Source organism: Cebus imitator, unplaced genomic scaffold, assembly GCF_001604975.1.
Source record: "Cebus imitator isolate Cc_AM_T3 unplaced genomic scaffold, Cebus_imitator-1.0 Scaffold8, whole genome shotgun sequence".
NCBI lineage: Eukaryota > Metazoa > Chordata > Mammalia > Primates > Cebidae > Cebus > Cebus imitator.
Window position 1 is genome coordinate 6,272,620 of NW_016107323.1, and position 71,663 is coordinate 6,344,282.

Here is a 71,663-nt window from a genome sequence, read left to right on the forward strand (position 1 = left end):
GGCTCAAGCAGTCCACCTGCCTCGGCCTCCCAAATTGATGGGATTACAGGTGTGAGCCACACCCGGCAATCCCCCCTATTTTAAGGCAGCTGATTAGTAACCATAATTCCATCTGCATCTTTTATTCCCACTTGCCTGGTAACATAATGTATTCATAGGTTCCAGGGATTAGGACCCAGGAGGAAAATTAAGATCGATTGTGTCCTGGTATTATACACTGCAGGGAATAAGCCCCCTATACATGCTAGTGAATGCTGTTACTACTTTTGTTGTTAGAATGTGGGTGATTTCTTATAGAAGGGGAAGAAAACTTTAGAAACATGGTCTCTGAGCCTCAGTTTCCTCATCTGGGAAATGGGAACATCCCACTGGTTGTGCGGGCTGTGGTGGGTTCCAGGAGATGTTGCCTGACCAGTGCTGAACTCCATGCAGCCCGCGACAGTTCCTTACATGACAGCAGTTTGTGTTTTTCTCCCATGAGCTGCTCAGCCCCAGAAGAAGCCTCATTCCCCCCATGTCTCCTGCATGCTTTCTTCTGGCGACATTGTGGCCCCTGCACAGGTGGCACTCTGGCTGTGACCTTGGCGTTTTTGCCTGGGCTCTATATGCCTGGCTCCCACTTGGCCATGGTAAGGAACAGAAGTCAGACTCAATCGTGGGCTTCCAGCCCTTTCCTTGTGACGCAGTGGCTCGGGCTCCATTCTCCCAGCTGAGCACCCCAGGAGATGGAGGGTGCCTCCTAGCTCCTGCACAGTCCCTGGGGGATGCTCACTGGCTGTGAACAACACGGCCTAGGTCCCTCACTCCCCACTTCAGCCAATCTCAGGGAATGGCTGCAGGCTCTGATGTTTTTTTGGCTGCGCTGGGTTCACAGGATCTTTCAGAAGCCAAGCCAAGGAGACAGTGGTACAAGTGCTGGGCAGAGAAAGCCAGGGCCGCTGCAGGCACCTTCTCCCTACCCCGTGCCTGGCCTCCACCAAGCACTTCCTGATACCACCCACAGCCCATCCTCCCAGACATGCTTCCTTGCTCACAAAACGTTGCATGTGCATGAATCTGGTCTCCCCTGAGGCTGCAGGCCACTTCCTGGGTGTACTTAAAGAGTTATACTCCTAATTAATATGTACTTTGCCTGTTATCTTGGGCAGCAAGTCACCCACTTTATTCCCTGAGCCTCAAGTTTCTTCATCTGTGAAATGGGTGTAATATCAAATCAGACATGCTTCCTAGGGCTGTTGTGAGGACGGAATGAGCTAATGGACAGCAGTGACTAGCACAGGCTCTGGCATATAGCAGGTGCTGGAAGGGGTGTGTCTCCTTCCATCTTCTCTTTTCTGACATGAGGTATACACCTGAGCTGTGCCGCTGAGCTCCGGGACACACACTCAGCCCACCCTACCTCTCCAAGCCTCTGCTTTCTGAGTGGTCAATGGCATTCATGATCCCTGCCTGAAATGATGCCTGTCCAGTGCCAGGTTCTGAGGGACAGTATGAAGGCTGTGCTCCTTGTAACCATCATGACAAACTGCCCCCAGTGTGTGGTGCGATGGGAACTTGGCGTCAGAGCACCTGGGGCTGGTGTTGAGTGGTGTCACCTTTCTAGGCCTCAATTTCCCCATCTGTAAATGGGACCTCACCTGTAAGGGACAAGTGAGTGGTGTCATTATCCTTGATCTCCCTTTCACCTCCTCATGAGCCACACAGCCGCCATTCAGCCTTTATTGACAGAAGACAGTTACTCAATTCTACACTTACAGTCTTGCTGTTGCCCGAACGCGGAGTCTTCATGAACAACCATTTCAACATCTCATCGGGGGTCACGTCACACAAGGCAGATGGGCAGTGCCGGTCGGACAGGTAGCACTGGGAGTGTGTCTAAGGGTGGTGGATGCTCGGTGGAAAGTTCCAGAACTGGGAAGGACTTAAAGCTCACCCTTCAAGGCGGTGCTTAATGCCAAAAACCTCCCAGGCAGCTGGCTGAGCTGCTGATTAAACAGCATCCTGGCTCTAGGGTTCAGGAACTCCAGACACGGAGTCTACATCCATCTCATGGAAAGAGGGGGATGGTGTGTGAGGTTGCAGCTTCCCCAGTGTTCGGTCTCAACTTTGCTGGGAGAGCATTTTTCACCTTCTCTTTGTCCAGCTCACTCACCTGTCTCCCCTCTAACCCAGCTATCTGCAGAACTTGCTACTTGGAAACTCAGTAATTAGCAAGGAGAGAAAAACATAAGAGCAGCTGCAGGGCAAAGGGAGGTGAGGAAGTGCCAATAAATATGCACAGCAGTGCTGTCTGCCTCCATTCGCCACGTGGTTCGAGCTTTCCATGGTTCAGTTTGCTTTCATTCCATCAGGAGTGCCTTAAATCCCAGTACAAAAGCACCTGCCCTCCTGTTCCTCTCTCCGCCATCACATTTTGCCCTTTGAAAGCCCCCCAAACGATGGCACCACCTGTCTCAGGTACATGCAGGAAGAGATGTGAATCATGAACAGTTAGAAAAATATCTGGTCTCTAATGTGGAAAAAATGGGTATTTCACAGTATCAACAGTGCTTGCTGGTTCTGAAAAGGAGCCCCAGGCTGCCAAGGGATGGCCAGCCAGTTAGAGATGTCATTCGCTGGCCTGTAGGAGTTAGGATGGCTGGGAGGAAGGGACAGACAGAGGACTCTCATTCCAGGGGCCTCGGGTTGGGTTTGCAGATGTGGGGTGGATAGGCCACAATAAATATAAATAAATTTACACACGGTCACGGTGCCCGGCATGGCCCAGGAATCTGCTCTAATAAAATTCTAACAGACTATTGGAAAGGTGGGGCTGGAGGCCACCTGGGCAGGCTCCCGTTTCAGAGCTCAGGTTCTCCAGCACCACTCCCCACCCTGGACCTGTCCCCTGGAGGTTGCGGCTGAGGTTTCATCCGCTCAGCTGTTTCCCAAAAGGATGAGTTCAAGGGCTTTCACCCCGAAAGGTGTCCTGAAATGGGGTACAGGTCATGGAGGTCACCCAGCCAGGAACCAGGATGGACAAGTCTCACAATACGGTCAGGCCTTGCAGCTCAGGCCTCGGAGAAATGGCAAGGGGAGGGCGGATGCTGGGTTGCTTGTTTGTCTTCCTCTGTCCTTCTGACTTGGAAGAGCCCCAGAAGCTCCAGTGGGAGGCAGGAGGAGGAGGAGGGCCATGGAGGGGAACCGCTTCCCTGTCCAGCTGGCAACCTAGCCCCAGGAGAGGCTCCAGGGAACACCCTGTCAGTTCTCTGCCCCAGCTGGGTGCTGGGGTTCTGGGGCAGGCGAGGCCGTGAGCTCAAAGCAGGGCTATGGGCTTGTTCCCCTGTGTACCCAGGTACTGGGAGGAGGAGCTGGTGCCTGACGCAGCCGCACTGTCCGGAGTGGAGTAGGCTGCATAGAGACCTGTCACCTGCAAGTCTGGGAAGGACTGGTCGCTGCCACCTGAGGCAGGAGTCAGGCCTGAGGCCCCCAGATCACAGCCAAGCGGGGAGTCTCCGAAGGTGCTCAGTGTGTCCAGGCTGAATCCCTCGTCCTTCATCTCCTCCCACAGGTTCCCTTTCAAAGACAAAAGCATTAGGGTGAGCTGGCTTCACATAAAACGACTGAGTTGGAATCCCTCATCTTAGGGAAGACACAGAGACCATGTGTGGTGTCACGTGTTATAGAAAAGGGGGATGGGGCTGGGCACGGTGGCTCACACCTGTAATCCCAGCAGAGGCCAGCGTGGGTGGGTCACTTGAGGCCAGGAGTTTGATTCGATGCCAGCCTGGCCAACATGGTGAAACCCCGTCTCTACTAAAAATACAAAAATTAGCCTGGCCTGGTAAGTGCACACCTGTAATCCCAGCTACTTGAGAGGCTGAGGCACAAGAATCACTTGAACCCTGGAGGTGGAGGTTGCAGTGAGCCAAGATTGCGTCACTGCCCTCCAGCCTGGTGACAGAGCGAGACTCCATCTCAAAAAAGAACAAAAACAAACGCATGGAAAAGCCAGAGTCGCAGCCCTGGACCTTCATCTTCCCACTGAGTATCCCTGGGAAAGTCACTTCCATCTCAGAACCTCAGAATAAGATGGAGATGATCAGTGAACCCAGCTCCTCAGGCTGTGGCAAGGGTTAAACGACAGGACTTGTCAAAAGCATTTAGTTCTTACGGTATCATTACTGTCAAAGCCAGGGGGACAAGACGTTTCCCTTTCTTCAGCACATTGAACTATACAACAGTCCAGGGAGAGGGAGGCAGGAAGGTGCAAATCTACCCATTTCACAGCTGCAACTGCCTTGCTACCTTGTTCATTTCCCTCACTAGAGACAGAACTCCTGAGGGCAGAGGCTGTCTCCACCCTTGGCTGGAACATGGGAGCTGCACCTGTGCTAGTGAATGGATGAAGTATGAGCCTTGGCTGAAACCTGAAATTCCCTTGTTCATTCATCACATCCCAATTATTGGGGAGGATCATGCAGCCCGCAGTGGGTCAGTGTGCCTGGCATGCGGTTGGCACGTGAGATGAAGCAGTTATCGATTAAAACTTTGGGATCAGACAGACTGAGGTTTAACTCCAGGCTCTGCCACTTAATAGCTTGGTGACCTTGGGTGAGTGACTTCACTTCTCTCTGCCTCAGTTTCCTCATCAGCAGAACAGGGATGTGGAATGGTGGTGACCTCAGGTGATGTCTATGAAATGCTTTGGCCTGGTGTCTGGTACACAGCAAGCGCTCATTCCCTGCTGGCTGTCATTGGCTAGCACACGTCGAACAACCCTAGTCCAGCCAAACATCTGAAATCTGAACTGCCCCAACGAGCATGACCTTTGAGTGTCTTGTTGGGGGCTCAACAATTTTCGGATTTTGGAGCACTTCAGATTTCCGGATCAGGGACGCTCAACTTGCAAAGGTGGTTGCTATGGGAACGAGACCGTGGGGCAAATGCAGGCAGTACAGTCCTCGCTCACTCCCTTTGGCCCCCAGGCCTCTCCCCTCCCCAATTCCTTTCCATCACCGTTCCTCTGGCCTCACCCTGCAGAGCGAAGTCCATGATGCTGGGGTCGAGGGCGTCCACCTCGGTGTTCATGTCAGTGCTGATGTTGATGAAGTCCACAGGAGCCCTTCCCATGGCAGGGTTGGGGAGTGGGCTGGGGCTCAGGTCCGGCAGGGCGTGCAGTGGCGGGGTCTGGGCCGGTGCTGGAGAGTCTGGAGCAAGATGTGCCTGGGGCTGGACCTGGTGGTGCAGGGGAACTGACTGCAGGGACAGGGTCATCAGTGGCTGGGGTGGGAGCTGCGAGACAGCCAGGCAGCCATGCGCCACGGCCACCGTGGTGGCGTGGGTCAGCACGGGAGCCTCTGGTTCCCCCGGTTTGCCTGGGCGTCGGCAGCTTTCAGGCCGGTCAGAGATCAGCTTGTCCAGCTCCTCTGCAGGCAAGTGGGAAAGGTCACTCAGAACCCACGCAGCAGACAGCAGGCACCAGCCCAGGCCCGGGTTCAAATCCCAGTGTTACCACCTGTGTGACCTTAGCAAGCCTCTTGGACTCTCTGAACCTCTGTCTCCTCACCTGTGAAATGACGTAGGCGTCATCTTGTCTCACAGATTACACTGCCACCCGTTGTAAATGAAGGTGTCTGTTAAATACTTCTCCACAGCCTGGCCCACACTGGGTGGTAATATTTCATTATTTTAAACATCTCTGCCATAGAGCAAAGCATCACACACTCTGCACAGGGTTGTTGTGGAGATGTAAGAAAACCACAAATTGTGCAGAATCTTTGAGGAATAAGAGATGACATCAAAGGCTGGGCTTGGAGGCTTAGGCCTGTCATCCCAGTGCTTTGGGAGGCTGAAGCAGGAGGATAGCTTGAGGCCAGGAGTTCAAGATTTACCTGGACAACATAGTGAGACCACAACATAGTGAGATCCCATCTCTATAAAAAAAATATATTAGCTGGGCGTGGTGGTGTGTGCCTGTAGTACCAGCTACTTGGGAGGCTGAGGTGGGGGGATCACTTGAGCCCAGCAGGTTGAGGCTGCAGTGAGCCATGATTGCACTACTGTACTCCAGCCTGGGTGACAGAGTAAGACCCTGTCTAAAAAAAAAGGCCAGGCACAGTGGCTTACGTCTCTAATCCCAGCACTTTGGGGGGCTGAGGCGGGTGGATCGTGAGGTCAGGAGTTCAAGACCAGCCTGACCAACATGGTGAAACCCTGTCTCTACTAAAAATACAAAAATTAGCTGGGCATGGTGGCATGTACCTATAATCCCAGCTACTCAGGAGGCTGAGGCAGGAGAATCACTTGAATCTGGGAGGCAGGGGTTGCAGTGCGCTGAGACCACGCCATTGCGCTCCAGCCTGGTGATAGAGTGAGACTCCATCTCAAAAAAAAAAAAGGCATCAGATAATAACAGTAGCCCCCGTCACCAGGACAGTGCCTTACAGGACAGCATTGTAACCCTAGGACTTCACTTAAATCTCATAACAGCCCTCCAAGAAGGAGGTAAGGCAGCAATGACAAATCCCATGAAACTGGAACAAAATGTATGTTAACATCCAAGGGGTCCTAGCCACTCCCTGCTACTGGAGAAACACGAAGAAATATTGCTGTGTGTTAAAAATCCTTAAGACTCTTGGATGTAAACAAGCAAAGACAAATTATTCTCAAATTATTTTCGGTTGTTGGGCTGTGTCTGGTTGAGTGCAACATGGCTGACAGTAGACTGGTAGGGTCCCCAGAGCTATTTGGGTTGTACCCACCTTAGAAATGAGAATACTTAGAATCTAGAAGGCAAAATAACCTGCCCAAGACTTCACCCTGAATATGTGTCAGTACTGGCCCTGGGTCTCAAGCCAGACCCCAGAGCCCTTGGTGGGGTGGGTGCCATGTGATACCCCTCAACTGAGGGCCCACTGGCTCCTGCTACAGCCCTTCTTCCAGCCTCCAGTTGCTCATCCCCAGCTGCTCACAGCCCCGCTCCCACCCAGCAGTCATCCCCAGCACACTCCGGCCATACTTCTGAGGCTGGGGCAGAATTAGCCTCCCACGTCACAGTCCCCATGCATGTCCCTTGGACGGCACCCTCCTCAAATCCGTTAATTTCTTTTTAAAAGCAGATGCAATCTTTTTTCTAATTAGAAACAGGATAGAAGTTTTGGAAGATACAAAAAGATGTGAAAAATATAAAAGTTACCAATGGTCCCTCCATTCACAGTAAAGATTTTGGTGTATTTCTTCCCAAACATACCAGCACATTCATTCTCTCTCTCTAATAGATAACATACATTTTGTGTGTGTGTGTGGGGGGGATGAATATGGATATATATGCATTTTAAAATATGATCTTGCTGTGGATGTTGATTTATAACCTGCCCCTTTTAACTTACTAAGAACTTTTTTTTTTTTTGAGACAGAGTCTCACTCTGTGGCCCAGGCTGGAGTGTAACGGCATGATCTTGGCTCACTGCAACCTCTGCCTCCCAGATTCAAGCGATTCCCGTCTCAGCCCCCTGAGTAGCTAGGATTATAGGTGCCCGCCACCATGCCCAGCTAATTTTTGTATTTTAGTAGAGATAGGGTTTCACCATCTTGGCCAGGCTGGTCTTGAACTCCTGACCTCAAGTGATCCACCCACCTCGGCCTCCCAAAGTGTTGGGATTACAGATGGGAGCCATTGAGCCCGGCCTAACATTTCTTTATAATCCAAAAATATTTTAAAATACTTCTCATCTCTAATACTTGCATGATATGCCATTCTATTTATTCAACCAACTTCCTTCTGTGAGATGTTTGGACTGCCTTCTATGTTTCACTCTTAGAAGTTTGTGATGGAGAACTGCTCACAAACGTTTGCTCAAATCTTTGCTCTTCCCAGTACACATTGTCATAAGTAGAATAACTGGACCAATCCCTGGGTACCATTTGCAGGTGTTTGATATATTACCTTTCCCTCAAAAAGTTTCACAGCTTCAATCCTATCCGTTGTCTACGAAGCTGTCTATTTTTCCACATCCTAGCCCACACTGAGTGTTATGTTACTATTTTAAACATCTAAGTCAGTGTGGTAGAAAAGCAATGTTTATCCCATGGTTGTGTAGTTTGGTATTTCTGGGCAAGAAACTATGGATGACGAGGTGAGATCCAATAGCTTTTCCTGTTTCTGACCGGGCCCCTCAATTAATCCTCCACTGGAGAGGGTCGGGGAGGGGGAGGGAAGTTGGCCAGGTGCCTGTCTCCCCGTCATGGTAGCTGAGATGTGTTGCTGACTGGACAGGGCACAGGCAGAGCTGGGGCTGGGCTTGGAGGAGGGGCGCATGGTGTGTGTGCGCGTGCAGGTATGTGTGTGCATGTGTGTGCGTCCACATGCTGGGGGCTGTCTGGGCCTCACCAGAGTTGGCCATGCACTGGTGGATAGTGGTCAGATCTTTCCTCTTCCGCTTGTGTGTGGGGGTGTGTGTGTGCATGCCGCAGGCTGTTTGGGCCTCACTGGGGTTGGCCGTGCTCCAGTGGATGGGGGCCAGGTCCTTCCTCTTCCACTTGTGTGTGTGCACATGCTGTGGGCTGTCTGGGCCTCACCAGGGTTGGCTATGCCCAGGTGGATGGTGGCCAGGCCCTTCCTCTTGCGTGGGTGTGTGTGTGTGTGTGTGTGTGTGTATGTGTGCTGCGGGCTGTCAGGCCTCACCGGGGTTGGCCATGCTCTGGTGGATGGCCCTTCCTCTTCTGTGTGTGTGTGTGTGCTGTGGACTTTCGGGCCTCACTGGTGTTGGCCATCCTCCAGTGGATGGTGGCTAGGTCCTCCTCTTTTGTGTGTATGTGCATACATATGTGTATGTATGTATGTACGTATGTGTGCTGTGGGCCTCACTGGGGTTGGCCATGCTCCAGTGGATGGCAGCCAGGTCCTTCCTCTTCCGTGTGTGTGTGTATGTGCATGTGTGTGTATGCATGTGTGTGTGTGCTGTGGGTCTCACCAGGGTTGGCCATGCTGCAGTGGATGGTGGCCAGGTCATTCCTCTTCCGTGTGTGTGTGTGTGTGTGTGTGTGTGTGTGCGTGTGTGTGTGTGTGCATGCTACAGGCCTCACTGGAGTTGGCCATGCTGCAGTGGATGGTGGCGAGGTCCTTCCTCTTCCGTGTATGTGTGTGCATTTGCGTGTGTGTGTGTGTGCGCGCGTGTGCACGCTCATGCTGTGGGCCTCACCGGGGTTGGCCATGCTCCAGTGGATAGCAGCCAGGTCCTTCCTCTTCCGTGTGTGTGTGTGTGTGTGTGTGCATGCAAGCGTGTATGCGTGCATGTGTGTGTATGTGCTTGTGCATGTGTTTGTGTGTGCGCACGCACTGCAGGCCTCACCGGGATTGGCTATGCTATGGTGGATGGTGGCCAGGTCCTTCCTCTTCCGTGTGTGTGTGTGTGTGCGCGCGTGTGTGCGCCCGTTTATGTGCGTGTGCGTGTGTGTGTGTATATGTGCTGCGGACCTCACCGGGGTTGGCCATGCTGCGGTGGATGGTGGCCAGGTCCTTCCTCTTCTGTGTGTGTGTGTGTGTGTGTGTGTGCGCGCGCGCGTGCGCATGTGTGTGTCCGTGCTGTGGGCCTCACCGGGGTTGGCCATGCTGCGGTGGATGGCGGCCAGGTCCTTCCTCGTCTGTGTGTGTATATGTGCGCATGCATGTGTGTGTGTGAATGTGTGTGTCCGTGCTGCGGGCCTCACTGGAGTTGGCCATGCTGAAGTGGATGGTGGCCAGGTCCTTTCTCTTCCGTGTGTGTGTATGTGTGCATGCATGTGTACGTGTGCATGTGTGTGTCCGTGCTGCGAGCGTCACCGGGGTTGGCCATGCTGCGGTGGATGGCGGCCAGGTCCTTCATCTTCCGTGCGTGTGTATGTGTGCATGCATGTGTGCGTGTGCATGTGTGTGTCTGTGCTGCGGGCCTCACCGGGGTTGGCCATGCTGCGGTGGATGGCGGCCAGGTCCTTCCTCTTCCACTTGTGCATCTCCTCTTCCATCTTGTCGATGCGGGCCAGGTTCAGAGCCCATAGGCAGCCCTTGCGGGAGGAGCCACTCATCTTGTTCTCCACCTTCTCGAAGCACTTGTTCAGAGACAGGTTGTGCCGCACCGAGTTCTTCCAGCCGTCAGGAGCCGTCTAGGAAGAGACATGGGCACTCAGCAGACCCTTTCAGAGGCCTCCCTGTAAGCTCTTGCCCCTACCCCGGGGATCTCCTCCTCTGGCCTCTACAGGCAGGACACCATAGTGGCAGGGGTGACTTGACAGTGCCTGATACTCAGCCTCAAGTTGGAGAGACAAGAGAGAGTGCTGGGGACTGAGGCCAACTGGTGTGGCCACGCCCGATGAAAGAGGAACTACAATTCAGCCCCAGCCAACTGCTCCTGCAGGAGACTGCAGCCCGGCCTGCTGGGTCTTCTCTCTACTCTCTCTCCCACTCAGGAAGCAGGGAAGAATGATGCCAATAAATGGATAACTGGTCAAGTGCATTCCATGAAATTTACTTTTTTTTTTTGAGACAGGGTCTTGTTCCATCACCCAGGCTGGAGTACAGTGGTATGATCATGGCTTGCTGCAAACTCAACCTCCAGGGATCAAACCATCCTCCCACCTCAGCCCCCCAAGTAGCTGGGACTGCAGGCGTGCACCACCAGGAAATTATTTTTAAATGCCAGGTAACCAGATATCGCAATGCATCTCACACCACATGTGTGCGTGCACACACACACACACGGTGCTGCCATATTTCTGCTAAGGACATTTTCCAGGCCAGAAACCCTACAGCTTGGTGTACCCTCTAACTTCCTGCTCCACTTTTTGCTGTGATGATAATAAGGATAACATTACTAAGTGGCCAACCCTATGCAGGAAGCTGCCAGGCCCTTTATATGCAGGCTCCTCACTGACCTTGCCAGTTTGGGATGATTCTCCACCTGACAGTTGAGGGTACTGAGGCTCAGAGGTGAAGGCTCTTGCCAGTTCTGTTGTTTTGCATCATTATTTTGCACTGAGTCTGTGCTGAGTAACTAGTCTGGTGCCTCTACCCTTTTCCCTTTGGGATGCCTAGCGAACTCCTATTCATCTGTCAGAGCCCAGTTCAAATGCCCCTGTTTCTTTCTGACTTTCTTCTATGTGAGTATACAGGCACATGTCCTAACCACCAGATATACAGACATAACTGGGAACCCATGAGGGTGGTCCACTTTGGCCCAGGGCCAGCCCTGGATTCTGGCAACACCAGGAAGACACCAGGGCAGCTCCAGCGCCCCTAACCTGGCTTGGGACCTCTCACCTTGAAGTAGGGGAAGTGCTCCTTCATGAAGCTGTAGATCTCGCTCACAGGCAGGCTGCCTGTCTTGCTGTTCTTCAGAGCCATGGCGATCAGACAGCTGGGGGCAGGAGGTAGGGCAGGGCAGGCCAGGCGTGAAAGGGTCTCAGGCTGACAGCCCAATGCCTCCTCTGCCAGGAAGCCTGCCCTACTTGACCTTACACACTCACACACAGTGAGCTCTTGATACCTTTTCATGGCCTGATGTCTTTCCCACCCTTTGCCGTTTCTCCTTGACCCTGGGCTCAACCACTGGTACTGACTTGAGAAATCTTACCCTTTCTCCTCTTTATCCCATCCCCATAGTTTTAATGGCTATGAGCCTTTAGACTTTACCTAGGTTGTTTCCCCTTCCCCAAATTCCCGGGACGTATACAGTACTGTTATTTTGATGACTTCTTACATTTGGGGAAATCGAGGCTCAGAGAGGTCATGCCACTTCCCCAAGGCCACACAGTTGTGAATGAGGAGGTGAAGTGGGGCACTGGACTCAGGTCTGCAGTGGGCTCTTGACCCAGCAGATTGACTGATCCTATGATGGTCTTTCCTGAGAACTACTCCCACCTGGGGGTTCCCCACTCCCCAAACCTCCCCCTTGGACATCGGGGCTGCCACACCTAGCTGTCTAAGATGCTCTGAGGGCAGCCTCATCCCTCTTCTCCCGAAGCCACCCTCGGCCCTGACCCAGCCCACCCTGGACCTCACCTGTACGAGTAGATGGGCTTGGGGTAGTGTTTGGGGTGCAGTTCCTGAGACGAATGCACAGCCATGTGGGGCTGGGGGTACGGGGGCCGCACCCCAAATGGGGGGCCATAGAGGCCCACAGGAGGGCACTTCCCACAGGCAGGGGCAGGGAGAAAGTGGCAGAGAGAGAGAAGGTGAGAAAGCACACACGTCACAGTAACCCTGTCCCCACCGCAGTTTCAAAACGCCTCGTGTGGGGATTCACAACCACGCAGGAAACAATCTTGTCTCCACGCAGGGCAGAGTTTTGGGGAATGGGATGAATGACCCTATGTCGTGAGCACAGTGGGGAATGTTATCCCCATGTTCTGAGTGAGTCAGCTGAGGCTCAGAGAGGTCCCTGGCTAGCCCATGGCAGGGTTTCTGCTGCTGAGTCCAGGGCTCCCTGAGCCTCTGGTACCTGCTGGGTGCCCGGGGGAAGCGGGAACTGTGGTTGCGTGGCAGGCAAGTACAGAGGTGGCGGGTCCTGCAGGCCAGATGAGGGCTGGGTCCCCATGGGGAACTGGCTCATCTGCTGGGCAGGAAGAGGAGGCAGAGGGTCAGGGTGGACATCCAGTCTGGCGGGCACTGCCCGCTCTCCACAGTCCATGCGCTGGCACTTACACTGTCTCCATGGCCGGTTATGGGGCCCAGACCTGGCATGCCTCGAGGGCCCATGCCTGCTGGGCCATGGAGAAGGGGACTTGAAGTGGCTCCCACATGCAGGTCGGCTGCCCCAGCCAAGGCACCTGCAGAAGAGAAGCACAGAGATGCCGCTGGGCCAGAGGAATGGTGGCTGCCACCAGGAATGGCCCAGTGCCCAGGTGTCTCCGGAGAACAGAGCCAGCCCCTTTCCTCAGACCAGGCAGGTACTAGGTCCTTGGCAAATCACTTCCCCAGTGTGTAGTGGTGAAAAGTGGGTTCTTACTAGCTGTGTAAACTTAGGTCAGCCTCAGTTTCCCCATTTGTCCCTGGACTACTGATATCCCCTAACTATAAATTTGCTGTGATGGTTAAATGAGATAATGTCTATCAAGTGCTTAGCACATTGCTAGGCACGTGATAAAATCTCAATAAACATGAGGCAATAATAAATGATAATCATGATGATGTAATACCTCAGTTCTTATCTTTCACGAAGCTAAAATGCCAATTCGTTGTTCTATTCCCCAAAAACAAGCCATGGCTCCCAAGTGCCTCTAGGTTTAGGTCCAGAATGCCTTTGTGCCTCCTCTCCCCGTTGCCAAGCCCTGCTCCTCCCCCCTGGATGAGAATAGCAGACATACTTCCCCCACCTCTTGTTGGGCTTATGACAGACATTGCTAATCCATCATAGAGTCTTACTACACCAGCCTGATTTTAGGCAGCCACCTCCAATAATCAAGCGAAGTTGATATGTAGGATGGTCTTGCCCTAGGGCCACCTCTTCCAGGAAGCCCTCTGGGTCCTTCAGCTCTCCTGAGTTCTGGCTGCCACTGTCCCTAGATCTGTTTGTCTTGTCCTTCTCTCTCTGACCAGACAATCAGCTCCCTACAAACTGGGACCACTCATTGCTCCAAATTCCTGGCACAGCAATAGGCCCACAGAAAGTGCCCAGCAGGCACAGTGGAGAAAGAAGAGGTGTCTTTATTTCACCATTTATTAAATGTCTCCTGCTTTCAAGGCACTTTCTGCAGCGAATCCTTACCATGTCCCATGCCAGCAGTTCTGTTACACTTTTGCTGCAGATGTGGAAACCACTCAGAGGAGAAAGGACTTGACCGGGTTTACACAGCTGTCCCCTGAGGGTTCTAGATCAGGGGTTGGCAAACTGACTGGCAGCCAAACTCTGGCCCACGGCCTGTTTTTGTAAATAAAGTTTTATTGGCACAGAGTTGCACCGATTCGTTTACATATTGTCTCTGGCTGGTTTTGTGTTACAATGGTGAAGATGAATCGTTTTGACAGAGATCAGATGACCTACACAATCTAAAATATTTACTACCTGGTCCTTGACAGAAAGCTTGCTGACCCCTGCTATACATGCTTTGCCCAATGAAATAAATAATCCTAGACAAGTAGTTTTCAACCACTGGTACTTTTTTTCTTTTTTTGAGATGGAGTTTCTCTCTTTGGCTCAGGCTGGAGTGCAGTGGTGCCATCTTGGCTCACTACAACCTCCACCTTCTGGTTTCAAGCAATTCTCCTGCCTCAGCCTCCCAAGTAGCTGGGATTACAGGTGCCTGCCACTACGCCTGACTGGTTTTTGTATTTTTAGTAAAGATGGGGTTTCACCATATTGGCCAGGCTGGTCTCGAACGCCTGACCTGTGATCCACCCGCCTTGGCCTCCCAAAGTGCTGGGATTACAGGCGTAAGCCACTGTGCCCAGCTAACCACTGGTACTTTTAATATACTGCGGTCATTGTTTTGTTACTGTTTTGCTTTTCTTCAGTACTTTGTGTCTCTAAGCATTTTATCCATTTTTTATGGCTGCAACTAGCTGCCATTTATTGAGCATCTACTGTGTGCCACACCCTACACTCAGCACTTTCCACATATTACCTCTTGGAATCCTCTCAATTAGGGGACAGGAAACATGTTTTGTAAAGGGCCAGATGGTGAATATTTTAGGCTTTGCCATCCAGATGGTCTCTGTGTTTTTACAATCCTTGGAAAGTATAAAATCCATTCCTAACACAAAGGCTGTACAAAAACAGGTCATAGGCTGCATTTGGCCCAGGGGCTGTAGTTTGCCAACTGCCCTAGAGGTTTAGGATGCACCAGTGTGGCAGCAGAACTGTATTCACAGAAACCTTAGCTCACCCAGGGCCTGGCACGCAGTAAAGCAAATGATGAACCATACCCCTCTATGGAAGGGAGGATTAGTCCCATTTTACAGATGCAGAAAGAGAGGCCCAGAGAGACTGGGTGACCGGGTCACGGCCACATATTGGGTGGGTGGCAGGGTTGGGAGTCACCTCTTTTCCTATATCACCCTCCCCTCTGCCCACCTTGTCCCTGAGCCTACCTGGGTGTGGATGTGGCACGCAGGAGCCGCCCAGGTCCACGCGGCCACTTGCCATCTGCTGCAGCCGAGGCACGTCCACTGCCGTGAGCCACGACAGCGACTGCAGGTCCCCGGGGAGGTCATCATCGCTGGTGGTGGCCAGAAGCCTGCAGAGAGGAGCAGAGAGCTCGGGCGGGAGGGGGAGCTTAGGCCAGCTCCTGGGGGGGTGTCCTGACCTCTGGAAGCACCCCCTGAATGTACCTCATCACCCCAAGCCACGCCAGCCCTCCAACGTGCCCGTCTCCAGGACTGGGCGTGGGAACCTGGTACCAGGATCTCTCTTGGTGGCCAGATCTCGCATCCTCATCAGTCCTTCCTTCACCCATTTAATGCATCCTACTTAGCACCAACCACAAAAATAATACACACGAATGTTTGCTGAGGACTTACTATGTGCTAGGCACCGGTCAAGCCTTTTAACACTCCCAGTCACCCTACGGGGCAGGTGTTGTTATTATTATTATTCCTACTTTACAGATGGGGAAACTGAGGCATAGTTGGAGCTTACCTACTATGGGACACTACAACACAGAGCAGCCAGGGCCTGTGTCAGGGTCCCAGCTTCCCTGGCGAGATCAGCTGCCTGACTCCACGTCCAGGGCAGTTTCCTGCCGTGCCGTAGCTGTGAGGATGGTGGAACTTGGGGACAGTCTGTGTGGATGATCCCGCCGTGTGCTGAGGCAGCTGAGTGCCTGCTACCTGCCAGGGCCTAGATTCAGCATCAACAAGCGCTGTCCTGCACAATCCCCACAGCAGCTGCGAGATGGTGGGTGGGTCCATATTCCCCTTGCACAGATGAGAAAACTGAGGCTTGGAGCACTGAGTCACTTGCACAAGGCGATACAGAACAGGAGGTGGTGGGGTTGAGACCCAGTCAGTGCCTCCTGATGTCTGAGCCCTTCACTTTGACCCCTGGGGGCTCCAGGAGGCTCCAGTGAGGACCCATGCCCACCAGCTACCATAGATTCACGGGCAAAACATTGCTTGTCTTTTCGTGTAAAATAGCTGCCCATTGAGGGTGCCAGCCAGGTGGGTGATGTGGTGTAGCCATGGCACTCCCCAGTGCCCCAAAGTCACGCTTGCCACGTGACTCCAAGATCACTGGGTCTGACACCGTCAGGGCCCCTCCGTGACATGGGTGCAGAGCAGCCCAGGAGTCCGCACCACACCCACCACTTCTGCCACCCCTGCAGCCAGGAGCTTTCTGTGTCGTCACCAAGAGCCCCACATCTAAATTCTAAGCTCCATGTTTCAAAAACAGCCTCACGGATTGAGGGGCAGAGAGAGGTGGGACACCGACACACACCGCCCTGGTTTTCTGCACCAGGCCGGGACCCTTCCCTCCCTCCGTCTGCTTGGCCAGCTTGGCCTCACGTTCGCCCTCTCCCTCCTCCTCCCTCTCTGTCTCTCTCCCCGATGCTCCTCCCCATCTCTCCCCTCTTGTGTTTTAGGGCCACAATTAGCGTTGCCATGGCCGCACTGCTCAGCTGTCGCAGGGCCCGGGCCCTGGGCCCACGAAGCTGGCATCAGGTGACCGCCTGGCTGTCCCTGCAATTGGTTGCCTTGTAGGGAAACAGGGCCTGGAGACTATTTGAAAACGCGGCCGGCCGTGTCAGTGGCAGCAGTTGGCCCGGCTGCTGTCCCCCAGCATCCTATTGTGTGACAAACGACTGTTGCCCCCATGGCACGTGGCCCCCATTGTCCCGGGGTCTCAGCGCAATTGTTTCTGCGGCCCCCCGGCTGCCACCCCTCCAGCCTGCTCGTAACTCATCTAGCCGAGTGACAGCCACGGCCCGGGCCTGGGCGATACCATCTGTCCCTCAGGGCCTGGGAGACCACGGGGTGAGGTGCAGGTGCAGAGCCTGGTGTGCCACCTGCTGTTGGAGGTGCTGGCCAGCCCCCACCCTCCCTTCCTCGCCCAGTGGCCAGCCAACCTCCTAGCGCCTGGTGGTGCAAGCCATGCTCCTGTTGAGTAACCTGCTGTGGCTCCCCACTGCCCTGGCTGCTCTCGTTGGCTCTGAGGTAACAAGGAGAAGTGGAGATGGTCCTTGCTGGCAGGTTTAGCAAGGTGGCTGCCCTCCAAACTCCCTGAATAGTACAGGGGGAGAGGCTGTAAATAAACCAGGTTCCTAGGTGCCACTGTAGGGCAGACTCTCTGGCAGCACGTAGATAGGCAGTACCGTGGTGGTTACATGCGTGGGCTCTGGATTCTAATCCTGGTTTCCACTTGCCTGTGTGCCCATGGACTGCTGGCTTAACCTCTCTGAGCCTCAGCTTCTTATCTGTATATTGGGGAGGACAATAGCTCTTATCTCATAGGCTGTCATAAGAAATATGTAATTACATGTAAAGCCCTTGGAACAGGGGCTCACAGTAAATGTAATATGAATATTTAGCTGCTATTAATATTCATACCAACATGAATGTTCATAGTAATATTCACCAGGTCGCCAGGGGGCTGGGGTCACATGGACATGCCCCAGCCACTGCTACCACTAAGCACTTCCATGTAATGAGCACGCCCTCTGTGCCAGACCCTGGGGTATACAGCAGCCCCGTCTGACACATGAAGAAACTCAGGATGACTGTGGTCACTTCCATGCTGGGAGCCTGTCTCCCCATGGAGCGAGGAGGACATGAAGTCATGCATGAAGCCTTAGCACATGGCAGAGCCTCTAGCTGGGCTGAGTCAATGGCGCTATCCTGATTCTTCTCTTTCCTGCTACTTGTGAGCCCCTCTGGCTCCCCTTCCTGCAGCCCCGCTTCTGCAGCCCCCAGCAGGCCCAGGCAGGTCTCACCTCCATGCCTTTGCATTTGCGTTCCCCTTGCAGAAATGCCCTTTCTGCTTCCTCCCCTGCACCCACGCCCACCCCTCACTGCAAAGTCTGACTTCTGGCCTCTTCACCCCAGACATCCCGCATACATCAGCAGACCCCATCTCTTATTTTACCTCTGGGAAGCAGAGATTAGTTTGCTCCCAATCTCAATCTGGAAAAGGACCAGGGCTGGGGTCCTGGCTCCCTGTGCAGGCTCCTGCTACCCGGAGAGCAGCACCTCCTCTGGGAAGCCTTTGCCCCCCAGACCCCAAGCACAGGGACCCGCTCTGCACCCTGACTGCCCTCTACACTTCACCAGGACCAGTGAGCCCTGCACTGTGTAGGTCTCCGCCCCATCACCCTGCCGTCTGGCTCACTGTGTGTTGACCCCAAGCCCCGTATTGCCCCATGTCCCTGCACACAGTGGGTGCCCCCCCTCCTTTTTTGTGAGACAGAGTCTTGCTTTATTACCCAGGCTGGAGTGCAATGGCACCATCTCGGCTCACTGCAACCTCTGCCTCCCTGGTTCAAGCAATTCTCCTGCCTCAGCCTTCTGAGTAGCTGGGGTTACAGGCACGCCTCACCACGCCCGGCTAATTTTTATATTTTTAGTAGAGATGGGGTTTCACCATGTTGGTCAGGCTAGTGTCGAACTGACAGATCTCATGATCCGCTTGCCTCAGCCTCCCAAAGTGAGTGCCCTTTAAATGTCTGCTTGGCTGGTTGAAACAGGCTGACCGCCAGCTACCAGCGCCAAGGGTTGGTGTGAGTGACAGTCACATCCAGCCCTTCTGAACTCACAGAGCTATCCTCTGCCTCCTCAGGACCTCGACACAGCCCCAGGACAAGGACAGAGAGTAGACAGTCTCACTTCACGGATGGGGAAGCTGGGGCCAGTCCAGTAAAGCAAAATCCCTTTGCTTGTAAGCGGGGCAGTTAGGACTCGAACCTGGGTCTGTCTGCCTCCCTCCCATTGTTCATGTGGCACTGCAGGTGGCGATCAGACATCTTCTGGGGGCGATGCCTCACCCTGGGTCCTGGGCTCTCAGTTGGGACTGTGTAAGCCGGCATCTCCCAGAGAACCAGTTAAAATGCAGAGCTGGGGCCCCAGCTCAGACCCTGAAGCCCTACCCTTGGGACTTCCAGCTATGCTCTGGGGAGGGACAGCCCACAGGGGGCACACGCAAAGCTCAGGCTTTGACTGGACAGATCTGGGTTCAAGTCATTGTGGCCCCTGAGTTGCGCTGCATGACCTTGGACAAGTCACTGCAGGTCCCTGGGGCTCCGCTCCCTGGCTAGCGTAGGATCAGGTGAGCCACTGCGTTATCGACTTCCGGCACAGCTGCAGCCCCATCTCCCTTCTTGGGGGTTTGCTGTACAAGCTTGGGGTCGATGGCCAGGCCCCTGCTTCCCCACTACCCCAGGCGTCCCAGAGGTGGTCTGTCCTCTCTTGTGCCCACTGCCCATGCCAGAAGGTCTGCCTCAGTGTGGGTGGCCCCAGCCAGAACCCTGGACGCCTGCAGTGGATGTGGGCACCAGGAGCACTGTGGTGGGAGTCCACTGGCTCCGAAGGCTGGCTAGCTTCCCGCTGTCTCTTAGGGTCTCTCTGGCATTCAGGCATGTCTTCCTGTGCATGGCAAGGGCCAGGGCTGACGCACCAGGGTCTACATAAGAATGTCTCACCCACCAGCCCCCGCCACCCCTTTCTGTCCTCTGCAGAAAGGTCAGCACACCCACTCTAGACCCAACTCTGGCCAGGTGCGGTGGTTCACACCTATAATCCCAGCACTTTGGGAGGCCAGGGCAGGCAGATCACCTAAAGTCAGGAGTTTGAGACCAGCCTGGCCAACATGGTGAAATCCCATCCCTACTAAAAATACAAAAGTTAGCTGGGCATGGTGGCCCACCCCTGTAATCCCAGCTATTCAGGAGGCTGAGGCAGGGAATTGCTTGAACCCGGGAGGCAGAGAGTGCAGTGAGCCGAAATCGTGCCATTACACTCCAGCCTGGGTGACATAGAGAGACTCCATCTCAAAAAGAAGCTCCTTCCGCCTGCTTCCTCCGCTCTCCCTCCATCTCTGACTCCCCTTCTCCTCTTCTGTGTCTCTCTGTCATCGTAACCCAGGCGCCCCAGGAGGAAGTCCCAGCCCTGCCCTTCTGGTTTGGTGGCATCTGATGTGCTTCCTAACCTTCCTGAGCCTCAGTGTCCTCATCTGTGGAATGGAGGCAACAACGATGGAGGCAGAGCACCCGTAAAAGCTCTGATAAATGCCCAGCCTCTCCTCTTCCCCTTCTCTGAAATGGCGTCCAGGGCCCCCCATCTCCCATGGACCTGCCTCCATCCTACTCACCCACAGTCCCCTGCATGGGACCAGCCGCACTGCGGGTCACCCAGAGCCACTGAGCCAGGCTTTCTGGGGATGAGGCCCTGGTACCTGAAATTAACACATCCAGCCTCAGGTGGCTCCTGCACACCCAGTGCTAGAGAGCTGTGACCCCATCCCACCCTCTAACCTGTTCAGGTAACCTCCGTGCTCTAACCCAGGTGTGGGGTGTGACAAGTCTCCATGGCACTAAAGGTCTCAGTTGGGGCCAAATGTCCTTTCCCTCTCCTCCAAGTGCCTTCCTCTGTGCCTCCACACCTTCTGTTCCCTCACAATAGATGCCTTTCCTTCTCCCTCTCTGTACCTTTCAGCATCTCCCCATCGGATCCCCCATTTCTCTGAGCCCCAGGGAGTACTCTAGTTGGCCACAAATTTCTTCTGAGCCCAACTGGTGGTCCCAGGGAGGGCAGGGGATGCACCCTCAGGTCTTGAGGGTCCCTAAGGCTCTGGCAGGGAGGAGACCAGGACAGGACAGAGGTTGAGTCCCCTGCTGGGTGCGGGCAGCCCCTGGAGACCCTGATGCTGAAGCAGGGAACCTCACGCCCCCCCAGGGGAGGAGCCAAACCCCCAGTGCCCAGCGCAGGGCCAGGCACACAAAAGCTCCTCCACAAGTACACACGGATGGACACAGATGAGCAAACAGGCTCAGCATTCTGGTTGCCCTGCCCCAACTCCCCTGGGGTCAGCTGTCCCTGCATGGATGTGGCATGGGATGGACAAGCCCCTGGTGTGCGCCTAGCCCTGAGCCAAAGCCGCTTTCACACCAGATCTCACGTCATCCTTGCAAGAGCTTGATCAGGCAGGGACTGTTATCATCACCTTCCCATTTGCCAGATGATAACACTGAGGCCAGAGAGGAACAGGCCTGTCTTGGGTCACCCAGCCAGGGAGCGGTGGAACCAGGACACCCACCTCCAGAGACTGGGTTGGCCACAACACCCCTGTCCTTTCTCCCTAGCTGAAGAAATGTGCTCTATTAACAGAGGTCGACCTCCAGGCCGAGGGCTGGCACGGGTCCGCGGCCTGTCGGGAACCGGGCTGCACAGAAGGCGGTGAGTGGCGGGTGCCTGAGCTCTGCCTCCTGTCAGATCAGCAGCAGCATTAGATTGATTCTCATAGGAGTGTGAACCCTATTGAGAACTGCGCATGCAGGAGATTTAGGTTGCTTGCTCCTTATGAGAATCCTTTTTTTTTATTTTTTAAGACGGTCTCGCTCTTGTTGCCCAGGCTAAAGTGCAGTGGCGTGATCTTGGCTCACTGCAACCTCTCCCTCCGGGTTCAAGAGATTCTCCTGTCTCAGACTCCCAAGTAACTGGAATTATAGGTGTGCGGCACCACGCCCGGCTAATTTTTTGTATTTTTAGTAGAGATGGGGTTTCACCATGTTGACCAGGCTGGCCTCAAGAGATCCACCCGCCCTGGCCTCCCAAAATGCTGGGACTACAGGTATGAGCCACTGCGCCTCGCCTCCTTATGAGAATCTAATGCCTGATGACATGAGGTGAAACACTTTCATCCCAAAACCATCCGCCTTCCTTCACCCAGTCAATGGAAAACCTGCCTTTCACGAAACCAATCCCTGGTGCCAAAAAGGTTGGGAAACCAATCCCTGGTGCTCTATGATATCTAGAAAATCCTCACAGTGTTTCCCCAATAGGCAGCCACAAGCAGCTAATTAAATATAAATTCATTAAAATAAAACCAAACTTTCAGATTTGGTTCCTTGGCCCACCAGCCACGTTTGAAGCGCTGCCTGGCGCCACATGGCCAGTGCAGAGAGGAAACGTTTCCATCAGTGGAGGAAGCTCCCACTGGTAGTGGTCTGAAACAATCTTTTCTTTTCTTTTTTTTTTTTTTTTTGAGACAGAGTTTTGCTCTTGTTACCCAGGCTGGAGTGCAATGGCACGATCTCGGCTCACCGCAACCTCCGCCTCCCGGGTTCAGGCAATTCTCCTGCCTCAGCCTCCTGAGTAGCTGGGATTACAGGCACGCGCCACCATGCCCAGCTAATTTTTTGTAGTTTTAGTAGAGGTGGGGTTTCACCATGTTGACCAGGATGGTCTCGACCTCTCGACCTCGTGATCCACCCGCCTCGGCCTCCCACAGTGCTGGGATTACAGGCTTGAGCCACCGCGCCCGGCTGAAACAATCTTTTCTACCTTGATGTTAAAAAATCTGTGGTGTTCTTACAGTGCCCTAAAACAACCGGAAAAATTGATAAAGATCTGGAAATTTAAGGAGCTGATTTCATGGAATTTTGAGTTTCATTATAAAAGGAGTCTCCCATCTGCCATCCCCACCACCAGCAAGGTTACAGGGAAGAGCTCTGGAAACACAGGAGCTGTGTACTAGGGCAACTCACAAAAGTTGTAAGCTCCTCGTCCCAGACCTATCCAAGCAGTAGCCGAGGGGATGAACTGCCAGACCCCTGCTGGATGAAAGATGAGCCCATCTAAGGTTCCTTTTGATGCAAAGACCCTGGCATTTGTTGGGGAGAAACCTGCAGGTGGCCCCCTGGGCACATTTCCAAAGTTCCGTCATCTTGGGCACACATCTTTCCCTCTCCAGACCTCAATTTCCCCATCTACAAAGCAACAACAACAGAGCAGAGGATCCCTCAGGGCCACAGGTGTGAGCTTCTCCTGGCTGTGTGACCTGGGGCTGGTGACTTATCTGCCCTGGGCCTCAGTTTCACTGTATAGACAGTGGGAATAATAATAGCAGCTACCCTAAGGTAGCTGTCTAAGAGAAAATGACAACAGTTCATCAATAATTTATTTAAGCATCAGATCAGATGAGGCATCTGGTCTGCTGAAAAGGCAGGCAGAACGATTAGTTCAGGGTCCCCAGGGCGACTCCTGACAATGTGTCTTTCTCAAACTATGTGGGTGATCTGTCACCCACAGGGAGCCCTCATTAGTGGGCAGAGATTTTTAGGCAAAAAGAACATAAAAGCCCTATCTGGTGCTGCAGAATCTCCCTGAATCCAATAGTTTACCAGCAACTTCCCCTGCCCCCAAGGGCACTTCTTGCTTTTCATAGCTCAGGTTCTTGCAGGAGCATATTTTTCCTTATCAAAACACATATGCACACAGACATGCACATGCACACACATGTACACGTGTGCACACACTACACACATGCGCACACAACACATGCAGCCAATGCACACATGCGTACACCCACAGACTCTAGAGGCTCCATCACCCCCTTTAACAGATAGAAAAGGTGAGGTCAAACCAGGCGGCCTCGCCAAATCCCCAAGCTTCAGCAGCCCCAGGTACTTCTCCAGCACCTCCCTCCTTGGGCCTCGATTTCCCCATCTGGAATGCCACCAGAGCCCCGTTAGGCAGCCCCCCTCTGCCTGGAGGTAGGGGGATGCTGAAGGGTAGGGTCCCCTTTTGAAGGGATGGAACATGGAGCATTCAAGGCCCGAGACAGATCTGAGCTAGGATTGAGGTGGCACCCTGGGAATATCAATGTCAGAATCACACTCTATCATTGGTGTAATCCATTTCCCAAGTACCTACTATGTGCTTATTACTTCACAGGTGCTACCTGCATGCCCTTCTGAGTTTTGCTCAGAAGGCTCTGAGCTCTGCAGTGCCACATCCCAAAGCCCGTCCCAGCTGGGCAGCCCAGCCCCAGGTCCCCCTTTGCTCTCTCAGTGGCACTGCAGTGTAGTGGTCACCAGGACAGGCTTTGGGGTCAGCCAGGACTAGGTCTGGCCACTTAGCAGCTGTGAGAATTGTCTGCAGCTGTCTGCCTCTCTGAGCCTCAGTTTGCACATCTGTAAAATGGGAGTGCTAGTGCTCATCCATCTCATGAGGTATGGTGAGGATTGGACGAAGTCACACAGGTGGGGTGCTCAGCCCAGTGGCAGTGGTCCCACCATAGTAAACATCTCCTGAAGAGTATGGAGATGTGGGCCCCTGACAGCAGGGTGTCCAACACTCGGTAAGTGTCTGCTTTATTCCGCAGCATTTCTTGAGCTCTTACTTGCCAGGCACTGTTCTAGCAAGCAGAAGAAACTCTCTGCATCTGAGGAGATAACTTTCTGATTGACTCCAGAATGCACAGGAGAGACCCCTGCATGGCATGCCACCTTCCTGCCAAACCCCCAGGTCCAAAACTCTCCAGTCTCCTGACAGCCTGTAGGAGCCACTACCTGTCATCTTCATTTCACAGATAGGATGGCTGAGGCCCAGAGAGACGAGTGACATGTCTCAGCCACAAAGCATGTCTGCAAAGGAGCCGGGATTTGAACCAGGGTCACACGCAGTCTGGAGCCTCTTCACTCAGCTGCTCTACCAGTTTGGCTGAAATGCAGGAAGGGCAAACCCTCATCATATCATTTATTTTTAAAATCTGGGTGTGCCCAGGCATGGTGGCTCATGCTTGTAATCCTCGAATTTAGGGAGGCTAAGGCAGGAGGATCACTTGAGGCCAGGAGTTCAAGACCAGCCTGGACAACATACTGAGACCTTGCCTTTACAAAAATGTTTTAAAATTAGCCAGGCATGGCAGCGCATGCCTGTGGTCCCAGCTACTTAGGAGGCTGAGGCGGGAGGATTGTTTGAGCCCACAAGTTTGAGGCTGCAGTGAGCTATGATTGTGCTGCTGCACTCCAGCCTGGGTGACAGAGCAAGACCCTGTCTCTAAAAAATTTTTTTAAAGAAAATTTAAAAAATCCAGCTGCCAGGTATTGCCATGGTGTCATAGCCACTTGTCAGGGGACTCTGTGGTGGCTCTGGGTGAGGCAAGACACCACTGGAGTCCATGGCTTCCATCCTACGCTGACTGGGAGACTGATCCAACCCACTTTAATGGACAGTGTCCTTAATTAATCAATGTGATGCTGGAGGGAGGAAAGGAGCTGGTAGGGAACAGGAGGACAGGGACCAGGGAGACCTGCATTCCAGTCCGGTTCAACTCTCAACGGAGAAGTCTTGGGCGATAACTCAATGCCCTTTGAAGCCCAGCGTCCTCATGTGCCAGAGGTGAGAACAGAGCCTGCCTCTTAGTTCAGGGTAGGCAAACCACAGGTACCCTGTTTGGCTCCAAATAGGCACTGGAGAACTGTTTGTGGAATGGATTTAACACCCAGAAGCCAGAGTGATCTTTTACAAGGGACATCAGAACCTGTCATTGTCCTTAAAACCCACCAAGGGAGGGAGAGTCAAGCTCCTCCCCTTGACCTGGCACTTGGCTATCTCCTGCCTACCCCACCCATCTCCTTCCATTCTCTCTGCTCCAGCAACCTGTCCCTCTCTCTGTTCCTCAAACATTCCAATTCTCACTCATCTTAAGATCACTGCACAGGCTGTTCCCTCTGCCTAGAATGCTGTTCCATGCACTCATTTATAGCTGGCTCTTTTCTCAACCTCTCCTGCGAGAGGCCCTCCCAGACCCTCCCTATCTCCTCCTGTGTGTGTCCACAGAATACTTACCATTTTGCAATGAGATATTTATTTATACGTGTTTCCAGTCTTTCTGCCATAGGATGGCAAGGACCAGGAGGCCCTCTGTTTTGTTTAGCACCTGGCATAGGACCTGATACCCTGTGGGCATCTATTAACATACTCTAAAGTATAGAAGCTAGAGTCAGAAAGGGAGGAAAGATCCCTCAGCCCAGTGCCAATATACCTTGCATTCCTCAATCCCCACCCATTTCCTGCCGAGCTTAAACACCACCTCCCCCAGGAAGCCCTCCCAGACAGTCCAGGATCTCCCAGGCTTCCTTCCCCTGAAATGGTTAGCACTGTCAGTATGTACACATTGCACAGACCACTCATGATCACCCACTAATGAACTCAGGCATCTGTTCTTACCCACCCCTCCCAGGAGGACAAAGATGAATGTGTCTTACACCTCATTACAAGATCCATAGCGGCCAGCTCTGAGCCTTTCATTCTTTCATTTGACAAATATTTGTCCCCCCAAGTGTGAACTGAACCCCCATGGCCACTGTCCGGTGATTGTTACTATAAAGGTGAAATGCAATGAACTTGCCAAAGAGCCTGGCAGGTGCCCACACAGGGCCACACATATTTATGGATGGATTATGGTTTCTGTGAGAATCCTCGCCTACATAGCTGAAATCCAGACCACAATTAACTCTTTATTTCCTACCTTGGGATTCCTTACGTTGATACAGCAATTGTACAAAGAATATCCATCTTGAGTTTAGTTCAAATCCCATCTCAACCCCTTTGTAGCTGTGTGATTTGGGGCAAGTCACTTCACCTCTCTGTGCCTCAGTTTCCTCATAAGTAAAATGGAATGATAATAATTCTCACCACAGGGGGCAGATGGGAGGATAAGATCAGGTAACCTATAAGACAAAGCCAGACACACAGTAGGAGCTCAGACCAATTTCTTTCTTTCCACTTCATTCTCTCCTCTGCATTGTCATTTAGGAGCGGTCTGACAAATATTGTCTCAGGGTGGGGACCAGGTACCATTTCAGGGGTTCAGAGACATGACCCGCCTGACCTGGGCAGCAACTCCACCCTGATTACTACAAGGTTTCACCTGCTTTCTTGAGATGCGGTTGGTAAGAAATTGTTACATCACTGAAAGCTGTTCTTGTTCCCAATCCAACCATTACACAAAGGGGGATTAAGCATTTCATGGAGGCGTTTATTTAGCTAACACATCTTTTGTAACCACGTACAGGAAAAAGAAAATCAAATACAACTTAGCAAGCTCAGAAATTCCCAACTTGGCCAAGAGTGAGTGTAGTGTGAAATTATTTGATTAGGAATTTGGATAAAATAGTCTTTCATTTTTAGAACAAGTGTTGGCTTGGGACTTAGAGTGTGTATGTGTGTGTGGGCGCATGCACACATGTGTTTTTTAGGGATGAAACTGGAAGACCTGGATAGAGAGTTGGACTGCGGACTGAAGAGAGGCTACTTATCTTCCTTGCCCATAAGGTCACCCGAGGAGCTGTTTTCTCCACCCTGAGGGTGAAGGGATGGGAAGACATCGGGATGGTTACTGCCCTTGAGAAATGGAGCCCCTTCCAAGGAGATCACGACTGATGGGTGAAGCCACATGGTGTAAACTATCCCCACACACAGTGTGGGTTCAAGAGAAATGTATCATCCCTTGAACATGAAGCCTGTGTTTCCATGGATATGTTATTTTCATGTGATATTTGTCCATTCATCCATCTATCTAGTAAATATGTATTAATTTTTATCTACCATGTGCCCAGCATTGCAGTTCACAGATAAGAGAACCACCATCTAGAGAGGGGAAGGGCTTTCCCCCAAGATGGCCTCACTTCTTAGAGCAGGGGCTGAAATTTTGGGAAGTGAACATCCAGCACGAGGATCCTGAAGGAGGACCACTAAGCCTGGTGGCCCTGGGAGAAGGTGAGCATCCAAGAAGCCAGAAGCCTGCCTTCCATCATCTCTCTGGGCCTTAGTTTCCCAAACTGTAAAAGGAGCTTGGTGGACCTGACCTCTAGAATAAATTCCAAAAGGTGGGGGCAGGCGACTAATAATGTACAGTTCTGCCCCTTCATAAATGTGTGCCTTTGAGCAAGTCATGTCTTTTGGCCTCAGTATCCTTATCTGTAAATTGGGATAATGTCAGTACCCGTCTCATGGTTGTTACTGTAAAGAAATGGCACATCAGTAATCCTAGCACTTTGGGAGGCCGAGGCAGGCGGATCACTTAAGGTCAGGAGTTCAAGACCAGCCTGGACAACATGGTGAAACCCCGTCTCTACTAAAAATACAAAAATTAGCTAGGCGTGGTGGTGGGCATCTGTAATCCCAGCTATTCGGGAGGCTGAGGCAGAAGAATCGCTTGAACTCAGGAGGCAGAGGGTGCAGTGAGCCGAGATTGCACAACTGCACTCCAGCCCAGACTATAGAGCCAGAGTCTGTCTCAAAAAAAAAAAAAAAAAAGAAATGAGACTCTGCCCTTGCTAAGATGTTTTGCAGGTGCCTGGCACATAGTAGGTACTTAATAACTCTGTTTTAGCACCTTTCAGGGTGGACTTTCCTCCCACCTCTTAAGCTAGAGAGAAACGCAGCTAACCCACATTGAGCATGGAGCCTTTTTACCGTTGCCCAAGAGGTCAGGACCACCCCCAGTGCCCTGCCCCTGCGTCGGCAGCAGGGCTGAGAGGCTGCTGCCAATTTGCTGTCTAGGCCCCGCCACTGACTCCTGACAGCTCCCCAGGGACAGGGCAGCCGCCTCTAGCTGCTACCCCCGCCCTCCTGCACACACCATTGAAAATTAACGGCCAAATACGGCCCCAGGGGGACGGAGAGCGAGGCGGCTGCCCGAGAGGCTGGAGCAGCAGGCTGCCTGATCCTTGGAGCCCTTCTCTGGAGATGTGGGAGGGCAAATGAGAAGCCCATAAACTTCTCCTGGGCTATTATTTGGGGAGAAAAATGGGAGTGGTTGGAAGCAGGGAGTCACTATGTAATCATAAAACTCCCCTTCCACAAGAAAACACTTTCTCCCAGGCCGCTCTGAACACCCTGACCCACTGGAGTTGCAGAATCCTCCCAGCAAACCTGCACGTCGGGGTCTCTGGTGGCCCCATTTCATGATGAAGAACCTGAGGCTCAGAGAGAGGCATGGCTCAGCCAGGGTCACAAGGCAGTGAAGTGATGGAGCAGCTGATTCTGTGCCATGGCCAGTGGGACTTGGGGCCAGTGGTCACAAATGATGGTTACGAATACTCTCAAGGTACAACAAATTTGGGGCCAAGTCTCCACTGTATCCGTCACAAACTGTGGCATCTTGTTAAGCTGTTTAAACAGGCTCAGCCTTGGTTTCCTTGTTCACCAAATGGGCACAAGAGTGCTACCCTCATACGGTGGTTTGGGGGATTTGATGGGGATTTACGCCAAGACCCTGGCACAGGGCAGGCAGGCAGTAAAGGGTTAAGAAACCACTAGCAACTATTATTATTGTTGTTATTACGATGTTATTTTGTTTTCTGGATACTCTCGCTGTTGGATATAAGAAAACACAGCTGGGCACAGTGGTTCACACCTATAATCCCAGCACTTTGGGAAGAGGCTGAGGCGGGTGGATCACTTGAGGTCAGACCAGCCTGGAGTTTGAGACCAGCCTGACCAACATTGTCAAACCCTGTCTCTACTAAAAATACAAAATTAGCCAGGTGTGGTTGCTCTCACCTATAATCCCAGCTACTCAGGAGGCTGAGGCAGGAGAATCGCTTGAGCCTGGGAGGTAGAGGTTGCAGTGAACTGAGTTCATACCACTGCATTCCAGCCTGGGCGACAGAGCGAGACTCTGTCTCACCAAAAAACAAAAACAAAAACAAAAAACAAAAACAAACCCAGCCCTGAGTCCACATGAATAGGAAAGGCTTGTGCCAGACCAGGAGCCTGGCACCTCTGGATCCTGTGCTGATGGGAACAGGCCTGCCTCTCCTCCCCATTCCTCCACCCCTGACCCCTGCTAGCTGGGCAATGGACTGGCTAGGGATTGCTAGGCCCCTAAGAAGTTCTCTGCTTGCCCTGCCCTGTTTTTGGAGAGGGGCAGCTGTTCAGTGCCCCAGACAGTTTGTCAGCTGAGTGGCCCAGATGCACGGGGCCAAGACTCCGGGGCTGAGTCTGGTAGGAACCCCTCCTGGGCAGCACCTGGGCATCTGGATTCAGGGTTTCTCCCTCCCTCTAAGTTCCTCCCCACTTCCCACCGTGAAAGCCCTCCATAGACGCGTCTCTGGCAGGAAGCCGTACCCTCTAATGTAACTAAGTGGTAACAGCAGCAGCAGCAACTGCTAATTATGTGTCTCTTGCTCTACAAGTTTATTTACTTAATCTTCCCAGCAACTGCATGAGGGAAGAACCCTGATCATGCCCATTTTAAAGATGAGAAACAGAAGCCAGTCACAAGTCCTGCCTAAAGCTGGGCTTTGAACCTGCACGTGTCTGAGTCCTAGCAATTGTTCTCACTCTCTGACTCCCCTATCTCCTGCATTCTTCAGGGGTGCTTTTAGGCAACAGTAAGATTCAACGTCTTTGAGCTCTTAAAGTCAGCCTGGAGGAAGGATGAGCTTGCCCAGGCTTGCAGCTAGGAGGGCAGAGGTAGATTCACCCTGGATACATTCAGTGCCTGGTGGGTGTCAGGTACCTTCGTAGATAATATAACACATATCTCATTTAACCCTCCAGAGGTAGCTTTTAGTAACCCCATTGTACAAAACTATGGAAGTTCACAGGTGAATTTGCCCATAATTGGTGAACAGGAGAGCCAGAAATGATGACTAAATTTTCATAACAACTCCAAGCAGTAGGTGCTATTTCTATTCCCATTCTACAGATGAAGAAGCTGAGGCTCAGAGAGCTCCACACAGCCAGAGAAGTTGGGATTAGAATGGACTTGAGAGCCCAAGCTGCGAACCCTTATACCGCCACTAACTCACCTGGCAATATTTAAACCCTGTGAGTGTGGAAGCCTAGAGGCCCTTGGCTGTGTGGTCTTCGGAGAAGCCATTTCATTTTTCCAAGCCTCAGTTTCCTCACCTGTACAACGGGGCTCATCAGAGCAGCCTCCCGAGATGAGGTGAGTGATGGGGGACGGCGCACAGTAGGTGCTTGCAAACCGCCACGCACCTGGCCCCAGCTCTGCACACAGCAGGCTCTCTGCAAATATCTGTTTGAATCTGTGTCCTCATTTGGATCTCAGAAGGCAGCCTCCAGGCCCACAGCCCTCAGGAAGCAGCCTCCCTCTAATTGGGGGCTGTGGTCTGCCCCAGCAGGCACTGCTGGTGAGTTGCAGTGACCCCGGGGGGCCAGACAACCCCTGGGTAAACAGGACTGATCGGAGGTGACAGCCGGCTCTTCCCAGGCCAGCCCTGGTCCTGTCCCCATTCCATAATCTGGACTGTGCCCCCTCAACCTACAGACATGTTGCTTGCTTTGTCAGGGGAGCGCTGGAAACCACGTCAGGCCTCCCTGGCCTTAAGGGGAGAGAAGCTATGAGGGGACTCTAGGTCCTTCCTTTTCCTCCTTTTCCCTCCTCGGTACTGTGGACAAGCCCTTTCTCCTTTCTTAGTCTCAGTTTCCCCAACTATTAAAAAAAAGAGGCAATGCACAGACTGGTTTTTTCAGCTATGAGGTTTAAAAAAAAAAAAAAAAAAAAAAAAAAGAGAGAAGGGCTCTGAAGGCTTCCATGCATCCTCTCACTGGTACCTTGCTTCACCCTGTTTTGAGAAATAATTTATTTTGGCCTCAGTTTCCATCTAATTTACTCTTCAAACACAGGAGGCCTAGAAGAAACCGTAAGATCATCTAATTCAACAGGATCATTTAAACGATGAGGAAGTAAGGCCCAGGGCAAAGGATTTACTGAATGTCACACGGCCTGGCTGAGAACACAGCGGATCTGACTACTTTCTTAACAACCATGGAGGATATAAGCCAAGTCCTCCCAGAAGGTTTTTTTTTTTGGAGGGGGTGGGGGGTGGGGAAGCATTTCCTAGAGCCCCCATTAAGGCTACCGGAGGGGAAGCAGTAGCTCCTGTTTTCATCTTAACATTCACCAGGATGCCCAAACAGTATCAAGCGCCAAATGCAGAAAGGGACCTCTTTTGGAGGGGACAGGAGACAGCAGACATTTTGTGGTCCCACTGGGCCAGGCTGTGGCACAGACACCCTTAGCAAGACCAACTTTGAAATCAAGACCTTCCAGCTCTCCTGCAAAAATCACAGAATTGAACATAACAATAGTTCTTGGGGTGTTTCAGAAATCATAGACAGCATATACACACTTTCAGCAATCAAAAAATATATCGTTTGTTATTGTTGGATCCCTCACCTGTATTCCTGTGGAGAGGGGTGGTGATTTTGCCCTGAGTTTCGAATAATTCCTGACATTATAGATGAGATGTCACTTTCTATCATCTCCTTAGGAAAAGACAAGCAGAAAACAAAGCTCCCATCAGCGACGATATGGACAGGGCGGAAACCCACAGTTTTCCCACAATTCAGAAAGATGGAGCACAATCAGCTCACAGAACACTTTTTTGTTTTCTTTAAAGGAAAAAAGTTCTAGAGGATTCCTGGGCATCTCAGGTCATTTTCCCAGGGCAATTCTACAGGCTCTTAGAAGCAAATAAAGAGAATGAAATGAAATTCAAGGTTCTTTCGAATTAATGGGGGTAGGGCAGGGGAAGACTCTAGAATCCAAATGTCAAACCGTGAAAAATGTAAACTCACAAAATAGGAATCAAAAACCGATTTCCTTCCAAGCCTTATATTTTCAACCTCAGTTTGGTTATGATCACTTTGAAAATAAGGGGCAGCTGGATGTGACATGCATGTTTCTCTGGGGGAACAAATTCCCGCTTGCAAAGGGAATAATCCCCGAAAGCTCCCGCCCTGGAAATGCCTTCACAAATGCCACAAGCCCTTACTGGAAAACCAATCCAACTGCCCCCACCCCCGCAACACACAAACACTCCCTTAAAAAATAACAATCTTTGAGTTCCCTAAGTTTCTCAAACTCCAAGCCGGAACCAACATAAAAGCCCACCAAAGGCTCTCAGTTCCGCCCCTAAAGCCATCGAGGGACTCCCAGGAAGGAGGAAAAGGAAGCAGAGGGAGGCGGCCCCGCAGCCCCTGCGCCCGGGTTTCTATCCTCGAAATGCAATACCCGGCGCTGCCCGGGAGGAGGGAGCAAAGCCGACCCTGCAAGGCGGTACCTGAAGCCGATCCTCGCGGGGCCGCCGCTGCCGGCGCTCCTGGGGCGGGCAGGGGTTCCGGAGGGGGGCTCCCTCGCGCTCGCCCCTCGCGTTCCGCAATTTGGCCGCCGTCGCAGCTCGAACCGTTTTTAAATTTCCCTCTCTGGAGCTGTCCAGCTCAGAGCATGCGCAGTAGCAGTGCGGGGGGCTTTTCCCCAAGGGTCAGTTACAGGGCAGGGTCAAGGGGATTGCAGCGGGTGTTTCCCAGCAGCCGCGAGCCTTCCACGCCCCGGGGTTCTGGGTGTGTGTGTGAGGGGGATGGGCCAGAGGGGTGCAGGGGTAGGGACACCCCTCTTCAAACTTTGCCAACAGTAACAACTGCACGCCCGCGAGCATGCGTTGAGCAGTGGGAGGGTAATCTCGGCCAAGGGAACTAAATTTGCAAAAGGAGACTGCGTGCATTAAAACTTGTAATCTGTCCCTGGCCTGGGGCAAATGAGGCGGGCAGGCGGGCAGGCGGGCGGAGAGATCTGTGGCAACCCCTTTTCTCCCCCAAAGCGCGGGACCGGCCTGTAGGCAGAGACCGGGCCTCAGGTGGACGCGGATTCGGGCTACCTGTCCCTTTAAGAAAGTTGCGCCCGCGCGGGCTGGCGCGCGGCGGGAGGTGGCTGCGGCGCGGGGCACGGGGCGCCTCCACCTGCCGGCGCCGCGAGGGGGGGCCCAGGCCGAGCTTGGCTGCGAGGCGAGGAGGGCGCCGGGACTGCGCGCCGCGCCCCCCTGTCCCGCGCGGAGGGTGAGCCCGCCCGGAGCGAGCGCGGCGGGGCTCGACTGCCCCGGGAGCCGCGACGACTGAGGTGAAGTGCCTGTCGCGGTGGCGGAGGCTGCGGTGCTCGGGGTCCGGCGCCGCGAGCCCAGCGCAGCCGTTTGGGGCAGTGGCCCGCGGGTGCGCCCGCGCTCCCGCCCTTCCCCGCCGCCCGGCCCGCGCCGCCGCTGCCCCGCCCCGCCTGGCGCCTGCCGCGGGAAAGGTGGCGCGGACCTCAGGCGGCGGCGGCGGGGCCCAACGCGGGCAGAGGTCTCCTCAGTCTCCTTAGGGGGCTTGGATGAGTTTGGTCCCCTGGAAAGTTTGCATTTCCGGCGCTCTAACTCTCGAGCCTCGGTTGCAGTAATTGCTTCGGTAGCGTCGATAATAGGCGCGGCCCACCTTACTCTTTCGTTACTTATTGACGCCGCCTTCTGGGTTCTTCTTCGCATCAGTCCTTGATGACACAGCACGGTCCCCCTTTTGCATAGGGGGAACCTGGAGCCCGGAGCGGCAATGAGGGGGTCGGGGACGCACAGGCAGAAGCGCGGGCTCCGGCACCTCCGCAGCTCCCGTGCCGCACGTGGACGTCTGCGCCGCCCCCGCCGAGTGAGGTTCAGGCACCCGAAGCGCCTCGAGTTGTTTTGAGGCTGTCCTCACGTATCTACCTCGCAGTGGGGAGGGGACCAGCGTCCCCACACCTGTGTCAGTAAAGCTTTTTTTTTGACCCCGGTGTTTTAAGTTCAGGAAGAACCCAGGGCTCCCCTGGACTGGGTGTGCCTCGATTTCAAGTTCTGTTCAGGTGGGCTGTGACCTTGGCACTGGTCCATGTCCTCACGAATGGTTTTCTGGTAGCACCTGGACGTCCGTCCTCCTTTCTTCTCTACCAGGAGTAAATAGATCACCTTTCATTCTCTAGGGAGAAAAAAGATGTAGTTTACAGATGTTGGTTGAAGTCACAGTCATGAAACTTTCTCAGTTTTCATCTCCCCCTGACCTACATGTATTTAATATTCGTGTTTTGACCGGTTAGGAAAGTGGTTTACATAGTTTATGTTGCTTTGAATGTCCCGGCATGACATATAATTAATTCACCAGTCAAGTTGTAAGCATTCAAAAGCATTTGGGTTTTTTTCTGTTAATCCTTCTTGGAGTTGTAAGGAAACATGGGTGACTTGACAACCTCCTTTTGAGGTCACAGTCCTTTTCAATAAGGGATAATTTTATATCTTCAGAATGGTTTGGGAAGAAATTGTCTCTTCCGAAAGCTGGTGGATTCAGTGAAGTTTCTAAAATAAAAGGTATCCAGTCTGTGCTGTAGACTCATGAGATATGGAAAAGAAAAGTAAGAATTCTTAACTAAAAGACTGCCCCTCCTCCAAAAAAGGAGGAGGGCAGGAGAGTGAGGGTGTTTGGGGGGGTCATTTAATTAAAAAATTGCGATTTTTGAGTTCGTTGCTTCAGGACTGGTTGGTGAATTGGTGAAAACATTGCTACTAAAACACCTACTGCTACAAAACCCAGGGAACTTACCAGAAACCCTTCTTTCACTTTGTTAGATCACTATAGTTTTCCTTGTTATAAATACGTGGCATTTTTCATTTGTAACCCACCTGGATGACATCAGAACCATTAATTGCAAGTCTTAGGAACCTTTATTTTTTAACAAGTGTCTCAGGTGATTTTATGGTAGAGCAAATGACATTCATACTAGGTGATGCTTTTACTAAGCTAAAGGTGGCCAATATCCACTTTTTTTTTTTTCTCGTTTAAATTAAGAATGTGAAATTCGCCTGCTTCCATAGCTTCATTCCACATTATCCTTTGCTCCGGTGTAGGTAGAGGATCCCAGGCCTTGTATTGGTCCTCATTTTGCAAATGGACTTCAGATTCCCTATTAGCATGATTTCTTCTAGGCCCAACATAAGCCCAATTTACCAGACCTCTGGTTATTCAGGAAATCTTGCAGAAGAGAGAAAAAGCAACAGGTATGTGGCTTTTGTGCTCCTCTCCAGTTCTGTGCAGTGGAAAATGCTCTAATCTGGGTCTTGGTTGCTTAGGTTTGATGGTTAAGCAGTGAAGTCATCTGCCTGATCTGCTATCTGTATGGTCCGTTCAGAGCTAAGGTGTCCATGGCTATGTAAGAAATATTTGCTTATGATGCTGATAAGCTTATAAACCAACTCAGTTATAACAGAACACCAGCTCCTCACATGCAATGTGTAGGAACAGTGTTTATACTGAAGGATTAAGAATATTAACTCACCTGGCAAGCTGAAAGCAGGTTTTATGTGATCAAAAAGTTCAGTTTTATTAACAGGTCATGACCATTTCTTCTCTTTTCCTAAGTCCTTTTGCATTGCTTATTTGCCTAGTTTTCCAGTGGTGAAGAGGAAAAGGGAGAGAGGTCTGGAATATGTGATTTGTAGCAGTTATCAGATTTCTTTCTTTGACCCTGACCACTGGCTTGGTTTAGTGAGCTACAGGGCATATCTATGAAGCAGAAATACCAAGGTCATATTTTTTCCATGAAATATTAAACTAGAACACTCCAGGGCCACAGCACCCTGGGCTGTGTCTGGCACATAGTAGGTACTCTGGAGATTTATAGGAACTTTTTTTCCTTGCTTTGTCAATTCCTAAAAACTAGGTGATATTTTCTTATAAGAAAGTTCTCAATGGAGGCTGGGTACAGTGACTCAGGCTTGTAATTCCTGCACTTTGGGAGGCCAAGGCGGGTGGATACTTGAGCTTAGGAGTTTGAGACCAGCCTGGGCAACATGGTGAGACTTGGTCTCAAAAAAAAAAAAAAAAAAAAATAGACAAAAAATGACCCAGGCATGGTGGTGCATGCTTGTAGTCCCGGCTACTTGGGAGGCTGAGGTGGGAGGATTGCTTGAGCTCCTGGAGGTCAAGGCTGCAGTGAGCTGAGATTGCACTACTGCATTTCGGCCGGGGCAACAAAGTGAGAACCTGTCTCAAAAACAAACAAAAAAACTCATAAGTTCTCACAAGAATTTATCCAGTGTCCCCTCTCCAAAGTGCATGCCAGTAATTTCTCATTCTGATTTCCTAAGATGTACAGTTCCGTAGCACTGTGGAGCCACGATTGGCTGTCTAACAACAGCGTAGGAAGATGGGAGCACAGATGATTTTTTCCCCTTTGGGAGACCATGCGGATACACTGGTCACTCACCTCCACTGCTGTTAGCATGACTGATGTGTGTATTATCGTTCTCTTTGGGAAAGCAATTGTAAAAGAACTGCTGCTTATCATTGTTGTCATATGTCTTATTTAATTAGGGGATGCTAAACCCTTGGATGTTTCCAGGAAGGGAATACTACAATGTCTTTGCATCCTTGTGATATCCTACCACCTCAGACCAGATCTGGCTCCATCATTGTTCCGTTCCACTTCCCAGAAAGGTGGACAGCAGCGAACAGAAACAAGCCTGTTAAGGACTATGATCCACAAATGTGCACTGGGCAAGTTGCACAAGCATTTCTTTAAAAAAAAAATTGTTTTTCTTCCTTTTATAATCTCATTTAATTTTGTAGGGTTTTTTTTAGTCAATATGTCCAGATATTCCTTTATGAAAAGTGTTTTCTTTGGATTGTTTCTGTTTTCCAGATTTTTTTTTTTTTTTTGGAGACAGAGTTTCACTCTTGTTGCCCAGGCTGAAGTGAAGTGGTGAGATCTTGGGTCACGGCAACCTCTGCCTCTCAGGTTCAAGCAATTCTCCTGCCTCAGCCTCCGGAGTAGCTGGGATTACAGGTGCTTACCATTATGCCTGGCTAATTTTTGTATTTTTAGTAGAGATGGGGTTTCACCATATTGCCCAGGCTGGTCTAGAACTCCTGACTTCAAGTGATCTGCCCACCTTGGCCTCCCAAAATGCTGGGTTTACAGGCATAAGCCACCGTTCCTGGCCTTTTTTTTTTTTTTTTAAGCTTTCTAAAAAAAATCTGGGCTGTCTCTTGGCTGGTATTACTGAATAGCTACATTGTTATGCTGCTAATTTATACCAGGCTCTGAAAAATTGAGATATCTTCTGAATCATCAAGGATATAACAAATTGGCTTCATCTTAACCTTAAGCATGTTTTATTGTTGGCAAGTGAATAATCCATGTCAGGTTAACCCGGTGATTCTCCAAATGAATTAGAATATTTGCTCAAAACCACCCATTCCCTGCTGCTAGCAGACTCTTTCAAGGGGGTGGCAGCCCTCTAGGAAAAGGGCTTCCTGATGGCCCCACTGTGAGGCAGACCAGGTTCCAGTCTCAAAGCTGTCCCTTTCTCAGTCCCCCTGGCAGAGTGGTTCTGGACAGGTTATTTCCTGCACTCTCACTTCCCCATCTCTCAACAAGAAATACCACCACTCATCTTTTGGGGCTGGGAGAGGCTTAAAGACAGCACCTGATGCCAGAAGGTGCTCAACAAGCAAGGGCTGGGGCTGTGTTTCCAGGTGATTCTGTGTTTCTAAAGGCCTTCTCCTTGTTCTATAGCTAGATTAGCCCAGAAAAAGTAAAGAATAACCAAGTTGGCTGAGCTCACACCTGTAATCCTAGCACTTTGGGTGACTGAGGTAGACCGATCACTTGAGCCCAGGAATTCGAGACCAGCCTGGGCTACATGGCAAAACCCCATCTCGACAAAAAATACGATTAGCCAGGTGTGATGGTGTTCATCTATAGTTCTAGCTACTTAGGATCGCTTGAGCCCAGGAGGTGGAGGCTGCAGTGAGCCATGATCATGCCACTGCACTCCAGCCTGGGCTACAGACCAAGACCCTGTCTCAAAAATAAAAAATGTTCAGAGCCCTTGTCTTCTGCCCTGAATCCATCACCTCACCCCATCTAAGACCTTGCCTTCATTTTCCATCAGGAAATTTCATTCACCAATCGCCAATCGAGGAAAAGCTGCCTTGCCTCTGAATTCTGTAGCTGATTGAATCTGGCCACTTTGTGTATCTCTTTTAGTGTTATTTTCTCATATTGTGCAGGATTATTGCTCTAGCCCCTGGACCTGTGTTATAGGTGCATTTATGTATAATTCCGTATCTAATCTGGGTCTACATTATCAGACAGACTGGGACTGTTACTCGATTTGTATGTTTTCCTATTTTTTTTAAAATCGGGTATCATGAGCCAGGGATCTACAGGCCACATTCAGCCACAGACAGGCTTTGCTTGGCTCACAGATTTTCTTTTTAAATTTTTGAATTAGATGTCAGCATTTTAAAATTCTACATGTCAGGGTTTTTTTCTTTAAAAATGGAAAAGTTGGCCAAGCTAGGCCCACGATCCCTCTATATAGCTATTAGCTGGGACGGAGTGCACCTGCCTCCTGCTACAGGGCTGGTCCCATGATTTTCAGTATGCCCCAGACCCCACCAGTCCTCAGCACCCAATCCCAAGGCTTGGGCCTTTGCCATTTATCTTGGAACATATCTTTCTTTGGTCTTATAATACAGTGGAGACACAAGTAAAATGTTTTCTGTGCCCATGTTGCCATCAAAATCTAAGGAAAATTGTCGGTAGCTAATAAGAATAAGCTATCCTTTCAAACAACTTACTCTGCCCAACAATGTGCTAAGTTCTGTACATCTTGTTCTGACTTACCCTATGATGCTGTGAGGTAGGGGTTTGGTGCTCTTGCTGTGTTTAGACTTGATTTCAAATACGTATACTCGTCTGTGTAATATATTTTGAAATTCATGGGTAACTTTTGATTAGAGTAATATCCTTTGTGGAATAAACTAAGACAAAAATAAGAGTGTTACATGAAAATGCGTAATTTCTCTGCACGCTTCCAGCCACGTCTTTTTTATGTCCCAGACAGATTTAGGTGCATGGGAGCTTTTCCTTTGTTCACAAAAGGGCCTTTTAAAATTGTTTGTGGCCCAACAGAGAATCCAAACTTGTACTTTTCACTGCAAACACCCAGCAACCCTGAGTGGTTTTAAAGAACTGTTTAGAGAACTTTCTTTCAGTCTTCTTACTATTGTGTGTTGGGATCATGTTCCCCAGTCACAAAAAGCGGCATGCTCACTTACCAGCAGCCCATTCCCAAGGTTCTAGGTGGGGCTTTTCCCATCTCTTCCCATTTGTGTCTAAAGTGAGGTGAACGTGAAACCGTGGCATAGAAACTTGTTCCAGCGTAGCACTCCCCAGATGGTTTCCTCATCACAATCCTGGCTGTTTGTTTTAGAAATGGTAATGTTGTATCATTGTAACAAATTATACTTAAAAATCATTTAGTGTGAAATTGCAGATTAATCCCATAGGGACAGGGTATTAACAATCCCCCAGCCTTTTGGAGCATACAGATGGCGAATCTGGGATTTACAATGGGAACAATCGCTGATTACATGCATGGGTGTAACGGACAAAAAGACCTCCACAACTTGGGCCTGGAGAATACAGTGGAGGTCCTAGCGCCTGACTTGTTTGGGACCCTCAGGTTCCTAAGAATGTGTGTTTCATCACCTTTCCTATGTGAAATTCTGCAGTCTGTTCTGTGAGCTTTGAAACCTACCAAGTGCATGTGTAGAAATGTTCTTTCAGTGTGCTTAGCATTAGTGCTTAGATTCCATTTGAATTTAAGGAGCAACTGCACAGTGGAGGAGGCAGCGAGGGTTTGGTAGATGTGCTCTGCCGATAGTTCATTATCAAAACGAATACCTGCAGATTCACTAATCAGGAAGGAAGTTGTCATGCATTGCATGAGCTGGGATGTGTTGATTGCCTCAAAAATTAATCTGTCCTTGAGATGAAAAGGACTATGAAATACAGTTCTCATGATTTTGAAACTGTCATTTGCCTGAGTCACTGACTGCAAACTCCATGACATGCTTGATGTTGAGAATGAAAATGGCACACTTACACACACGATCTTGAATGCAGATCACTTTACAGTAGTGGCCAGCCAGTGTGTGCCGGAGACTGAAATAACCAAATAATTAGTCTGTTTCCATTTAAGTAATTTTTTAAAGAGACAGTATCTCACCCAATTGTTCACTGAAAATTTAAATCAGAGAATAACTATTTCAATAGTAATTTAGCTTCAAATAAGTTCTCTTCCTAATCTCTGATTTGATTTCAGATGCAAAGATGAGAAATAATTTTGTAATCAGGAGAATACATTCTCAGAGAAAAACAGAAAAGCCTGAATGCTTGAAAGAGCACGCTTCCTTGGCTTTTTTCAGGGCTTCTCCAGAAACAAACATTTATTCCAATGAACTGTTGTTTATCCTAAATATTCTTTTTCCACCCACCTTTTTGATACAGGTCTTACAGCAAAATAAAAGTACAGGCAGTGTTGAACCTGAATGTCTGTGTCTGGCTGAAGACAGAGCTTTGTTTCCTTTTAGGGATGTAGCCTCCACCTTGGTTTCACTGCTTATCCCTGAACCCAGCCAGGGATTTGGGCCAGCGTTGGGCCAGCCGAGTATTAATGACGATGTCCTCTCCATTGGACCAATTAATTACCCCCCCAGAAGGGTTTAACAGCTCCGTCTTGAGGGGATGCTTGTAAGCTTCTCAGGGATAATTCTAGGGGTACGGTGCAACTGGTCTTTATTTCAACTATGTCTCTCAGGCACTGGGTTTGGATAACATCTTGTTCAGAATAAACAGGGTAGCCTTTATTGTCACAGTTATCAATGATATTTATAACATTGACTGTGCAGCAGGATTTATTCCCTGGAAAATGTCTGTTTCTATCAGATTTAAAACATACATTAAAGTGTCGAATGTAAAACATATACTTGTTGGTACATAGCTTAAAAAAGCAACGAGAGGTCAAAGTTGAACAAATTTAGGTTATAACCCAAAGCGTAAAACAAGTATCTGTGACTATATACTGATTGAAGAAGTAGTTATGTGGAGGAGAAGAAACAAACATTTCTTAATAAAAGAATCCCAAATACCAAATTGAGTTGCTCCTTCTCCTAGGAGGTGGAGGCTAATTTTTCCTTCACTCCTTCCCCTCACTGTTGGGCTGGTCTTGATGACTGGCCTCCAAAGAACACAGTATGGAGGGGAATAAAAAGTAGCTTTGCAGTGGAGCAGGTTGGCACACATGACCTTGACCAGGTGCTGAAGGTTAAGGTCAGCAGCACCATCAGTAGCTCTCGTGCTTCCCCCATGTATGATGAAGGCACAGAGGTGCTTCACCTCCATGCTTTTCTCCCCAAAGTCTATAACCCCAGTCAACTCATGGAAAAATATCAGACAACCCCAAATTGAGGCACATTATACAATAGACTTGACCAACACACTTCAAAATTGTCAAGGTCATGAAAAAACAAGGAAAGCAGGAGACACTGTCCCAGACCAGAGGCGACTGGGCGGGCATGACAATGAAATGCAATGTGGCGCCCTGGGCTGGATCCTGCAGCAGGAAGAGAACATTTCTGGGGAAGGTGGTCAAATCCAAATCAAATCTGGAGTTCAGATAGGACTGTGCCAAAGTGGGGTCTTACTTGTAATAAATGTACCATGGTAATGTGAGATGATGGGTGAGAGGCATATGGGGGCTATTTTCTCTGCAACTCTTCTGTCATTCTAAAATCATTCAAAAACAAAAAGTGTATTTAAATAATCAAGAAAATGATACATCCGTGTTCTAAGTGTCTAGCCAAAACAACAGAAAGCAGGATCTCAAAGAAATATTTGCATGTCCATGTTGATAGTGGCACTTATTCACAATAACCAAAAGGTGGAAGCAACCCAACAACCCAGGTACCCATCATCAGGTGAATGGATAAACACAACGTGGCATCTCCATGCAATGGAGTATTATTCCATCTTAACAAGGAAATTCGGCACATGCAACAGCATGGATGAACTTTGAAGACATTACACTAAGGAAAATGAGCTTGTCACAAAAAAGACAGCCTGATTCTACTTATATGAGATACGCAGAGTAGTCAGATTCAGAAATTAGAATGGTAGTTGTCAGGGTGCTGGAGGAGGGGGAAAAAGGGGAGCACTTGTTTTGTTAAATTCTCTACCTATGGTAGAGATAGGTTGAAGATTGCTAGAGATAGACAGATGACGAAGGCACAGACTTCCACTCTGCCTGTTAGTAAAGAGTTTCGTTTCACATTTTCAAGATGAAAAACTTCTGGCAATCTGGTGCACAAGGTGCATGTTACACTAATTAACTGTACACTTAAAATGGGTAAGTTGGTAAAAATTTTTTAGGTGGTGGGTTTTTTTTTTAACCACAATTAAATCAAGGAAATGAATATAACAATTACATAAGTTAGGAAAACCTTTGCTTACCATAAGAAAGGCCTATGGCAAAGTTCTCAATCTTGGTGTTAAAGACGTGGGGCTGGATAATTCTTTGTTTGGGGGCACTTTCTGGGCCTTGTGGGATATTTAGTGGCTCCCTGGGTTCTAGCCAATAGATGTTAGTGGTACCCCCATTGCCCACATCATGATGAGCAAAACTATTTCCAGATAATGATAAATGTTCCCTGGGGCTTAGGAGCAAAATTGCCCGCAGCTTAGATCCACTGACCTAAGAATACTGGAGAGGAAACAAAACAGATTGTTTTCTGTGAATTACTAAATTAGCTAAACTTTCATTGTCTAATATGGGGGGCTATGTAAATTTAAAATGAAATTTATTGGTCAAGCATGGTGGTTTATGCCTGTAATCCCAGTGCTTTAGGAAGCTGAGGCGGGAAGATAGCTTGGGTCCGGGAGTTTGAGACCAGCCTGGGCAATGTAGAGAGACGCTGTCTCTACAAAAAATAAAAATAAAATAGTTAGGCATGGCGGGAGGTTCCTGTAGTCCCAGCTACTTGGGAAGTGGAGGTAGGAGGGCCACTTGAGCCCAGGAGTTTGAGGCTGCAGAGAGCTATGATTGTACCACTACACTCTGGACTGGGTGACAGAGCAAGACCCTGTCTCAAAAGAAAAAAGTGGCCAGATGTGGTGACTCAGGCCTGTAATCCCAGCACTTTGGGAGACCGAGGTAGGGGGATCACTTGAGGCCAGGAGTTTCATCATGTTGACCAGCCTGGCCGACATGATGAAACCCCGTCTCTACTAAAAATGCAAAAAAGCCAGTCATGGTAGCATGCGCCTGTAATCCCAGCTATTTGGGAGGCTGAGGCAGGAGAATCGCTTGAACCCAGGAGGCAGAGATTGCAGTGAGCTGAGATCATGCCACTGCACACCAGCCTGGGCAACAGAGCATGACTCTGTCTAAAAAAAANTGTGAGAGGGGAAATGCTAAGCTCCACCAGAATTCAGTTAACTGGGATTCTTCCTGCTAACAAGCCCAACCAAGCCAGATAACTACGTTCCTTTCCGACTTCTGCCCACCCTCATCAAAGTCGTTCTTTACAGGCGGTTATCAAAGCCCAGGCTTCATGTCTGCCACTCTCTTAAGGATACCTTCTTATCTGATTAAATAGAATATTATGCTAAATATTCAGCCACCCCAGCACTGGCTGTGTGGGTGTGCTGGATAAAATCTTCATGAAAATGCCATCACGGGGTCATTTGTTTAATTTCCATTCTGCAAAATATAAAAATAGAACGAGCTGCCGTGAAGGGTTGAGGCTTGACAGCTTCAATGAGAAGCCTCCAAAGCACAAAAACCACGCTGTTCTGCTGGCTCGCTTACATTCTCCCTCTGCCAGAGAGAAACGGGAAGAGAAAAAACCTGAAAGCAAGGTGCTGCTTTCACTTATCTTCTGCTCTTTTCCCCTCTTTGGCCTTTTCTTGCATTTGCTCACTGCATCTTCCTCTTGTTCCATCTGTTTCCTCTCCCTCCTCCTCCTTGGCTTGCTTCCCCTCTCCACCACCCCACCCTCCCCTCCCTCATCATTTCTATGTGTCACTTCTCTTTCTCTCTTTCCCAGGGACTGGTTATCCTCCCATGCTTCCGGCACCCTCACCGGGGCTGCCCTTGCCTTCCGGGGCAGCCTGAATCTCCAGGACCACTGGGTCTCACAGGCTTTTCCAGGAATGATCTCTTTCATCCCTGCCTCTCCCCCTATACCCTACCCCTTCCCCAGTCCCAGACACGAAACATATCTAGAAAGATGGGATCTGAGAGATCAATTAAATTGGATGGCAGATGAGCTGCAAAGATGACTTTTTTATACTTCCTCATCTAGATAAATATGTTTACTATCCATTCAGCTCAGCAACTCATGGGATGGGGACGGGGTGTCAGGCAGGTAGTACATCGCTGGTCTAGTGCTTTGTATAAGTCAATTTTAATTTTTATCGAGCTTTTAAAAAAATAAATGCAAGTTGTACTCTCCAATTCCAATCCCTGAAGCCCACGGCCACCCCCAAATTAACCCTGTTGCAAGCTTGGCTCAGACAGGAAAAATTTCTCTTTTACCAGAGGCTCCAGAGTTGCACCAAAAGCCCATGAGGGTGCTGAGAGGAGGAGAAAGATACTTCCTGCTTCATGCCCATTAGGAGCTCAAAAAGGTCTGACTATTTGACCTAGTTTCAAACCAAAGGATTCAGACTGTTTTAAGCCACAATGGCTCACACTCAGTTTTAGTTCATTCAATATGCCTGGAATATTCCTAGAATGGGTTCTTCACCTGTGATGCTCATGAACAACTGGAGATATTCCTGTCCCCTACTTTGGACCACAAGCAACTTTCTGAAGACAACGTTTTTGTTGGTTTAAGGAAAGCCTAAGAGAAAAGATGGTTAATAGACCACTATGTCACAGACTCATCAACATCAACCCATTCTAGAAAAGTACTTAAATATCTTATAGAGCTGTACTTGAGTTGCCAGTGGTCCAACATCTAATAGATTCTATTCTCACACCTACCAAATGAGGCTTTAATAAATTAAGGTGACCCTCATAAGACCATGTGCCTATTTACGATCCATTTCCTAAAGTATACTTTCTCTCTCTCTCTCTCTCTCTGTAACACTGTTTCCACCCCTCCTGCCTCTTATTGGCAATGTCCATTCATTATGCAGATGTGCAATGCAGACCCACCAGTTATGAAGCAGAGCAGATACTAGAGTATACCTTAGAAGTCAGAGTCTGTATACACCAAAATAAACGGCATATGGAACTATTGCAGCTAAAAGATATGTGCAGTGTTTCTGCTTTGTAATTGGGGAACTGGATCAAATCAGGGAATGAAGGTTTTTATTACCATTTGAAGAATGACCATGCCTAGACAGAAAAAGAAATGTGTTTCCTGATGCACCAATCCACAGGTGCAAAAGGGTGAAGGAGAGGAAGAAAGAAAAAATCTTGATCAAGCTGAAAGATCCATGAAAAGCAAAACAGCAAGAGTATCTTGCTGCAGACACCCCCGGAGAAAGTGACCTCTTCTGCATGGCAAGCAGAATGGGTGATAATTCCTAGCAGTATTGTAAACAGCAGCCCAAAGCCACAAACACTGAAAACTACATGCTACCTGTGCAAAAGCAGCAGACAGTGGGAGCAGCGCAGTGGAAACACCTCTGACGTGCAGCTGCAGACCTAGGGCTGTTGATTTCAGTGACAAGCATACATATTACAGATGTGTGTGTTGAGAGGGGTCACCAGTGAGCTCATCTGCAAGGACATCAAATGACTATTATGGAGGGAAAGCAAAGGCTGAAAGGTGATGACAGAGACAAATGCCATCTCCTTAGAAAGATGTGATTTCTGCCGGGCACGGTGGCTCATGCCTGTAATCCCAGCACTTTGGGAGGCCAAGGCGGGCGGATCACAAGGTCCAGGAGTTAGAGACCAGCCTGGCCAACATGGTGAAATCCTGTCTCTACTAAAAATGCAAAAAATCAGCCAGGCATGGTAACAAGTGCCTGTAATCCCAGCTATTAGAGAGGCTGAGGCAGGAAAATCACTTGAAACCAGAAGGCGGAGGTTATAGTGAGCCAAGATCGTGCTACTGCATTCCAGCCTGGGCAACAAGAGTGAAACTCTGTCTCAAAAAAAAAAAAAAAAAAAAAAAAAAAACTGCTTTTGTATGTGAAGAAAAATGAGTTATTGCCTCATCACATATACAAAGGTAAATGCTAAAAGGGTTGATATCAATCTGAAACAATGTATAATATAGGAGAATATTGGGAAAGACTTGTTAAAGAAGACCCTCCACTGGGCGTGGTGACCCATGCCTGTAATCCCAACACTTTGGGAGGCTGAGGCGAGTGGATCATCTGAGGCCAGGAGTTCGCTATCAGCCTGGCCAACGTGGTGAAACCCCATCTCTACTAAAAATACAAAAATTAGCTGTGCGTGGTGGTGGGTGCCTGTAATCCCAGCTACTCGGGAGCCTGAGGCAGAAGAATCACTTGAACCGGGGAGGTGGAGGCTGCAGTGAGCCAAGATGGCATCATTGCACTCCAGCCTGGTGACAGAGTAAGACTGTCTCAAAAAAAAATACCCTCAAAAACACAAATTAAGGGCAAAAGTGGGTAAATCTGTCTGCATAAAAATTAAAGAATTATATTCAACTAAGGATACCACATGCAATAGACAGGTGACAGACTCAAAGATCTTTGCAATATCTAAACCAGCAGAGATTCTGCCCTAGAGCTAGAATACAAATGGAAACACTGAGGCTGGGCACGGTGGCTCACACCTGTAATCCAGCACTTTGGGAGGCCTAGGCGAGCAGATTACTTGAGGTCAAGAGTTTGAGACCAGCCTGGCCAACATGGTGAACCGTCCCCACTTCCATCTTCTCTACTAAAAATACAAAAATTAGCTGGGCGTGGTGATGGGCACCTGTAATCCCAGCTACTGAGGAGGCTGAGGCAAGAGAATCGGTTTAACCTGGGAGGCAGAGGTTGCAGTGAGCTGAGATGGTGCCACTGCTCTCCGGCCTGGGCAATAGAAAAAGAAAAATCTCAAAAAAAAAAAAAAAAAAGGAAACAGTGTGAATCAATGGAAAAGATGGAACACTCAGTAAAGAGGTTAGGTGTTCATATGACTGGACCATTTCCAGAATGAGAAGTTTACTGGCTAATAAACATTTATGGTTAATCACCCTCTAGAAGCTCATCAAAAAATCAGATTAATACAAAATTAAACAACAGAATGCTACTACATACCCATCAAACTGGCAAAGATTGTGCAGCCTGAAAATATACAGTATTTCGGGCCGTGCAGTATTTTCAGGCTGCCCAGAAATAGAGATACAGGGAAAACCATAATGTACTTTTGAGGGCGCTGATGACTACAACCATCCCAGAAAAGAGTTTTGCAGAACACGATGAAATTATGCATGCAATGCTCTTATGACCAGTCTTACCTCTGGCCATTACACCCCCAAGAAACTGTGCACAGGTCCCAAAGGGAACACATCTGAAGGTGTTCATTGTGCTGTTGTCTAAGGCAGTGATGAGTTAGAGTTGACCTAAATATCTTATCCTTGGGGAAATGGAAGGGTTAGGTAAGGTGGATCAGCAGAGAGCCAGATAGGAGTTCTTAAAAATGTTTACTGCTATATGACACATAAATTGGATCTGTCTTCTTTATAACGATCCCCTGGAAGCCCCTCCTAAACACTCCCACTTTTAGCTCTTTGCCTGGAACTGAACCTGGCTGCCTCGCTTAGCTGCAAGAAAGCCTGCGAAGCTCAACACTTCACATTTCCAGCCTTTCAGAGAAAAGGAAGGAAGGGGGTCCTGCCTGGCCTCTGAGTCACCAGTCTGTAGTGTCTGCCATGCATTTCAAAATACTCAAAATGTTAAGTATTTTAATGTAACCATATTAATGCATATTGATTTATACATCTTTTAAGTGGAGTCAAAGTTATAGTTTTTTTGTTTGTTTGTTTCAGGATGTGGGACAAAGCCAAATAATGTTCTTGCTTTAACTATACCCATAATGAATTGTCTGTAATTCCCAGGGTCAGTTTCTTTATTGTGGAATGGGGACTTCACACATGCAGAGCAATCTGAGTACAGAATACCTTTTAGGTTTTATCCTAGATCTTTTACAGTTTTCTCCCCTTACCAAATGTAATGGAAATTAACCCACAGGCTACATTCTCTTTGTAATACACATTGAGAGATGTCTGTGCGCTCGGGTCCCACTGGTTTGCCTGATGTTGAAATGAATTAATTTAAAAAGCAAGTGTCATGGGCACCAAAAAAGAACACCCTTGCATTTGTGTTTCCACCAGCTGAATTGAATTCCTATGAGTCACCCGGATTTGTTGATGGGAACAGAAATGCATGGATGTTCTAGAGAGCCCTGTTTCTCAAACTTGCGAGTGTGTGCGTAGGTACCCCGAAGATCTTATTAAAAAGCAGATTCTGGTTCACTTAAGTCTGGGAGAGGATCTGGGATTTTTGGTATCTAAGTGCTCCCAGAGGGTACTGATGCTGCTGGCCCCTGACCTAAGGCAAGAAGGTTCTAGAAGGTCTACTGTTTTTGACAGTTCAGCATGCCTGGCAGCATCAGTGTGTCCAACAGGGTATGGAAAGCAGTAACGAGTCTTGGGGTTTGATTCATAGAGGTCAGATTCCTCACTGCATCAGCTACTCCTGGGGAGTAATAAACCACCCCAAACTTAGTGACATAAAAATCACCCATTTATTCTCACCAACCTGGTGAGTGAGGAATTCAGAAAGCGTATAATGGTTGGTAGGTGTGGTGGCGAATGCTTGTAATCCCAGCCCTTTGGGAAGCTGAGGTGGGAGGATCCCTTGAGCCTAAGAGTTTGAAATTAGCCTGGGCAACATAGTGAGACCCTAACCTAAAAAAAAGAAAAAAAACGAAAGTGTTTAACAGAGCTGACATGTCTTTGGTCCTCAGTGTCTGGGGCCTCAGCTGGGGAGACTCCAAGGCTGGGGTGGGAGTGACTTGATAGTGGATCTCAAGTCATCCTAAGACTCACTCTCATCCCTGACCCCTGGAATTGGGGGACGGGAAGATAAGGCCAACTGACCAGAATGCCTGCAGGTGGCCTTTCTGTGTGGCTGGGCTTCCTTACAGCTTGGCGGCCTCAGGGGGCGAGATGCTGCGATGGAAGCTCTGTTTTTGACCTAGCCCCAGAGGCCACACACTGTCTCTTCTGCCACATTCTGCTGGTTACAAGTGAGTCACAAGCCACCTAGATTCAAGGGAGAGCGTTATACTCTACCTTTTGATAGGGAAGTGGCAAGGTGTAGAACAGGTGGGATGAGAGATGCTGTTGTGAACGTCTTTGGAAAATCTGATCTGCCAAACTTATTTTATAAACTGCCCCCTGCCACGATTAAGATGCTTTTGACAAAACACCACACCTCTTCAATACATCTCTTAGGTATTAAAATTGTCTAAGTGATATTAAGGTCTAAAATTCTGCTCAGGGAGCCAAGAGTGAAGATAATGGGTGAACACTGATTTCTTTCTAGATTTGTCACCTTATCTGAGAAAGCCTCAGTTCTCGTTTCTTTTTATTTTATTTTTTAAATTTTACTTTAAGTTCCAGGATACATGTGCAGAGTGTGCAGGTTTGTTACATCGGTATCCATGAGCCATGGTGGTCTGCTGCACCATCAACCCATCATCTAAGCCCCTCATGTATTAGGTATTTGACCTAATGCCTTCCCAACCCTTTTCCTCCACTCCCTGACAGGCCCCGGTATTTGATTTTCCCTCCCTGTATCCATGTGTTCTTGTTCAACTCCCACTTATGAGTGAGAACATGTGGTGTTTGGTTTTCTGTTTCTGTGTTAGTTTGCTGAGTGATGGCTTCCAGCTTCATCTGTGTCCCTGCAAGGGACATGATCTCATTCTTTTTTACGGCTGCAATTCTTTTTTATGGCTGCATAGTATTCCATGGTGTATATATGTGCCATATTTTCTTTATCCAGTCTATCATTGATGGGCATTTGGGTTGGTTCCAAGTCTTTGATATCGTAAGTAGTGCTGCAATAATCATACATGTGCGTGTGTCTTTATAGCAGAATGATTTATAATCCCTGGGGTATATACCCAGTAATGGGATCACTGGGTCGAGTGGTATTTCTGGTTCTAGATCCTTGAAGAATCACCACACTGTCTTCCACAGTGGTTGAACTAGAGCAAGCAATGGGGAAAGGATTCCCTGTTTAATAAATGGTGCTGGGGAAACTGGCTAGCCATATGCAGAAAACTGAAACTGGACCCCTTCCTTACACTTGATACAAAAATTAACTCAAGATGGATTAAAGACTTAAAGGTAAAACCCAAAACTATAAAAACCCTAAAGGAAAACCTAGGCAATACCATTCAGAACATAGGCATGGGCAAAGACTTCATGACTAAAACACCAAAAGCAATGGCAACAAAAGTCAGAATTGACAAATGGGATCTGATTAAACTAAAGAGCTTCTGCACAGCAAAAGAAGCTAGCATCAGAGTGAACAGGAAACCCACAGAATGGGAGAAAATTTTTGCAATCCACCCATCTGACAAAGGTCTAATATCCAGAATCTACAAGAAATTTAAATTATTTTAAAAAATCATCAAAAAGTAGGCAAAGGATACGTGCTCTCAAAAGAAGACATTTATATGGCCAAAAAACGTGGAAAAAAAAAAAGCTCATAATCACTGATCATTAGAGAAATGCAAATCAAAACCGCAAGGAGTTGCCATCTCATGCCAGTCAGAATGTCGATTATTAAAAAGTCTGGAAACAACAGATACTGTCAAGGCTGTGGAGAAATAGGAGTGTTTTTATACCGTTGGTGGGAGTGTAAAGTAGTTCTCATTTCTTTAAGGTTTGCACAAGACCATCTCTGATAGCAGTACTTCGGTACTGGGTAAAGGCCCTATCTAGAAAGTATTTCTGTGGTCCAAGGAGACTGCTATCTGAGGCCCTGTCAGCATGCAGCAGTGCTTAACTGAGAGGCTAATCAGTCTTCTTAGGCAGATTGCTCACCTGTCTGCCTGTCCAGGTGTCCTCATCCACCAGGTGAATGACTCTATCACTGTCTGGTTGCCCAGGGCCCCACAGTTTGTATGTTTCTAGATTATTTCCTGCTGCTTCCCTCTCTCCCTGCTTCCATGCTGCCCATCACCCTTGGTCTCTCTTCTATTCCCAGGCTAGTGGGGTCTTGGGAACACACCATTCCTCCCAGTCATGGGGGATGAAGAAAGAACTCTTCATCCATGCTACCCTAAATTCTGTTGGTTACAAGCGAGTAACAAGCCACCTAGATTCAAGGGAGGGAATTAGACTCTACCTTCTTGGGTTTTTGTTTTGTTTTTTGTTTGTTTGTTTGTTTTTGAAATAGCATCTCACTCTGTCATTGAGTCTGAAGTCCAGTGGCGTGACGTTGGCTCACTGCAACCTCCGCCACCTGGGTTCAAGCGCTTCTCCTGCCTCAGCCTCCTGAGTAGCCAGGATTACAGGCACACCATCACGCCTGGCTAATTTTTGTATTTTTAGTAGACATGGAGTTTCGCCATGTTACCCAGGCTGGTCTCAAACTCCTGGCTTCAAGCGATCCACCCACCTGAGCCTCCCAAAGTGCTGGGATTACAGGCATGTGCCACCACGCCCGACCTAGACTCTACCTTTTGATGGGGGAATGGGCAAGGTTTAGAAGAACAAGTGGGATGAGAGGTACTATTGTGACCATCTTTGGAAAATCTATTCTGCCAAACTTATAAACTTTTCCCCCGCTCTATGATTAAGGCACCTTTGAAAAAATACAGCTCTTCAGTGCATCTCTTAGATGTTAACACCGTTGTTACACTAGAGTTTAAAATCTTGCTGAGGGAACAAGGATGAAAAGGGAACTCTTCCTTTATGTGACAATAGAATGTGTCCCCATGCTCTGTATTTAAAAAAGAGAAAAAGTGCTTCTTCTGGCTGATGTGGTGTCTTCAAAACCAATAAGGCGCTTTCTTGTAAAATTCAATTCAGCTTGAAAGTATTCTGGTCGCTCAGAGCTTAACAATAGCCATAATAATCACTAGCATTTATGGGTTGTTTCTTCTGTGCTGGGTCCTGTCCTACAGGCTTTATATGCATTAACTCTTTTTAGACTTCCAAAAGTATTTTAGATCAATTGCATTGTTTGATATACCACTTAGAATTATTTAAAGCTCAGAAGAAGGATGGTGATATCTAAAAAATCCCATCATAGGGCTTTACTGGGGTCAAGATGTTGTAGGTCTCTGAGTAAAATTCTGAGAATAATTACTGGGATTCATAACACACATATGATATATATGTATAAATATGCATACATGTATATGTTTGTGTTGTGCATATGTGGTTTACCTTAGTTTCTTAAAATTTAGGTGAAATTCTCATACCATATTATTATTATAAAGTGAACAATTCAGTGACATTTGGTACATTCACAATATAGTGTAAGCAACATGCATTCATTCTTAATCCTTATAGCAAGCCTATGAGAGAGATGCTATTAGTACTCCTTTTATTTTATCTTTTTAACTGATGGAGGCCAGGCACAGTGGCTTGTACCTGTAATCCCAGCACTTTGGGAGGCTGAAGTGGGTGGATCACCTGAGATCAAGTGTTCGAGACCAGCCTGGCCAACAAGGCGAAACACCGCCTTTACTAAAAATACAAAAAGTAACTGGGCGTGGTGGTGTGTGCCTGTAGTCCCAGCTACTTGGGAGGCTGAGGCAGGAGAATCACTTGAACCCAGGAGGCGGAGGTCACAGTGAGCTGAGATCATACGAGGATGACAGAGCGAGATTCTGTCTCAAAAAAAAAAAAAAAAAAAGACAGCGGTCTTGCTTATGGTCGTGAACTCTTGGGTGCAAGCAGTCCTCCCACCTCAGCCTCCTAAAGTGCTGGGATTACAGGTGTAAGCAGCTATGCCTGGCTTTAGTATCTCTTTTAAACTGATGAGACAACTGAACTCTGAAGTCACAGAGCAGGTCTCAGAGCTAGGCTGTGCTAAGGCTGACTCGGAACTTTTTGTTCCTTTCCCCTTCAGCATTTCATCTTTTTAATCCAAAACAACATTGAAATTATAAAGATAACATCTCAAAAAATGGATTTTCTCCTAATGTTTTTTCCTGTTTTGCAGAGACTATCTTTTTATCTATATATTTGCTAAATATAGCATCACAAGTATTTTCTTTTTTCCAGCTGTATTTGAGGTATGATTGACACATAATTGTGTATATTTAAGATGTACAATGTGAAGTTTTGATATACAAATATATTGTGGAATGATTAGCATGATCAAACTAATTAACACATCCTTGAAATTCACCGAGAGTAGATATTAAATGTTCTCATCACACATAAAAAATGGTAACTGTAAGGTGATGAGACTTTTGTCCTAACAGTTATGGTATATCAGCTCTCAGTAAAATCACTTTTTTTTTCTTTTTTGCAAATATGTTTTTAGGAACCTGCTTTCTTTAATATGCACAAACTCTTGTTTTTTTGGATGGTACGTTCAGCTCTGTACCTCATCTTCTGTTCCAAGTGTTGTCTATTACATATATCTATGTAGTTTATATGGTGTGCATGCCCTAGATTGAAAAACAACCTGTGGCCCACTGCTTGTTTTTATAAATAAAGCTTTATTGGAACACAACCAGGTTCATTAGTGTAAAATATTGTCCACAGCTGCTTCTCAGCCACGAGAGCAGAGTTGAGTAGTTGCAACAGAGCCCTTTACGACCTGGAAAGCCTAAAATATTTCCTGTCTAGCTCTTCCCAGAAAAAGTCTGCTGAACCTTGCATTAGGTAGGGTTGCTTTCTCTCTCTTGGGCTTAGGAAAGCGAACCGAGAGGGAATCTTTCCAAGGGAGGCTCTGGAAAGAACAGATTAACCAGTCTTCTTAATGGGGGCTGAGATGAATTTTGGATTACTCAGGGATCATGAGCTAGCCTTTTGTTACTTCTTATGCTAGAAAATGATTCAAAGAAGGTTTAAATGCAGGTGGTTGAAATAGCTCATAAACTAGGAGCTGCCTGTAGATCTTTTGGTTCCTGCCTTCCCTGAATAATGGCTTTTCCTTTCATTCATTCAACTAATAATAATTAACCACCTGCCAGTGCATGTTCTTACCATGATGCTGCGCTCCTTAAAAACAATTCAACCTCATACATCATGTGCCAACTATATGCCAGTGATTATGCCGAGGGCTTGACAATAGAGCCTCCTACACTCTTGGCTGATAGTATGCATTGGCTCCTAGAATCCCACGTTGTGATCAAGGCTAAGCACTGGGGGTGCAGCTGTGGACAGGACAACCGTAGCCTCTGCTTTCGAGGAATTTATGGGGGAGGAGGCAGATGATGAGTAAGTAAACAAGTGAATGGCAAGATAATTTCAGACAGTGCAGTGGTGCCCCAGACTGGGGGCCTGGGAAAGAAAACAAACATTTGTGGCAAAACTGGTGAAATCTGAATCAAATCGGGAGTCTAGTTAATGGTAATGTTAATTTCATTTCTTAATTGTTACCAGGTACCGGGTTAGGTGAGATGGTAACATTCGGGGAAACTGAGAAGAAGGGTGTATGGAACTGCCTGCACCGTCTTTGCAACCTCTCTGTAAGTCTAAAATTATTCCAAATAAAGTGTGTGTGTGTGTGTGTGTGTGTGTGTGTGTGTGTGTATGTGTGTGTGTGTATAGATACGTGCATGAAAACATGCACACATACATACATATGTATGTACACACATGAAGCTGGCTATGCTTTTTCAGTATTTTTTAAGCAATTACTTAAATGATACTGTCATTATTATAAAATTTTTAATAGCAACAGACACACCATTTGGCTAACAATGTATATCTGACTGTGCCTGATGGCTGCATGTCTCACAGGGTTACTCCTGTGCTTTGGAAGCTAAGGAACTTCCCACTTCCTCATTTAATAACTGGATTGGTAAGGGCTTCGTAAGCTTGAGTGACCCATGCTTTGTTGCCGGGTCTATTCCAGTGACCCCTACCAAGACCCCTGTCCCAATTCGTATATCAGAGAAAAATGAATCTATTTCAGGAGCCATCAGTCCTCATTATCTCTAATTGGGTCTGGCGGCTGGAGACAGGCCTCATTATTTTTAATTGGGACCCATAGTTCTAGAACGAAACACCACCCAGTTTCATGCAGATCATGCCTGGATATTTGCTTGCAAGTTCAAAGTGACATTGCATTGTGGGATTTCCAGGAAATCACACTATTTTTCTACGCCTTTTTTCCCCTAGCTAACTTTACAGTTGTAGTCTTGGGTTGTCAAACTAAAAATAATATTTGAATGGGGACTGTCCATGTTTATGTTGGAGGGGTTTTTAGCATCTGGGTGGTGGTCATGTAGATTTTTCTTTCAAAATTAATGAATATGATAATGTGCGGTAATTTGACAGATTGCTCACTTAAGTATCATTTACATACAGCTTTGGGCATGGTGTTACGCCATGGATAAATTTCCCTTGCTTGAAGATACTCATTTTTGCTAATTTTTCTAATTTTCTATAAAGCAGGCAATCCTTCACATATATCTGCTTTCAAGTTTTTTCATCATTATCCTGATGTTGCTAAAATCATCAGTAAGCACCAGAAGCAGGAAATTGATTTTAGAAACTTCTTAGCAGAGTCTGCCTTCACTCTTGATTTTTAGAATTTTTAGTTGTCCCAGCTCTCCTAATATTTTAACTTTAAACAATCCAAGGTAGCAACACATTCTTTTATGTATTTATTTATTTATTTAGAGGCAGAGTTTCACTCTTGTTGCCCAGGCTTGAGTGCAATGGCACCATCACAGCTCACCACAACTTCCACCTCCAGGGTTCAAGCAGTTCTCCTGCCTCAGCCTCCCAAGTAGCTGGGCTTACAGGCATGCGCCATCACGCCAGCCTAATTTTTTCTATTTTTAATAGAAACAGGGTTTCTCCATGTTGTCTTGAACTTCAAACCTCAGGTGATCTGCCTGCCTCGGCCTCCCAAAGTGCTGGGATTACAGGCATGAGCCACCACGCCTGGCCTCTCTCTTTAATTTTTAACATGCTCCTCTTCCCACCACATAGACACTGACCTTTCTTTAACAAGCTTGAAGGCTTTCCAAGGCCTTTTGAGGACTTGCTTCTACTCGAGATCCTGAGGTTTGGCATGGGCCATATCCCTTGAGAGAGTAGGAGCACAGCGGGGTGCGGTGGGGCAGGGGGTGGGGTGCTGAGAGCCTGAGACATTTTGCCAAACATTCAGACACAAAGTCTGGGCTCTCCTCGGAGCCAAGAGCTTCTTGTAAGAAAAGACCACCCTGGAAGGAGGACTTCGGAGTGGCAGCTTTCACTCTCTCTGCTTCCTCGGGGACATTCTTAAGACCTTTCCATAAAGAGAAAAAGGCTGGGGCAATACTTCCAGGGAATGTGAAAAGATCGATGGGGCAGTGGTCGAACCCTGCAGTTCTTTGCTATTACTCTCCCTCCTGAAAACAGCTTGAAAATGTAGCTCCTGCATAACAGCTGGAGATGAGCTGCTTTTGTCTAATTTGTTCCTAATGCTCTTGCATTGAGTGCAGTTCCGCAGCACATACACAGCCTAACCCTCTCATCTTTGAGATCCTCCTGAAATCTCTGTCTCTAGTACAAAGATCAGATTTTGGTGCTCTGTGCTTTTGGGTAAGTTACTTAACTCCTCTGTGCTTACATTTCCTTAATTTGAGCACAGGAATAATATTGTAACAGGATCTTCTGGGGTGTTGTAAGGAGCAAATGATTCAAAATGTATGAAATACTGAGCACAGTGTCTGGCAGAGAGCAAGTGCTGTATTAGGATTTGCTGTTTGCCAGGGAGCAATGGGATTGTCATGAACCTCAGTCCATTTCAAGCCAACTCCCAAGTTTAAGTTGGAATTGGTCCGCTTACTCAGAAAACAACGTAGTATTTGGAAATGTCAAAAGTTCTAAAGTTAAAGGTGATCTGTCTACCAGACAGCTAGAATCCTCCAGTAATGGTCAGAGCCCAGAAGCCGGAGATGGAAGATGAGCCCTTCTCGCCTACCCTTTTCCCCAGGACCAGTTTTGTTTCATCCCAGGCTTGTGGCATTTGGATGAAGGGGTCCTGCCTTCAGACACAAGCTCTTCTGGCCCTTCCTCGGAGTAGACATCCTCTTGTAGGGCTCAGGCCTGAGGCTGGAGACCAAGAGCTCCTTGTGGCCACAGACCAAGGGCCCTTGTGGCCAGTCCTGTCAAGGTCACCCGTCTGCAACTGCACTGTGCCATGGTGCAGGTTTTCATTTGTATTTTTATTTTCTGAGAGACCAGGGTCTCACTCTGTTGCCCACACTGGAGTGCAGTGGTACAGTCCTAGCTCACTGCAGCCTGAAACTCCTCAAGTGATCCTCGTGCCTCAGCTTCCTGAGTAGCTGAGATTACAGGCACTTGCCACCCCACCTGGTTAATAATTTAAAAATGTATTGTAGAGATGGGGGTCTCACTGTGTTGCCCAAGCTGGTCTCAAAGTCCTGAGCTTAAGCAGTCCTCTTGCCTTTCTTCCCAAAGTCTTGGGATTACAGGTGTGAGCCACTGCGCCCAGCCTGGTGCTGATCTTAATGCACTTTTTTGACGCAAATGCTCCCCCAAGGCCAAATTTGGGGCCAGCTTTTACATGCAGGTTGCCATAATTTGTATTACGACTGCAATTCCGTGAAGGTTTTCTTTGGACTTGTTTTAAAAACAATGTTAAAAAAAAAGTTCACATGTGACCTAGAGGGCTCAGGGTCCTTGTGCTGCATCGTGTCGTCTCTGAGGCTCATGGACGCATTGATCATCCACTGCCTTCTCTTGCTTGTTATTTGCTGGTTTTCTCTCCTTCTCTGTCAGCACTAATTTCCTCTAAGGTTCTTTCTCTCTCAACCCTTGCCTTTTCAGTCTAGTTCCTGCTGCCTTATTTGTCTCTAAGAGGTGAACTGAGGCTGCAACCAGACGCACACAGGTACACGCGGCTGTGGCCAGCATGAGTAGAGGTCCTAACTGCGGGCCAGGGCTGGACACAGATGGTCCCTGACTTGCGAAGCTTCAACTTAGGATCTTCTGACCGCACAATGACACAAAGTAATGTACATCCAAGCAGGCTCCTCAACTTATGACGGGATTGTGTCTGGATAAATCCATCATAAATTGAAAATATCAAGTGGAAAGTGCACTTTGGACTCACAATGTTTTCAGGTCATGATGGGTTTAATGGGATGCAACCCTGTTGTTAAGGGGTACCTGCATAAGTCACCTCATGAACCCTCCTACCAACCCAGGGAAATTTTATGGATTCGTTTCATTTATTTTATTGATTTTAAATTTTAATTATTTTTACATATATATTTACTTACTTGCTTATTGTTTATTTGCTTATTTGCTTGCTATGTATTCATTATTTACTTATTTGCTTACTTTTTTGAGATGGAGTCTCTCTCACCCAGGCTGGAGCGCAGTGGTACGATCTTGGCTCACTGCAACCTCTGCCTCCTGGGTTCAAGCAATTCTCCTGCCTCAGCCTCCTGAGTAGCTGGGGTTACTGGTGCACACTACCACGCCCAGCTAAGTTTTGTATTTTTTTTAGTAGAGATGGGGTTTTGCCACGTTGGCCAGGCTGGTCTCAAACTCCTGACTCAGGTGATCTGCCTGCCTTGGCCTCCCAAAGTGCTGGGATTACAGGCAGGAGCCGCTGTGCCCAGCCCTACTTATGTGTTTACTTATTTACATGTTTATTTATTGTTGGTTGGTTTTATTTTATTTACATGTTTATTTATTGTTGGTTGGTTTTATTTTATTTACATGTTTATTTATTGTTGGTCTTGCTATGTTGCTCAGGCTGGTCTTGAACTCCTGGCCTCAATCAATCCTCCTGCCTCAGCCTCTCAAAAAGCTGAATTACAGGTGTGAGGCACTATGCCCAGCAAGGAAAGAGAGGTTATTATCCACATTGTTGTAGATGAGAAAATAAGGCTCACAAAGGTTAAGCATCTAGGAAAGCCAGGACCAGATCCATTGAAATCACTGCTGAAGACACCACACTTCTCACCAGCCCAAGCTTCCTTCTCCTTTTTAGCAGGGTGTTTTTCTTGGCTATGTATCTTGAAGCCTTTATTTTACTTAGAGATATTTTCTCTGTATTTAACATTCTTATTAGTTCTGTGATCCATTTTTTCTTCCTGGCTTGTTATTTTTGTTGCTTTTTAAAATAACAGCTTTATTGAGAGAAAATTCACATACCATAAAATTCACCCTTTTAAAATGTACAATAGGTTGTAAACGGCAGTAGGTTTTACTACCGTTTTAAACCTACAATTGTGAACTGTCACCACTATTCCAGAACATTTCTGTTCCCCCAAAAGAAACCCTGTACTCATTAGCAGTCTCTCCCTTCTCCCCTCAGTCCCTGGTATCCAGTAATCTCTTCTGTCTCTGCTGACTTTTGTCTCTATGGATTTGCTTATTCTGGAAATTTCATATAAGTGGAATCATAAAATATGTGGTGTTTTACAACTGGCTTCTTTCATTTAGCATAATATCTTTAAGGTTCATTCATGTTGTAGCATGTGGCAATACTTTACTCCTTTTCATGGCTGCATAATATTCCATTATAATAATATATCACATCCGTTTGTCAGTTGATGAACATCTGGGTGGTTTCTGATTTGGGGCTACTATGAATAATGCCGCCGTGAATATTAATGTTTCTGGGAGGCCCCAGGGAACTTACAATCATGGCAGAAGGCAAAGGGGACCCAGCACTTCACATGGCCCTCCCATAACATGTGGGAATTATGGGAGCTACAATTCAAGATGAGATTTGGGTGGGGACACAGCCAAACCATATCATAGGGGTTTGACTTCTTCTGGAACCCTGCTATTGGGAGGCATGAAACCTGTTATGTACTCATTTGTGATCACAGAAGCTTTAATCTGAGGGTCATACAGTGTGCACAGACCTAGCCAATCAAACCATGAATTTTCTAACTCAGTAGACAGTTGGGATGTTTTGCAATGATTTTCTGAGGCCTTTGTGAATGTATATGTGGATCTCTACATAGATACAGAAGCTCCCGAGACTTCAGCAAGGGTTTAATTTAGGGGTTGTCTGTATCAAAAACCAGAAAGCCAAGAAAAAAAAGGGGAAATGTCCCTGAACTGCTTAAAACGATTTATTTGATGGGTTGTTTGTTTTCAAGACAGGGTCTTGTTCAGTTGCCCGGGCTGGAATGCAGTGGCGCCATTATGGCTCACTGCAGCCTTGAACTCCTGGGCTCAAGCAATCCTCCTGCTTTGAACTCCCAAAGCATTGGGAATATAAGTGTGAGCCACTGCACTCAGCCCTTAAAACCATTGAAAATGCCAACCCCTCATCAAACGAGACTTTCAAGCCTTATACTTTAAAACCCTAGAAAAAAAGAAACCATAGGCCCAGGATTTGTTTCTCTTCCAAGTAAAACTGTATGGCTTGAATGGATGGCAACTCAGAGGGCAAAAACAGATGTCTGAGGGGCTAGCCTCTGACCACACCTGTCTCCCCAGGGCCACGTTTCCAGTCTGACCTCTTTTGGGTGTCTTGATCACATCTAAAGTTAATTTTCTGTCCAGGCACAGTGGCTCACACCTGTAATTCCAGCATTTTGGAAGGCTGAGACAGGCAGATCACTTGAGGTCAGGAGTTTGAGAGCAGTCTGGCTAACATGGTGAAACCCCATGTCTACTAAAAATACAAAAATTAGTCGGGTGTGGTGGTGCGTACCTGTAGTCCCAGTTACTCAGGAGGCTGAGGCAGGAAAATCGCTTGAACCAGAGGTGGAGATTGCAGTGAGCTGAGACTGCACCACTGCCCTGCAGCCTCGGCAACAGAGCAAGATTCCATCTCAAAAAAAAAAAAAAAAAAAGTTCCTTCCTTTCTGCTTCAAGTCCATCTCTTCCTTCTCTCTCTCCTTTCTTCATCTCCCCTCCCTTCAGTCTTCCTCCTCCTTCCTTCCTTCCATTTTTCTTACTTTAAACATTTGGATTATAAGTAGCTAGTGGGGCTTAGTGTCCTGGGGGCAGGGCGCTTTATGGCATATAGAGGGGCTGGGAGGGCAGTTCTGTCTGAGCTTTACAGTTGCCAAGAGCCACATGATTAGATTTTGGATATCATCTTCAAGTAAAGATATATATATATATATATATATATATATATCCTTTGTGATTATATATAATCACAAAGAAACGCCAGCAAGACTGAAAGAAGGTGTCTGTGGTTCAACTTATAACATTTCAACCTGTAGTGCAATGGTCCCCAACCTTTTTGGCATCAGGGACCAGTTTTGTAAAAGACCATTTTTCCATGGACTGGGGCAGGGAGGGGCGGGGATGGTTTGGGGATGAGGCTGTTTCACCTCAGATCATCAGGCATTAGCTTCTCATAAGGAACATGCAACCTAGATCCCTCGCATGCGCAGTTCACAATGGAGTTCACGCTCCCCTGCGAATCTGCTGCTGCCACTGATGTGACAGGAGGTGGAGCTCAGGGGGTAATGCCGCTCATTCGCCACTCACCTCCTGCTGGGGTGCCTGGCTCCTAAGAGGCCAGGGACCAGTACTGGGGGTTGGGGACCCCTGCTGTAATATATTAAGAATTTATTATTAGAGTATGAATTCTGGAATTATCGTGAAGAGCACATTTACATTTCTGTTTGGTTTCGTGGTTAAAGTTATAACTTACTAAAAGTAAGCAATTATTTTAACAAAACCCTACTAATCATTTGTAATGATTTTCTGGGATCTTTGTGACTGTGTAGGTGGATCTCTCCACAGATACAAAAACTCCCCAGACTTTAGCAAGGATTCGATCTAGGGCCTATCCGTATCAGAAACTGGAAAGCTAAGAAAAAATAAAACTCTACTAATTAATAGGCGTTTGTTAGAACTGTTGCTTACTTTTAGTAAGTTATAGCTACGTAGGGTATCGTTATTCCATCTACAGATTGGGATATTGAGGCACAGAGAGGCAAGGTGACTTGTCCAAGGTCACAGCGCTTGTGGGACTGGGATTCAAACCCAGGCAGCCTGGCTTTAGAAGTCTCCAGCCACCACATTATGTTGACTGTGACTAAAGAGGAATGACGGGACTTCTGGTCTTGGCATTGCCGTGTGATTTGCACTCCCTGAAATGTCAGAAAACTTGAGTGGCCCAGGCCTCCGACCTCTGGAAGGCCTTGAGTAGAAGGTAAAAAGATACATAATGATATTCCTGCTCAGAAGGAGCCACAATTCAAGTGGAGACACAAATGAAATTCAAATTAAGTAAACTACAGTAATTCATAGAATATCAGGTGCTGCAGCACAGCGTATCTAATTTGGACACCTTCTGGGACTCTGACCTACCAGATGAGTTTTGGGTGCAGACACAGCCAAACCATATCAGCTACTGAAACAGAGACTTCAAGAGGCAGAGCCTCAAAGAAGGTGAAACCCATTTCCCTCTTCCGTCGGAGGCAGGTGAGTGGTCCTGCGTTGGTAGGTATCTGTTCCATGACACTATCCAGGATCACAGGCTCTTTCCATCTTGTGGCTCCGCTGTCTCCTAGAAGTTGTCCTTGTCTGCATGGTCAAAACCAGTTTACCACAAGATACTGCAATATAATCAGCCAATAGGAAGGGGAGCAATGAAGGGTAGAAGCCAAACAATTTCCTTTTAAAGAAAGACACACGGCCTGGCGTAGTGGCTCATGCCTGTAATCCCAGCACTTTGGGAGGCTGAGGCAGGCGGATCACTTGAGGTCATTCAAGACCAGCCTGGCCAACATGGTGAACCCCCGTCTTTACTAAAAATCACAAAAATTAGCCAGGCGTGGTGGCAGGCACCTGTAATCCCAGCTACTCAGGAGGCCGAGGCACAAGAATCGCTTGATCCTGGGAGGCAGAGGTTGCAGTGAGCCAAGCCTGGGCGACAGAACAAGACTCCATGTCAAAAAAAAGATACAGAATGTGCTCACTTTGCTCTGCTCACATCCCATTGGGGAGAACTGAGTCACATGGCCATACCTGGCCGCAAAAAATGTTGGGAAATGTAGTTTCCAGCTGGACACCATGTGCCTGGCCAACAGTTGGGGAAGGGTTATATTCCTAAAAAGAAAAAGGGGAACATGCCACATGAAGTTGCTGCTGTTTGCAACGTGAAGTTAGTGAAGAGAGAGATGTATTTTCTATCTGTGAAAGACCTTACAAAGCGCCACAGCAGACTGACTACCGCTTACCTGTCTAGCCAACCACCAGCTTCTAGGTACCCTGTACTCCACTGAAATCTAAACGTTTGCTGATTTTTCTGCCAATTTTCTAGTTCCCTTTGCCTCAAATCATTTCCTACCCCATTCTTCAGGGACTGTCTGAAATATCCCTGCCTACATGAAGGCTTCAGATGGTTCTTGACCCTGACAGCCGTTTTGCTCATCTCTTTCCTTCGGCCTGATATGTTGGTGACTTGTATTCTTGCCTCATGCAATCACATTGCATTTTTATGCTCTCAGTGGTGTTTCCATATTTCCTGCCTCCTGTAGGGTAGTTGTGTAGTAAATGGGAGTAGCTGACATTATCCCTACTTCCATTTAAATTAGTAGTAGTGTGTTTGTAACAAGCCAGGAGTCATGCTACACTCATGGGTTAATTACCTCATTTAATCCAAAGACAACCCTGCAAGGTAGGAAATACCATTTGCTCCCATTTCACAGATGTAAAAACAGGCTTAGCAGGATTCAAAAACACTTTCCCAAAGCTACTCAGTGAGGAAGTGGTAGAGACCTCACACCCAGCTCGTTGGATTCCAGAATTCTTAGGCCTCTGACCCTAGTTCCTGCCCTTATTTCTTGAAGTGAATTGATAAAGTTTTGTCCTTTGGGGGGAGGCAATAGGGTTCTTGTTATGATGCTCAAGCTTACAGGAGGCTTTCAAAATCGTTTATATTTTTCCGTAAGAGAATAGTTCATAACACCTTATTGCTTCGTAGGTAAATTTTCAGGAGAAAAGAAGTGCTTCTCATTAATAAATTAACATTTTTAGCCAGGTGTGGTGGGTCATGTCTGTAATCCCAGTACTTTGGGAGGCTGAAGTGGGTGTATCACTTGAGGTCAGGAGTTCGAGACCAGCCTGGCCAACATGGCGAAACCGTGGTAAAACCCTGTCTCTTTTGTGAAAATACAAAAATTAGCCAGAAGTGGTGGCAAGCACCTGTAGTCCCAGCTACTCAGGAGACTGAGGTAGAATTGCTTGAACACAGAAGGCAGAGGTTGCAGTGGGCCAAGATAGCACCACTGCACTGCACTCTAGCCTGGGCAATAGAGCGAGAGTCTTCCTCAAATTGATTAATTAACATTTCGACTTTTAAGCCATTGTTATGCTTAAAGACTACAGAGGACGTTTGGAGTGATAAAGGCCTTGATGTACAAAATTCTAACCTCTAGAAACCATTGAGAAAAAGCCCCTCTGACAAAATATATATACAAATTGGAAATCAATTTTGAAAAATCCTAAGTAATGTCAAAGGGCCAGAAACAACTTGGGATGATTATTTGCAGCACACAACTAATTGCCTTAAGATATAAAGAGCTCTTGCAAATAAATTAGAAAAAGACCAACAATTCAAAAAAGTTGAGAAAAAGAGAGGAGACAAAACCAGGGAGAGGAGGGCTTAAAGATAAAGAAATTCAGATGACTTTTAAGCATAAGAAAAGAGGCTCAGCTTTCCTTACAATTACAAAAATCCTGCTTTTTACCCATGAAATAGGGAACTATCCAACTTGATAATACAAAGTGATGGCCAGAGTATAGAAAACGAGTATCTTAGTGCCCTGCTGGGAATGACAATTTGTGCATCTTTGATGTAAGGCATTATGACAGTGTTTAGCAAAATAATAAATGACGTGGAAACCTTGACTCAGTAATTCTACTTATAGGAACTCCATATCCTACTGTTTTCTGTATGTCTATGTCTTAGAGTCAGATCACAGCATTGTTTATAGTATTAATAGCAAAAAACCTGAAACAATTTAAACACTAACCTCTAGGGCCTGGTTCAATCTTCTATGGTGAATCTACACAATATCCATTTAAAAGCACATTAGGCAATACAGTGGCATACCTACAGTATCACACACCTGTAAGAGGTCTTTTTTTCTTTTTTTTTTTTTGAAGATGGAGTCTTGCTCTGTCGCCCAGGCTGGACTTCAGTGGCACAGTCTCAGCTCATTGCAACCTCCACCTCCCCAGTTCAACAGATTCTCCTGCCTCAGCCTCCCAAGTAGCTAGTATTACAGGCACCTACCTGTAGGTGGTAGGCTGTACCTGTAGGTACAGCCTGGCTGATTTTTGTATTTTTAGTAGAGTTGGGGTTTCACCATTTTGGCCAGGCTGGTCTCCAACTCCTGACCTCAGGCGATCCACCTGCCTCAGCCTCCCAAAGTGCTGGGATCACAGGCGCTGGCAAGAGATCCTTTTTGACACCCCCTCTTCTCTACAACAAAACTATTTTCAGCAATAGTCATGAAATGAAACAAGTAACACTAACAGCCAGAAAGAAGTAGAGACAGTGAGATGTTTTATTGAACTTTGGATATTTAAAATCATGCAGTAATAGAAACAAATTCAAAATTAAGTATTGCAGTACAAAATGGGAGAAGTAATAATGGATTAGTCTTTTTAAATTATATTCATGTATTTTTTGACAAAAGGCTTAAAAGTTCTATCTACACATTCGTTATTAGTTTCCATTTTCAACTCTGGCAAATCTGTCAATGATTTTATCAATATTGATCCTTTTTGCATATGCATGTTCAGTAGATAGAAGGCAACAGGTATATAAATGGTTGGGGGAAGTCTTAAGGATAAGGTTGTTAGAGATTCATAAAAATTCCTTTTCATGGCTGGGTGCGGTGACTCATGTCTGTAATCTCAGCACTTTGGGAGGCCGAGGCGGGCGGATCACTTGAGGTCAGGAGTTCAAGACCAGCCTGGACAACATGGCAAAACCCCGTCTCTACCAAAAAATACCAAAAATTAACTAAGCAAGATGGTGGGCACCTGTAATCCCAGCTGCTAAGGAGGCTGAGGCAGGAGAATTGCTTGAACTTGGGAGGTGGAGATTGCAGTGAGCCAAGATCACGCCACTGCACTCCAGCCTAGGCGACAGAGTGAGACTCCATCTCAAAAAAGAAAACAAAAGCCAGATTTCAGCATTCCACCTAAAAAAGAAAATTCCTTTTCACAGCACATTCCAGAAATGGCAATATTGTCTAAGTCTTTATTTCTTCAGATTAATTCTTGCAGTTTTCACATGCCTCCATTGTTGAAAATTTTCCACTAAGATATCTTCGCTAGAAAATTCATCATATATTTCTATTATATTTGCTAAGAATTTCTGCAAAAAAATCAGATAAAATGGCTGAATGATTGCAATTGTGGAAATAAATGAAGACCAACAAAATGAGAATAAGCAAATATTCAGAGTTTACTTTAGCAAGGGACTCTGCGACTATTGCATGCACTTTACAGAGACGCAATGGCAGGCAAAAAAGTAGAAAAGTTTCATACTGGGGAAAAGGAGGGAGGCTTCAGGTGTGCTCTGATTGGAAGCTGTTTGTGTTGGAAGCTGTAGGTGGGCCAGCGAGAAGCAGGGCATCCTCTGTGATTGGTTAGGGGTGCATATTTGGGCTATGCTAGTTGGTCCTAAGTAGAAAGCAGGGATAAAAACTAGGGATGTTGTCAGTGATGAATCAAGTACTAGCTACCTTGGGCTGATTGTTCTAAGGTTTGTTGTTTGACTCCCTGGGTTATTACTGGAGTTAGTGGTCTGATTTCTTACAAGTGTAACTTGTAGTCTGTTGGCTTACTGGACTGGTTACTATAGATAATGGGCTGGCTTTCTGGGTAGGTTGCTGCAGGCTGTGGGTCAGATTTCTGGTTTTATATATGGGCTGATCATTGATCATCTGTATATTCAGTCGTTCATGGCGTTGATATTATTTTGTCCTTTGTTTCAGAACAAGCCTCTAGTTTTTGGTAGAAAACATCAAAGCATTTAAATACGTACTCGATCTCCTTCAGTAAAATCAGAATGTTCTCTTGTTTTTCAGTCACTCTTCTTTGAAATTTGATTCTTTTTTGAGGCAAAGTCTCACTCTGTCATCCAGGCTGGAGTGCAGTGGCACGATCTTGGCTCACTGCAACCTCCACCTCCCGGGTTCCAGTGGTTCTCTTGCCTCAGGCTCCCAAGTAGCTGGGACTACAGGCATGCACCACCATGCTCAGCCAGTTTTTGTATTTTTAGTAGAGACAGGGTTTCACCATGTTGTCCAGGCTGGTCTCAAACTTCTGACCTCAAGTGATCTGCCCGCTTTGGCCTCCCAAAGTGTTGAGATTACAGGTGTGAGCTACTATATCCAGCCCTGATTCTTTTTTTAAAAATGTGTATATTTATTTCATTTTATTTTTCTGTTGCATGGTTTACGATTTTCTCTACAATTTCTGTATTAGGATCTTCAGGAGGCTTTTTTTTTTTTTTTTTTTTTGAGACAGGGTCATGCTCTGTCACACAGGGTCGAATGCAGTGGTTTGAACATCAAGGCACACTGCAGCCTTGATCTCCTGTGTTCAAGCGATCCTCCCACCTCACCTCCCAAGAAACTGGGACCACAGGTGCACACCACCGTGCCTGGCTAGTTTTTAAATTTTTTTTGTAGAGATAGCGACTCTCTATGTTGCCCAGGCTGTTCTTGAACTCCTGGCTTCAAGTAATCCTCCCACCTTGGCCTCTGAAAGTGCTGGGACTATAGGTGTGAGCCATTGTACCTGGCCCAGAGACAATTTCAAAGCTTGGTGGTCAGGTTAATTGGACCTCTTTCCAAATATTTTTATGACTGATTAACCTTATTTAAAACATCACATAAGGGCCAGGCACAATGGCTCACACCTGTTATCCCAGCACTTTGGGAGGCCAAGATGGAAAGATCACCTGAAGCCAGGAGTTCAAGACCAGTCTGAGCAACAAAGCAAGATCCCATCTCTACAAAAAAAAAATTAAATAAAAAACATCACATATGCAAAAATTAACTCTGAAAAAGAAAATATTGCATCTAGCTATCATGATTTATTTCTAATCTAGTGTATAAAGTCAAAAATATGTAATATCACAAGGACTAGAAACACAGAGAGGAAGCTCAAACAATGTGAATTCAATAACTTGCTCAGAAAATGAACATATGTAAGTAAATTTTTATGTGCCAGGGGATGTTAACATAACTAGACATTCTCCAGATTAACTTCTGTGTAGAATGCAATGTTTTTTAAGGAATAATCAACAAAATGAAATCATGCAAATTTTGTATGTTCATTACTATAACTCAACAGAAACCACAGCAATCATTTAAAACTTGGTTCAACAAAAAATTCTTTTTATGGAAGAATATTTTGTCACTGAAATTGCTTAGAGTTGCTGGCCCCTGGTGATAATAAAAAGCAGGCTGACTTAATTGTTTTGTTACTTGTAAATTTTCTTCCCTTTTTTTTTTTTTGAGATGGAGTCTCAGTCTGTCGCCAGACTGGAGTACAGTGGCATGATCTCAGCTCACTGCAATCTCTGCCTGCCAGATTCAAGCGATTCTTCTGCCTCAGCCTCCCGAGTAGGTGGGGTTACAGGTGCATGCCACCACAACCGGCTAATTTTTGTATTTTTAGTAGAGACGGGTTTTCACTGTGTTGGCCAGGATGGTCTCCATCTCCTGACCTCGTGATCTGCCTCTCAAAGTGCTGGGATTACGGGCATGAACCACCGCCCCTGGTCTATTATTTGTAAGTTTTCTACAGACACCTAGGTACTCATGCTATCCCTAACCCCCAACCCCTATGCCACTGGAGATATTTTAACAGAATTGAGTGATCACAATGAGAGAATAAGGAAAAAAAATCAAAAGCAAGGACTAGAGTGTATGTATATTATATGCTCCCACTTGCATGTGTTTTAAGCAATAAACGTGCTTACATATATATACATACTGATGAATGGAATGACTGAAAGAACATAGAAGACATTATTGAGAAGGTCACTTTTCAAGAGAAAGTCTGGGAAACTGAGGAGAGGGTTGGGAGCTAGTCTCTGTCTAGCTGACTCTCTGGGGACTTCTGTTCATTGAGCAATGTATGAGGCATTGCACTAGGTTTATTACATAAGCTATTTCTTTAGTTTTTACCTAATGTCCCTTTTCTGTTCCATGATTCACCCATATAAGGTACATTATATTTAGTCATCATGTCTCCTTTGGCTTCTCTTGGCTGTGACAGTTTCTCAGGCTTTGCTTATCATGAATGACCTTGACAGTTTTGAGGAATGCAAGGCAGGTATTTTGTAGATTGCCCCAATATTTAAATTTGTCTGATGTTCATCTCATCATTATGTTGATGTTATGGGTTATTGGGAAGACCACAGAGGCAGGGTGTTATTTTCATCACATCACATTAAGGCCACATACTATCAACATGATATATGACAGTTGATGTTGACCTGACCTCTTTTTAAACTCAAAAATTTGACTCCAAGAAAACTGTTACAGCTAATAAATGAGTTCAGCAAGGTTGCTGGATACAAGATCAATATACAAAGGTCAATTATATTTTTGTATGCTGGCAATGAAGACTCTGAAAATGAAATTAAAATGAAGACTTCCAGAAGGAGAATATTTTATCAGGAAGAATAAAATAGTAATAAAGTTAGCAAAAGTATAGGACTTGAAAACTGGAAACTATAAAATGTCACTGAAAGAAATTGAAGAAGAATGAAATAAATGGAAAGATATCCTATGCTCATAGATTGGAAGACTTAATATCATTAAGATGTCAATACTCCCCAAATTGACCTACACATTCAGTGCCATCCCTATTAAAATACTATCTGGCTTATTTGCAGAAATTGATAGGCTGACCCTAAAATTCATGGAAATGCAAGGAACCCAGAATGGCCAAAACTATCTAAAGAAAAGGAAAAGAAAATTGGATGTTTTACATTTACTGATTTTAAAACTGACTACAAAGCTATAGGAATCAAGACTGTGGTACGGGCATAAGGACAGATGTGTAGATCAATGGAATAGAATTAAAAGTTCAGATGTAAACGGCTACGTTTATGGCCAATTGATTTTAAACAAGAGAGCTAAGGTAATTCAATGGGAGAAAGAACAGTTTTTTAATAAATGATGCTGGAACAACATGCCATATGCAATGTAATAAAGTTAGATCTCTCCTTCACATAATATACAAAACTTTATTCAAAATAGATTAACTATAATCTATTAGAAGAAAACCCAGGTGTAAATTTTCTGACCTTGGACTATCCAGTGATTTCTTAGATATTATACTTAAAACACAAGAAATGAAAGGGAAAAAATAAATAAATTAGGCCTCATCGAAATTTAAATCTTTTGCGTTTCAAAGAATACTATCAAGAAAGTGAAAAGACAACCTATAGAATGAGAGAAAATATTTGCAAATCATATACAGTGTCTGATAAAGGTCTAGTATCCAGAACATATAAGGAGCATCTACAGCTCAACAACAAAAAGACAAAGAGCCCAACTTGAAAATGGGCAAAGGATTTGCATAGACAGTTCTCCAAAGAAGGTATACAAATGGCAAAAACACATGAAAAGATGCTTAGCTTTATTAGTCATCAGTGAAATGTAAATCAAAACCACAATGAGATACACATCAACTAGCTTGGCCAGAATGAAAAAGGTGAACAACCATGGCAGGTGTTGGCAAGAATTCGGAGAAATGGAAACCTCATGCATTGTTGGTGGGAATGTAAAATGACATGGCCAGTTTGGAAAACAATTTGGCAGGTCCTTAAAAAGTTCAGCATAAGAGTTAGCACATAACCCAGCAATTCCACTCCTAGGTATATATCCAAGAGAAATGAAAATGTAAGTCCACACAAAAACGTGCACGTGAATGTTCATAGCAG

At 47.4% G+C, this 71,663-nt stretch overlaps 1 protein-coding gene across 1 annotated transcript; it reads right to left on the reverse strand.

Moving 5' to 3' along the window:
* Positions 1–2,966: 2,966 nt before the first annotated feature.
* FOXN4 (forkhead box N4) lies at positions 2,967–32,185 on the reverse strand. Its single transcript, XM_017541514.2, has 9 exons — positions 32,100–32,185; positions 15,044–15,189; positions 12,659–12,783; positions 12,456–12,566; positions 12,017–12,144; positions 11,276–11,372; positions 9,915–10,122; positions 5,016–5,408; positions 2,967–3,555 (listed from the first exon to the last, which is right to left on the reverse strand). The coding sequence occupies exons 1-9, from the start codon at positions 32,183–32,185 to the stop codon at positions 3,296–3,298; spliced, it is 1,554 nt and encodes a 517-aa protein (XP_017397003.1). The 3' UTR covers positions 2,967–3,295.
* Between the last annotated feature and the right edge of the window lie 39,478 nt (positions 32,186–71,663).

What these genes read in the sequence shown, in the direction of transcription:
- FOXN4 (XM_017541514.2), bottom strand. Translation starts at nt 32,185, where the DNA reads ATGATAGAAAGTGACATCTCATCTATAATGTCAGGAATTATTCGAAAC. An exon ending in CCCTCTCCACAGGAATACAG is followed by an intron (nt 15,190 to 32,099) that starts GTGAGGGATCCA and finishes TCCTCTCTGCAG; the next exon opens with GCTTCTGGCCACCACCAGCG. An exon ending in CGTGCCACATCCACACCCAG is followed by an intron (nt 12,784 to 15,043) that starts GTAGGCTCAGGG and finishes TCTCTTCTGCAG; the next exon opens with GTGCCTTGGCTGGGGCAGCC.